Source organism: Trematomus bernacchii, unplaced genomic scaffold (genome assembly GCF_902827165.1).
Source record: "Trematomus bernacchii unplaced genomic scaffold, fTreBer1.1, whole genome shotgun sequence".
Taxonomy (NCBI): Eukaryota; Metazoa; Chordata; class Actinopteri; order Perciformes; family Nototheniidae; genus Trematomus; species Trematomus bernacchii.
Window position 1 is genome coordinate 1,731,970 of NW_022987728.1, and position 72,089 is coordinate 1,804,058.

The following is a 72,089-nucleotide window of genomic DNA, read 5'->3' on the forward strand; positions in this document are numbered from 1 at the left end:
TTGTTCATTAAAAATAAAAATAAAAATATATATGTTTTTTAAAATATATTTTTTATTTTTATTTTTATTTTTATTTTTATTTTTATTTTTTAATATGGGAAGAGGTGGGGCGGCGCCCCTAGCGCCCCTATGGACCGGCCGCCACTGCTCCTCGCTCTGTTGGAGTGTCTTTAAACAAACACTGTCCTGGAGATGATCCTGAATTTGCCTTCGAAACGCTGACAGAAATAATAGTTTTTCCAACATGCAAAAATCACGCAGTCACCCGTCTTGTCACACACACACATACAAAAAGTGTTACAGTATACAAAGACAAGACACCAGTGTTTCTGAGGAGACGCTGAGACAGAAGGACCAGAGACTCAAACACTGATGATGAGGTTAGTGTTCTCTAAAACGATATAATATGTTTAATTAATATCTCATTGTATTTTAAAGTTTCAGTTCTGGTGTTTATCATCTTCAAATATGTTGAGTTTTTCACACAGATTCTCTAAATGGGCTAAAACAGGGATTTTAATACTGCTTTTATTTTTATTTCATAAAATACATCACAAATATAATTTATAAATATAGAAATGATTTATATTTCAATAATGAATTCCATGTGATTTCAATATTTTGTATTTTTTTAAGTTTGTAAGGTCCTAAAAATTAAAGGCATTGGTACAATATTCAGATTGAATTATAACAATAAACACCTCATTATTATTTACTCTTCATTTAATACATATTTTAATATTATTTATATGTATTCAATTTATAAATATTTTATTCAATAATTTGTTTTGTATTCAATTTAATTCATTATTAGTAAATATTTAAAAATGTTAAATATTTTTACTTTTATTTATTCTTGAATTGAGAATCTTTCCCCCGGGACAGAAATGATAAAACCCCCTCTTTTTCCTTCGCCCCCTTCTCTCTTCTTCAGTGCCATGGACGCCAACACCTCTTCCTCCCAGAACTCCTCCCAAACCCCCCCCTCCTGCTTCAGTTCTCCTCCTGGTTCCTCCATCTTCGCCATCTTCACCGTCACCAACCTCCTCCTCCTGCTCCCTCTCTCCACCTTCATCCTGGGCTTCGGGTTTCTGCGCTGGAGGAAGCAACGCCCGGCGGCCATGAATCCTTTGGACGTCTTCACCTTCCACATGGTGGTCATGGAGCTCTTCGGCATGTCCTCCTCCGTCACCTGCTTCACTGGCGCCTACAAAAACCACCAAAACATGGTCAAGGTGGGGTGCAACATGTTCGCCATCACCTCCTGTGTGAAGATGTTCTTCCACGTGCTGACATGTATGGAGCGCTACATGGCCGTGGTTCACCCGCTCACCTACAGAAACCTGAGTAAATCGGGCGGGGTTATGATCAGAAACATCTGCGTGGGGTTTGTTTGGTTCCTTCTCGCCGGGTTGATCGCGTTAAGGCTTCAAATGGGCAATAATTTCAACATGATTCTGTTTTTCTGCAATCTGGTTTTGTCGTTGATCGTCAGCTCTTTCTGAAACATCTCCGTTGTCCGCGTGCTGAATCGTGCAGGGCCAGGGGAAGAAGGTGCGAACGCGGGAAAGACGGATACATTAAAGCAGAAGGCGCTCGTCACAATCACGGCTATAATGGCGGTTCTGTTGGTGGGGTTTAGTGGGAATCTGATTTGTTTGTCTCTGGGGTCGTCTCACGTGTTGAGCAGCTACGACACATGTGTTGTTTTAACATCCGGAGTCTGGTTCTGTCTGCCCAGCAGTTATGTGCTGCCGCTGCTGTTCCTGCACAGAGCGGAAAAACTACCGTGTTTGAAATACAACAAGAATTAATTTGGGATCGGGGATCGGGCTGAAGGAGCATTATAGTTGCTCAGAGGTTAAATTATCTTGTCTTTATTTCTATGTAACCTTAAACACTGTTATGCACTTGAAATGTATGTATAAAGTGATTTAGTTTTATTTTTCCCAATCCTTTATCTCATCACAATTGAGCATATATATTGGAGAAACGTATCTTTACCCACAATCCTCTTTTACATATATCAAATCAAATCAGGTTTTATTTATAAAGCACATTTAAAAGCGATTTTTGGTCGAGCCAAAGTGCTGTACATGTAATAAAAAACACATTACTACAAAACACAATAAACGACAATAAATTACAACAGATATAACTTAAAAAAACAAAAACAAAATAAGAATAAAACACACGGAAAAGTCAGGAGTCATGCTCCGCTCTAATTAGAAAGCCAGAGAGAAGAAGTGTGTTTTTAATGTGGATTTAAAAACCCCTACGGTCTGGGCCGACCTCACATGGAGGGGCAAAGTGTTCCAGAGCCTAGGGCCAGCTGCTGCGAAGGCTCGGTGCCCTCTGGTTTTTAGCCTGGTCTTGGGCACTACCAGCAGCAGCTGGTCAGCAGACCTTAAAGCTCTGGCTGGGGTGTAGCGCTGGAGCAGTTCAGCTATATAGGCCGGAGCCAGCCCATTTAGTGCTTTAAAAACAAATAAAAGGACTTTAAAATCAATTCTGAACCGAACTGGAAGCCAGTGTAATGAGGCCAGAATAGGGGTGATGTGGTCGCGCTTTTTGTGACCAGTCAGCAAACGTGCAGCCGCGTTTTGGACTAGCTGTAAGCGTTTGATTGAGGCCTGGTCCATACCCACATACAGAGTGTTACAATAGTCCAGTCTCGAGGTTACAAAGGCGTTGATAACCCTTTCTAAGTCTTTAAAAGATAAATACGACTTGGTTTTGGCCAATAGTCTTATTTAAAAAAAGCATATATGTATACAATGTTATAATTTAATATATTGTAATGTCTGTAATTCTTATGTTATCCTTGTATGACATGCTTTTTGACCTGTAAGCCATGACTCATAAAGTAAACTATGATAATAAAGGAATAAATATACACATGTGCCTAATGTCTCCTGTGATTGAGGGCTGTTTTTCTAGTCATTCATGTGCATGTTAAACCTCTCTGTGTAACTGTATTTGTAGTGCTTCTACAAAGAAAACGTGGAGCTCTGCTGACGACATCGTTGGAGACCCTAGGTAGAGGACGAAGATGCAGATAGGGAGGAGGACGAGGATTTTGGTGATGTCGGCTGAGGTAAAGATTAAGGAGCCTGGTCTGTTGAAGAAGCAGTTGTCCCAAGGTGGATAAGAATGTGCAGTGAAGTTATTTGAGTCATTTACGGCCATATCTGAAAGAGAAAAAGACAATCAAAGGACAAAACATATAAATGGACTCCCGCGTTGTATTTCCTTCTGCAACATCGATATCCAAAGAGATTTTCATAAGGAAGTTTCACCTGTGCAAGAGTCATAGAAACGCTGCCAGTCCAGTTAAGTCATCCACAAAAATGTGGATTCAACAAGAATTTAATAAAAGTGTAGAGAAGAACAAGACAACCAACCTTTATCAGTTATAGTTTCTGATCTTCTTCTCTCTGTGAATTCCCGTTTCTGAGCACATGCTCCAAATAAACGTCAGTATTATATTAAAACCTGACACATCCTCCTTCCTCTCCCTCTCTCTCTCCAAATGAAATACAAATTCAAATCTGATATTTGAATGAAGTCACAGTGGCACTAATGAATAACCTGTTGAAAAAAACGACAGAAAAGAAAAACCCTGTGTCATTAGTCAAAGTGTGGCTGCATTAAAACTGAACCTCTTCATGCTTTCCTTATCCAAACATTGGACCTGATGAGCCAGAAATGAGATGTTCTGGTTCATCTTGTAAAGATCTTTGACCCATACTCTTTAAAACGTTTTTAACAATTAAAAACGTTCCACTATAACACTGAGGTCCTAGGACATCCTTACCCCTATTTGGAACCAAATAAAATAGATTACTATCAGATTTAATGATTTTAAATGAATCATTTCAACTCATTCTCTACAAAGTATTCGTCCTTGGTTAGAAAGGAATAAAGCTGCGTCGTCAGCATGGAGGAACATATCTGCTATAAATATGTTCCGATCATCTTTTGCACCATAACACTCTGTTTCTAAATACAATATCTTTGTTGTTTCTTCTTAATAGGGTCCAAAATATTGTCTAGTTAAAAAAGAAATAACAAACAAAGAAATTGCAAGTACATTTTATTGTATTGATCCATTAGATGGAGAGCTGACAGCATTCAAATGAAGCGAGGACAGAGCCTGCTGCGTAAACAAATCAGAGTCATTAACTGTTTTGCATATTTCTATATCTTATACAGTCTAATATATGTGTATGTACATCATTTGGAAGCTTCAACTTACTGACAAAGATATAATATGCTATATATACGGTGCATATCCACACAATGTAACTTAAAACACGATCAATGTCCCTTTATTATGGCTTTCTTTTTACTCCTAAAACTATTCAAACCACAGTTCATCTTTTACAGGAAACTCAGTTTCCAGATCCTTGGATTATTTCAGGATGTTTTCACACATTGTTCCCTCGTATACCTAAGTTAAATCAAGCTATATAATAAATGAATAAACAATAATTCTCCCCAGTCGTTGTAACAGAAATACAGACGAGATGTTTGTCTCTGGAACGGTTGAAGACTAAGCCAACATGTTTCCAAATGGTTTGCGTGCAAAGCTGATTGAATCCTCATCCTCATTTGGTGATTTTCTTACAACAGGTTAATGTACCCGCCCTGTGCAGAAACAGCAGAGGTAAAACCAGACTGCCGGGGAGAGAGAGCCAGTTATCAGCCACCGCCATCTCACAAATAGTTTCCCCTGACACAGCAGAAACAAACCACATCAGATTCGCACAACAATTCACCAACATAACGGCAAGTATGGCCATTATGGTGAAGAAAGCCCTGCGCTTTGATTGGTCAACTCTTTTCCTGTCCCCACCCTGCTCCCCTGGCCCTGGACGAATCAGAACGCAGAGAACAGACATGCTGCAGAAGAAGACAATGCCCAAGGAGATAATCGTGAGGCTGAGATCGAAGTAAAACAAAGGTTTCTCTATGTTCAGAGGTGTCACTGCAATGAAAATCAGCCAAACACACCCAATGCAGATATTTCTGATTCTGACCCCTCTCTCTCCTTTCAGATTCAGGTAGGTGACGGGATGCACGACAGCCAGGTAACGCTCCACACAGGTCAGGACGTGAAATGAATTCCTTCCATACCAGGTAAAGCACACAACAAAATAACCAACACGGTATATAATGACATGAACTGTATAGAGACCATACAGGTAGAGCGTGAACCCTGAGTAATCCACCAGCTCAATCAGCACCATGTGGAAAGTGAAGATGTCCGAGTGACTGGTCGTTGATGACGTGGAGCTCCGCTGACGCCATCGCTGGAGACCCAGGTAGAGGACGAAGATGCAGATAGGGAGGATAAGGAGGGTGATGGTGATGTAGAATGAGAGGAAGATTAAGGAGCTTGGTCTGCTGATGAGGCACTCCATTTCCTTTGGGAGGATTTGATGAAGAAGGGAGTCATTGGAAGATGGAGAATCGAGTGCCATGTCTGCAAGAGAAAAAGTCAATCAAGAAAACATGAATGTAATCCTGTGATGCTCTTCCTGCTATACCGATAGCCGGAGCATATTTTAGGAAACTCACTGAGTTTGAAAAAATAAAAAATCATCTGTGCAAGTAATCATCCATAATAATGTTAAATTCGGAGACAGTTTCTTCCCGCGGGCAGTGAGACTGTGAAACAATTGAACTGCTAAAACAATTTCATAACATTCATCAGTATCTAATTACTTAGATTAGATAAAACTATCTAATTATTTATTTATCAATGTATTATTTATTTATATTGTAGTATTTATCTGTGTATTATTTATTTTTTAATACATATTTCCTATCATTATTTTTATAAATCCTCCTCATCTGGACTCCTTTATGATTTTTTTAAATGCATGGGTTTCTTTGTTTATTATTATTATTATTATTATTATTACTACCATTTTATATATTTTTCTTACATTTTATATTATTATTTACATTTTACATGTCACAGTTTATTTCATGTTTGTACTGTATTGCATGTTTTCTTGTCATTAGGTTCCAAATGAGGAGATTATATATTTTATTATTTTTAATATATTATTTTATCCCCGTTTCCTATTTAAACATTGTTTATATTGTTTTATTTATATTTTAGTTATTACTTTCCATTTTTAAATGGATGCTGGAGCCTCCCGCAGGGAAACACCCTGAAATAAACCCTTAATAAAGTATTTTTAAACATCATCCGAGGCGTGTCCCATGTCTCAGCTGCACCACCTCTCTAGACCTCGGCCTGGGTTTTAAACACTTTTAGGGACACTTGGTTGACTTTATTTTAAGATATGTCCCCTCCCTGTGTGCCTACTAACCCGTGTGTATTTTATATTTTATATTTTACATATTTGTTTTATATTATACATATTTTAACATTTTGGGTTGATGTGATTTTTATTACCAGCACTTATTTTTAAAAGCTGCAAGCTGCATATTCACTCTAAAAAATCACGAACTACATCTCTCAGTGAACTCAGACACAGTCCTCATTATGTAGTTTGATTTGTAAGAATGACTGCTATGGAGAAATCCCTTTCAATTACATACCCATACATTATATGTGTTCACTGTCAAATAAGCACCTCTTATGTAAATGTAAAACATGACTATTTAAAGCCAGTGGACGAAAGAACCACACCTTGTTTTTGGCTCAGATCGTTTATTCAGTTTTAGACAATTAAACATCCAGTTAAAACTCCATTAAGGTAAATATGACAAAAATAGTGATACACATATTATAACCATCACCACATTTCAACCAAAACGTAAACAAATTCTGAAAAGCAAAACATTATAGATTTGTCTTTTTATATATATTTTCTCATAAACATAAAAGACAACAATTCAAATGAAGATTACAGGTTTCACACTTTAAGAGGATAAATAAACATGTACTCTATGAATAACTACTACAACAAAAACATATCAAGTCATTCAGATGTTCACAGAGGCAAACACATGTTACATTTAGTGTCGCCCCTTTTTCTCAATTTCTAATCCTCAGTTAGTAATCTGTTAGTAATTTAGTTTCTCCCCTCTTCAGGTTGTGATTTCTATATTTGAACTAGAGCCATTCAATAAACCCAGAGAGCAGACACATATTAGAGAAGAGTGAGCTTGTTGCAGTAAATATACCAATGGGTTTACTTAGCGCAGATGAAATGAAACTTTTCACTGTCAGCCTTTTTGTACCACTTTCCATCTCTCTTCATCGCGACAGCACTGTCACAACGAACAGTCTTTTTTTTGGGGGTCAAGTTGGGATTGCAGACCGAATGATCACTGACCCTGAAAGACAGATCCAGAGTGCAGCTGTAGCGCATTCCCAGCCAGACGAACTCAGTGTCGGCCATCTTGGCTCTCTCTTCGACCCATCTCTGCTGGTGACGGTCAGTGATGGAGACCAGGACACGGTGGTTCGCTCTGCAGTAAGTCAGGGCCTCATCCCAAGTCTTCTTCACTTTGATCAGGATCACTTTGTCTGGCACTGAAATGGATATTTTGTTTGAGTCAAAGTAACCACTTATTGCAAGTTATCATAATAAAAGAACTCTCAACTATATAAACATAGCACCTTTCATTCAATCATAATTTCGATCAGAAATAAATAAAAGTCAAGGATCTGGTACCCGATGTAAAAGCCAGGCGAAAAAGATGTTTGGAGAAAGAAAAGAAAAGACTAAGTGATAATCAAACTTTCAGGTCTGTCCTGGTTTTATAATTGTAATTAAATCATCTTTTATACATAGTAGGAATAAACACATAATCCAAATCTGCAATTCTTTGTATATAATACATATTTTCACCACTGAAGTAAATTCAACATACCTTTATGAATATATAACTAAAAAATAAAAGATAAAATACTTGAAAAACTCACCGTCATAGCAGAAGAAGGGTTTTTCCTCTGTGCAGATGTCGGAGCTCCATTTTCCATTGGACGTAGTCATAGCACAAGTCTTTGAGGCTTCATCTTCAAATGAGTCCGGATCCCAGTGTCTGAAAGAGACGTTCTTCCCATCTGACCAGCTCCAGATCTCTCTGAACAGGCCGATCCACATGATAGAAGACCTATGCTGATCCTTGATGGCTTTGATGTGTGTGATTCCACTGATCAGGTCAGTGTGATGTTCTCTGCAGTAGCTCTGAGCCTGAAGCCAGTTCTTTGGTTCATCAATTACAAAGTATTTCTGTGGCCCTGTTTCTGTGAGAATAAAAGACACATTTTATAAGTTTTGATGAACACTATCTCACTTAATTTTTCAGATTGATGAAAGTGTTTAGTATAATAATTTAGATTGCATAATCAAAAAATAGGCCTATACTTGAATATTAAGATGTATTTTAACAAGTAGAATTGTATCCAATTACCAATAATGTTTTGTTCAAGGAAAAAAGCAAAAACATTTTTCATTTTCATTTAACTCTACAGTATACAACACGTGAGTTATCTGTCAACTATTGTTACACAGTATGATATGATTTATATAGCGTTAATAGTGACATATACTCACCATTGTAGCAGATAAACTTTTTAGGGTTGCGAGAACAATGGTCATCGTACCATTTTTGGGAGGTTTTAATCACCACACAGTTCTCAGGATCGACACCTCCATTGTTCGGCTCATTTGGAAGCCATTCTGGTGCACATTCTGGATCACATTCTGTAGGATAGTACTTCTCCCCCGGCAGAGACCAGTGCCACTCTTTAATATCTCCTTCATTGATGCTCCTCAGTCCAATCCAGGCGTCTGTAGTCTGTGAAGAGTTAGTCAGTCTCTCCACGTCTCTCATGTCAGACACTGTGGCCAGGTCAGTGAAATGCTCTCTGCAATAACTCTGGGCTTCCTCCCAGGTCTTTCCCTCTTGAATGAAGTGGTACTCATAGAGGTCACATGTGAAGAAGGAACACTGACCTAAAAACAGAGACCATTCTGCAGTGATGGAGCTGACAGTATGACAAGCACCTGATCATTAAATCAAAATCATGAGTACTAAAATCACCCCCACCTCTTACATCGTCCCCTTCATCTTAATGGAGCTCTGACGCCACTTATTCCACATTTTATTATTATGAAGAGTGAGCAGTTTCATGACTCCAGATGTGATTTAATTTAAAATCCACTTACCCATCAGAATGAGCACAAACAGACTCCACTGCATCTTTGCTCTGTTAGATGAAACCAACATTGTTAGTGTACAGTGATCATTTACAAATCGTATAAATGATGTCAGTTACATTTAAATTATTTAAAAAACCTAATGGGTCAGTCAAATGACCAGAAACACAGACTGCACCACTCCCTTCAGTGCAGCAGTTTAATGAGGAAGTTCATGTTAAGGAAATGCACATTCTGAGCAGCACCAGCAGTAACAGGCACACACCACCAGGCTGTCAGGAGGCTGAACTCTCTCCCCCCCCCTCCCACCTCTCCCCTCTCTCTCCCTCTCTATCTCACCTCTCCACCCTTGCCCCCACTGGACCTGGACTTTAACACACCCCCCCCCCACACACACAGACACAAAAAATCCAGCACCAGTCACTTTTACGCTGCTATGGAAATATTTTGCACTCTCATTTGCACTATGTACATCATCTTTTTATATATATATATATATATATATATATATATATATATATATATATATCCTGCTTACTTGAAGTAAACGGTTATTTTGTGTTTTTTTGTAATTATTGAGTGTTCTTGTATTTTAATGTGTTATTTTATACCTCGGGACTGTGGGAAACAGTATTTCGATCGTGTGTACAAACCTATTTTGAGATTGACAATAAAGTTGACTTTGACTTTGACTTGACCATAACATTTATTTTTAGCACATGGAAATGTCTCATTTCAATGAAACACCATTTGCAAACTAAACAATAACTTTATAGTGCCACACAACAACACTGACTTTTTATGTTTTTTTTTTTTGTCGATGCTATAAGTATTAAGAAGTTGCTGGTGATATATTTTGTAGATTATTTATTCACATTACAATGTACTCCTACTATCAGAGACATAAACTGAAATTCTAGCTGAATTAAATTGTGTATTGTTGCTTTTATAAGCCCGATTAAAAGATGTGTGTTAATTATTTTATTAGGGGTGAACTTACTCTAATGAAAACTACATTTTGTTTATTTGAACTGAGAGTGAGATTGCTGTGTATACACATCATCTCCAATAAAACATTTAAGATTTACCACCGTTTTTTAAAGCAGGAAAATAGTGGGGTTTCCAGCCCTGAGTAATGTCTACGGGACAGGCTGCATACATCGCCCACAAAGCTCTAAAAACCTAACATGAACCTGAAAGGTAAAACTCAGGGCATCAAATATCCACTCGACTCAGACTGTTTTGTTTTCATTATAAATGTCCAGCGTTCTTGGTAAAGTCCCGATCTTTTGTAAAAAATTAAATGTTTCAAAGTGAACATTAGATAAAGTTTATTATTCAAAATAAACACTGAGTTTTTTAATCAAAAAATAAACATTCCAAGTGATTTCAAGAGAAACAAATGATTTAAGGGAATAAATGAACATAATAGGGTTTCAGATTTCATTACTTCTGATTGAGATGTGATTCATTAAATGTTCCTCCCCTTTGGAAAATATTCTGAAGGAGAATATCTTTCTCAAACATAAACAAAATATGAAAATGACTGAACAGAATCACACTTACTTCTCCTGAGTCGTCCTGTCAGCTGCTTCTCTCTCCGTCTCTCTCGATGTGCTGGTGAAGACTCAGATATCCACGTGGTCACTGCTCTCTTTGAGCCACCTTTGGGCAAACATTTGAATATTAAAATTCAGATGTCAAAGATGTCTATCTTGGTGGATATATGATCCATTGATGGGAAGAATATAATTTACATGTAACAGGGAAAAAAGTTGAACACACTTCCTTGTCTGACACACGGAAAGAAAGGTACCATTCCAAAATATGCACTAATGATAACTATTGCATGTTTATATTTTTATATTTTTGTTCGGATATTGCTTGTTACCATATGTCGAAAAACTTTAAGAGAACATTCTGGCTGTATTTGAGCGCCTCATATTACAAGTGTGTCAAAATTATTTGAATTTCAGTCACATAGTTGATTTATTCTGAAACACAAGTCAAAAACATTATCTCTTTGTTGTCTCTATTCTTATGAGTCTGTCCATCCAGCTATTTCATTCATGTGAATGCTATATCTCAGGAGAACGTGAGGAATTCATTCAAGTCTTGCACAATCTTCCACTTGGACTCAAGGATGAATCCATTTCTGTCACATGTTTGACCTTTGATTGTGGTCAAAAGGCCAAAAGTCTCTGTGACCTCACAAAACACGATTTTGTGGCAGTAACAAGAATTATTATGTTAGCTATGACAATGTCACTCAACTTTCCGATAGGATAAAATTATGAATCGATGACATTTTGTACAGACATGGATGTAAACTGCTACATGACTGGTTGGCAGAAGCACACAAGTTCCAGACGGTAACTCCAGTTTCCGTTTCAATGGGAGAACTTTTTAGTGCTCTTAATAGCATACATTTTATTGAACTAGGATATTCAAATAAATGTGCAGGCATTTTATACACCAATAACTATTCAATAGTATTATCCTAAAGTATATCAAGATCAGTAAATAGCAATAATCGTGCATAAACAAGATTCTTTTGAGAAACAATTTTTCAAAACAAATAGGACCAAGTGTAAGTCAGTGTGGGATACCTTAAAAAAACCTTAAGACTTGATATGGAACGATTGGAAACTATTGTCTGAATTCTACAAGAAAGATAGTGATAACAACCACTTATTAAACTGGTAATTGTCTAGCTTCACAGATCATGTTTAAAGTAAAATATTAAATATAAATATACATAATACAGTAGGGATTGCGGACTGATCCAGCCAGGCCATGTACAGAGCACTGGGGCAGTCGCTGTGTGGCACAGGAAGGCTCCCGGAATATTAACATCACATTTACATGAACATATCAAAACAGCACAACAAGAACAAAGACTGCTCTTACTTGACTCAGGAGGAAACATATCACAAGTCAAATGAGTGCACGCTATGGTTTGCAGCACAGCTAAACAGACCTATCCCATATTTCTCTCCTATTTGAATAACTCTGCCATGGCAACAATCACAGTGGCCTCCTTTTTAATACAATTTGGCATCGATGTTTTCATGTCCTTATTCTGATAAAGAGGCCTGAATACATGTTTCACCTGCTGTATATTTCATGTATAATACAAAGCCTTTGACTTTACTTAAAGAGAACAAGATCAAAATAACTCACAACTTCCTTCCTGTGTTCTCCTGAAACTTAAAAGCAGCCCAACTGTTAAATTAATATTCACACCAACGTAGTGGTCTGAAATCTCCCAAAAAGTACAAGTATGAGCAAATGCTAATGCAAGGTTTGGTCTATTAGTTCAAAGGAAGAGAAATCCTACCGCATACGATAACACTTGAATTAGAATTACTGCACACACAGGTACACAAACTCACACCAGGAGTAAACAGTGCTTTGTTTATGGATATCTTGCTTGTTTTTCTTATTCCACTAATATGTACTGTACCTTTGAGTTTCAGAATACTCGTTGATCACTGAGACAACAAACCAAGAACTGGATGGGACACACACACACACACACACACACACACACACACACACACACACACACACACACACACACACACACACACACACACACACACACACACACACACACACACACACACACCATGTTTACATCACTTCAGAGGCCTGTACTACGAAGCCGGTTCAACCTAACCTGGATATGTTTGAGTTAGCCGGTTGGCTCAATCCAAAACATACGCGCTCTCGCTAAGCTGTACTACGACGCTGGTTATCAAGTGGATCGCTCAAGCCAGCCGTGTCCTATCTAGTTAGGTGCGCGTTTACATGAAAGGGGTGGTATTTGGAGCATTCGACCAATCTCAAACATGGACAAGCGTACTGACAGCGCAGCGTCATACTTCCTGAATGAAAAGTGAACTTTAATATTAGTCAAATATGAAGAAGTTAAACTTTAAACATCCATGACTTAAACACTTTATCCAGGATAAAAGCCACATAGCTGCACCTGCAAGGTGAATACAGCTGGTAACAGAAAAAGTGTTTGAATGCGTACATTAACAGGTTTATGAAATCACTGCCCCGTCCAAGACACGAGTGGATCTGACTTTAATTAGGAGAATTTGACTCGAGTGTTTCATCAACTTAATGTGTTGCTTAAAATAATACTTCTGCATACAGTATGTGACACTGTGAGTGTTGCACGGCCAGATACGGCTCAAGAAGCTGACTCAGATAAGGAAATATATGATACATTATGATGTGATATGATATGAATGATAATGGGACACATCGAGTGCCGCGGACTGTACTTAATGTTACTCTGATCCGGTTACTTATGTCGTGGCAGATATTTAAGTAAGCTTTCTTAACGCTAATATTATAATAGTTTGATTGCTCTGAAGATGGGAGGGGATATTCTATTAATGTTCACGTTCACACAGTCAGTTGATTTTTGCCGACCGTCTTCCCTGCAACGGCAGTTTTTCTGTATTTCCTCTATCCTGTAATATGACTTGATAGCTTTAAACTCCGCACACGGAGCTCTGATTGGTCAGCAGGCGGTGCTTTCACTGAGTTGATCTCTTAGCCTGCCACCTAACCTGCTCCGGAGCAGGTTTGCCGCTCAGCATAAGTTACCATGGAAATCTAGCCCGCTAAAAAGAGAACCAGCGTCGTAGGACCGGAAAGCCCGAGATTTCCCTGAAGTTAGCCGGCTAAGAGAAAATCCAGCTTCGTAGTACAGGCCTCTGGGGACATTACATTGACTTACGTGCATTTCCAGGAAACTTATCCTAACCTTAACCATAACCAACACATGCCTAACCCTAACCCTAACCCTTACCCTTAACCTTACCCTAACCCTAACCCTAACTTCAGTCAGTGACTGCGGGTCTGAAACCTACAACATTACAGAATATATAGATCATTCATAAATCCCGTCTCCAAACTCCACCCTAGCTACATCCAGGACACATATCACTTTGTTAATAAAATAAAAAACCTCCCCATTCCCAGTCACACCCTTCTTTTTTCTTTAGATATAGACTCCTTATACACCAATATTGAAACTCCACTTGGCCTCTCTGCACTTCAACACACCTTTAATAAATACCCAAACCCAGCCAGACCCGACAGTCACATCCTCCAGTTACTCCACCTCACCCTCACCCGCAATGATTTTGTTTTTAATAGTAACCAGTACCTCCAGCTGTGCGGTTGTGCTATGGGCCACAAGTATGCTCCCGCGTATGCGGACATATACCTGGCCCATTGGGAGGAAACGGCCTTCATCAAGCTCACCCTCAAACCCCTCCTTTATCACCGGTACCTGGACGACATCTTCGGCCTATGGCACCACTCCACCGATGACTTCACGACTTTCATGGACACACTCAACTCTCATCACCCTAAAATAACACTCAAACATACCCTTCAACCCCTCACAGTAGAGTTCCTGGACACCTGCGTCTTCATCCAGCGACCTGACCAAAACACTGTCCACCAAAGTGATTTTTAAAGACACGGACCGACATGCACTCCTCCATAGGACCAGCTACCACCCGAAGCATACGTACAGAGGCTTAATCAAATCCCAGCTGATCCGCTTCCACAGGATCTGTACCTTTGCGGAGGATGTGGAGGAGGCTACCCAGCTAGAAATTCTTTGTTCTAAAGATATTCTGAGAATGTTACATTCATTGTTCTAGGAATGTTTTCAGCGGGAAGTTTTCTTTTGGTTCCCAGAACGTTCTTCTGAAAGGTAGGATAACGTTCTCTAAAAACATTCTTAAAATGTTTGGTGATAACCTTCCTAAAATGTTTTTGATAACATTGTTAGAACATTATGCCCTACTATTCTTAAAAACGTTTTCAGCAGAAGCTTTTATTTTGGTTCCCAGAATGTTCTTCTGAAAGGTAGGATAACGTTCTCTAAAAACATTCTTAAAATGTTTTTGATAACATTGTTAGAACATTATGCCCTACTGTTCTTAAAACGTTTTCAGCTGCAAGTTAGATTTTTTATGTTGCCAGAATGTTATTATTTTAGAGAACGATAACATGCTTTATGTTTAAAACATTATGCAATTGTTCTGTGGTAACAATTTACTACAATATTTTTACATTATTAGAACATAAAGACATAATATTCCTGTGATTGTTCAACTCAAAATTCCTGGGTAACTGGACTGACCACTGTGGTCATTAGGATGATTTTGATAGTTTACTTAGCTATTGGAATTTGACTATTAACACATGTAAAAGGATGACTCGGAATCAGCTGGTGAAAGTAACATTTGTTTATTAGAAAAGGGGAGCTGTGAGTGGAGGTTGGTTATGGCAGCAGTGGGAAACAGTTGTTCCAGGGTGGGTAGAGAGGCCTGGCTGGCCTTGGGAGTGGGGAAGGCCTTGGATTCCTCCTGGGAGAGACATAAAAATGAGTGTGAGGCAAAAGCAGGCAAAGTTGTCAAAGAATATGCTGGCAAAAAGCTAGAGCGGCACGCAACAAACCGTTCACGGCAACAATCCGGCAGGGAATGAGTGCAGGCTGCAGGCTTTCATAGTGTGGCTGATGAGCAGGTTGCAGGTGTGGTTGATTGGAGATTGCTCCCAGCCGTGTCGAGCAGACCAGCAGGCAGGTGGGGGGAGAGAGACACACACAGTAGAAATAAACACATACAAACACAAACAGGGGTTTAAGGGACGGGCAGTGATAGTCGGTCCGTTCTTCTATATGTCTGTCTTTGGATTTCTAAGTGTTATTCGATCCATATGACAATAGAGATATGTGCATAAACAACAAAACACTTATAATGTATAATGTGTAATGTTCGAACAATGTTATCACCAAACATTTTAAGAATGTTTTTAGAGAACGTTATCCTACCTTTCAGAAGTACATTCTAGGAACCAAAATAAAACTTCTCGATTAAACCATTCCTAGAACAATGAATGGTAACATTCTCAGAATGTTTTTAGAACCAACAATGTCTAGCTGGGAACTCAGACATGCCTACGCAAACATACAATATCATGAATTACATGCTTGTTTGTTTTTTAAAAAGGAAAATATGGTGACATCAGATTTTTTTTTAAACATCCTTTTCAAACAAATGCAACACGTTTGTATTTTAAAGCGCACTACAAATAAATCTGACGTTGACCATGACCGTGTTAATATTTCGCATCACAGGAACGTTTTATAAAAAAAGAATAACATCCTGAAAACATTATCCAAATGTTGCTTTCAAAATGTTCTTCATTTGTTATCATGTAACATTGAGGGAATGTTTTATAAAGAACATCTTTAATGTGTTACCCCAACAACGTCCAAAACACATCCTTAGAATGTTGCAGGCAAAACGTTCCACCTTTGTTAACATATCACATTAAAGGAACGTTTTATAAAACACTTTCTGTCATCTCAGGCCTCAATAACATCCTCAAAACATCCTCTGAATGTTGCAGTTAAAACGCTATGTCTTAGTTAACCTTAAACCTTATAGGAACATTATTTGAAAAAATAAACATCCTAAAAAGGTTCTTTGAACATCAGATGAAAACGTTTCTTTAAAACCTTATTAGAACCAATAGGTAACGTTAGCCAAAGTTGTGAGAACGTTCCCCGCTAGCTGGGTACCCGGACCCTCTTCAGTGCGGACTGCGACGCGCTGAGGAGGTGTCGGCTGATCTCCGCCTACCGCAGGAATAAGAACCTTAAAGACCTTATTGTTTTATGTTTCATGTGGAACCTATTTGCTGCAGGTCTCCCTTGAAAAGAGATCTATGATCTCAATGGGACCAATCTGGTTAAATAAAGGTTTGAAATGAAATGAACATCCAAGAATGCGGTTTATGCCGTCAGGTGCAGGGCCTGCCACAAGCTCTATGTGGGGGAGACGCGGCATGAGATCAGCCTCAGGATAAAACAACACTTATGTAGAATAAATAGCGGTTACGGTACGAGCGTTCTCTACCTTCATTTTAAACTCCACGGCCCAGAGAACCTCCAGTCTTTGGGCTTGGAGAGCAGCGGGAGCTGGACCACGGCACAGAGACGGGCAGCGGAGAGGAGGTGGATTCATCGCCTCAAAACGATAGACCCTACAGGCCTCAGTTAAAAATATCAGTGATGGGTCTGCCTCCTTTTTATCAGATGGTTTTTAAATCTCTTTTACACATTTAAAAAAAAAAGATACTTACCTTTTTTAAGACTTGCAACTTAACAGGTCCCTCTTGTCCTCCCGACGTGTGCTTCTCCCCTCCGGATGCTTTTAGACCCCCTCTCTGCGGTGATGGCAAACCAGAAGTTCCACCCTATTTTATATTTTATATACATTACCTAAGGGTATTGCGTTTGAAATTAACTATCTAATTATTTATTTATCAATGTATTATTTATTTATATTGTAGTATTTATCTGTGTATTATTTATTTTTTAATACATATTTCCTATCATTATTTTTATAAATCCTCCTCATCTGGACTCCTTTATGATTTTTGAAATGCATGGGTTTCTTTGTTTATTATTATTATTATTATTATTATTATTATTATTATTATTATTATTATTATTATTATTATTATTACTATTACTACCATTTTATATATTTTTCTTACATTTTATATTATTATTTACATTTGACATGTCACAGTTTATTTCATGGTTGTACTGTATTGCATGTTTTCTTATGACATTAGGTTCCAAATGAGGAGATTATATATTTTATTATTTTTTATATATTATTAATCCCCGTTTCCTGTTTAAACATTGTTTATATTGTATAGTTATTACTTTCCATTTTTAAATGGATGTTGGAGCCCCCCGCAGGGAAACACCCTGAAATAAACCCTTAATAAAGTATTTTTAAACATCATCCGAGGCGTGTCCCATGTCTCAGCTGCACCACCTCTCTAGACCTCGGCCTGGGTTATAAACACTTTTAGGGACACTTGGTTGACTTTATTTTAAGATATTTCCCCTCCCTGTGTGCCTACTAACCCGTGTGTATTTTATATTTTATATTTTACATATTTGTTTTATATTATACATATTTTAACATTTTGGGTTGATGTGATTTTTATTACCAGCACTTATTTTTAAAAGCACTTTTATGTATTTATTTTATCATTTTTTAACACTAATTTTACCTGCATGCCGATTTTAAACAAAGGTCCTTTTAGCCAGATGTTTTTTAACCCACTTACCAGGTCTTTTACCAGATGCTGTGGGACGCAGCCTCGGACACTCCACCGGGGGAGACTCCCTCCGGGGGGGCAGGAGTACAGGTTTTAACCCCGCCGCATACGCTCTGTGCTGCAGCCACTGCTCTCTTTTATCCCTTTTATTCCATTTTTTAAAACATTTTTAACCCAGACCAAACAGGGCTTTTATAAACTTTTATTGATTTTACTACAGGAGTTTTTAAATAGGTTTTTAAACACAAAATATTTACCCGAGAGCCCGTGCACCACGCTGCGCTATGGAGCGCCGCACATTCCCCAAAACCCTAACCCTTACCCTAAACCTAACCGAGTCTTCACCCTAAAATGAATGATTCCCCTCATGGGGACCTCCATTATGTCCCCATGAGTCCCAGTCCCCACACGTGATTGTGTAAACAACTTTAGGTCCCCACAAGGATAGTAATACAAAGTCACACACACACACACACACACACACACACACACACACACACATTATATGATGGATACCTGAACAAATGTAAAATGTCATAACATAGTTGGTTATTAACATATTGTTATCGTCCAATGAATAATTTATTTCTAGCAGTTGTTCTTGAATCACTGTTCTTATAGTGGGCCAATCCCAACGACAGCAGGCACCAACAGAAGAGCTGGTTCAACTGCGTCCTCTAGTGTTGAAAGATAACCACAACAACAAAAACATCTTCCACTTCTATGACTCATTCCTGTTTACTTTGGGTGCATTTTGGCAAGCTGCATATTCACTCTAAAAAATCACGAACTACATCTCTCAGTGAACTCAAACACAGTCCTTATTATGTAGTTTGATTTGTAAGAATGACATCTATGGAGAAATCCCTTTCAATTACATACCCATACATTATATATGTGTTTACTGTCAAATAATCACCTCTTAGGTAAATGTAAAACATGACTATTTAAAGCCAGTGGACGAAAGAACCACACCTTGTTTTTGGCTCAGATCGTTTATTCAGTTTTAGACAATTAAACATCCAGTTAAAACTCCATTAAGGTAAACATGACAAAAATAGTGATACACATATTATAACCATCACCACATTTCAACCAAAACTTAAACAAATTCTGAAAAGCAAAACATTATAGATTTGTCTTTTTATATATATTTTCTCATAAACATAAAAGACAACAATTAAAATGAAGATTACAGGTTTCACACTTTAAGAGGATAAATAAACATGTACTCTATGAATAACTACTACAACAAAAACATATCAAGTCATTCAGATGTTCACAGAGGCAAACACATGTTAAATTTAGTGTCGCCCATTTTTCTCAAGTTCTAATCCTCAGTTAGTAATCTGTTAGTAATTTAGTTTCTCCCCTCTTCAGGCTGTGATTTCTATATTTGAACTAGAGCCATTCAATAAACCCAGAGAGCAGACACATATTAGAGAAGAGTGAGCTTGTTGCAGTAAATATACCAATGGGTTTACTTAGCGCAGATGAAATGAAACTTTTCACTGTCAGCCTTTTTGTACCACTTTCCATCTCTCTTCATCGCGACAGCACTGTCACAACGAACAGTCTTTTTTTTGGGGGTCAAGTTGGGATTGCAGACCGAACGATCACTGACCCTGAAAGACAGATCCAGAGTGCAGGTGTAGCGCATTCCCAGCCAGACGAACTCAGTGTCGGCCATCTTGGCTCTCTTTTGGACCCATCTCTGCTGGTGACGGTCAGTGATGGAGACCAGGACACGGTGGTTCTTTCTGCAGTAAGTCAGGGCCTCATCCCAAGTCTTCTTCACTTTGATCAGGATCACTTTGTCTGTAATTGAAATGGATAATAGTTTTGAGTCAAAGTAACCACTTATTGCAAGTTATCATAATAAAAGAACTCTCAACTATATAAACATAGCACCTTTCATTCAATCATAATTTCGATCAGAAATAAATAAAAGTAAAGGATGTGGTACCTGATGTAAAAGCCAGGCGAAAAAGATGTTAGGAGAAAGAAAAAAAAAGACTGTGATATTCAAACTTTCAGGTCTGTCCTGGTTTTATAATTGTAATTAAATCATCTTTTATACATAGTAGGAATAAACACATAATCCAATTATTTGTATATAATACATATCTTCACCACTGAAGTAAATTCAACATACCTTTATGAATATATAACTAAAAAATAAAAAATAAAATACTTGAAAAACTCACCGTCATAGCAGTAGAAGGGTTTTTCATATGTGCAATTGTCGGAGCTCCATTTTCCATTTGGCGTAGTCATAGCACAAGTCTTTGAGGCTTCATCTTTAAATGAGTCCGGATCCCAGTGTCTGAAAGAGACGTTCTTCCCATCTGACCAGCTCCAGATCTCTCTGAACAGGCCGATCCACAAGTAAGAAGAGCTATACTGTTCGTTGAATTCATTGATCTGTGTGATTCCACTGATCAGGTCAGTGTGATGTTCTCTGCAGTAGCTCTGAGCCTGAAGCCAGTTCTTTGGTTCATCAATTACAAAGTATTTCTGTGGCCCTGTTTCTGTGAGAATAAAAGACACATTTTATAAGTTTTGATGAACACTATCTCACTTAATTTTTCAGATTGATGAAAGTGTTTAGTATAATAATTTAGATTGCATAATCAAAAAATAGGCCTATACTTGAATATTAAGATGTATTTTAACAAGTAGAATTGTATCCAATTACCAATAATGTTTTGTTCAAGGAAAAAAGCAAAAACATTTTTCATTTTCATTTAACTCTACAGTGTACAACACGTGAGTTATCTGTCAACTATTGTTACACAGTATGATATGATTGATATAGCGTTAATAGTGACATATACTCACCATTGTAGCAGATAAACTTTTTAGGGATGCGAGAACAATGGTCATCGTACCATTTTTGGGAGGGTTTAATCACCACACAGTTCTCAGGATCGTCACCTAGATTGTTCGGCTCATTTGTATGCCATTCAGGTCCACATCCTGGATCACATTCTGTAGGATTGTACTTCTCCCCCGGCAGAGACCAGTGCCACTCTTTAATATCTCTTTCATTGATGCTCCTCAGTCCAATCCAGGCGTCTGTAGTCTGTGAAGAGTTAGTCAGTCTCTCCACGTCTCTCATGTCAGACACTGTGGCCAGGTCAGTGAAATGCTCTCTGCAATAACTCTGGGCTTCCTCCCAGGTCTTTCCCTCTTGAATGAAGTGGTACTCATAGAGGTCACATGTGAAGAAGGAACACTGACTTAAAAACAGAGACCATTCTGCAGTGATGGAGCTGACAGTATGACAAGCAGCTGATCATTAAATCAAACTCATGAGTACTAAAATCACCCCCACCACTTACACCATCCCCTTCATCTTAATGGAGCTCTGAGTTCACTTATTTCACTTTTTATTATTATGAAGAGTGAGCAGTTTCATGACTCCAGATGTGATTTAATTTAAAATCCACTTACCCATCAGAATGAGCACAAACAGACTCCACTGCATCTTTGCTCTGTTAGATGAAACCAACATTGTTAGTGTACAGTGATCATTTACAAATCGTATAAATTATGTCAGTTACATTTAAATTATTTAAAAAACCTAATGGGTCAGTCAAATGACCAGAAACACAGACTGCACCACTCCCTTCAGTGCAGCAGTTTAATGAGGAAGTTCATGTTAAGGAAATGCAAATTCTGAGCAGCACCAGCAGTAACAGGCACACACCACCAGGCTGTCAGGAGGCTGAACTCTCTCTCCCCCCCCCCCCTCCCATCTCTCCCCTCTCTCTGTCCCTCTCTATCTCACCTCTCCACCCTGCCCCCACTGGACCTGGACTTTAACACACCCCCACACACCCAGACACAAAAAATCCAGCACCAGTCACTTTTACGCTGCTATGGAAATATTTTGCACTCTCATTTGCACTATGTACATCATCTTTGTTAATATATATATATATCCTGCTTACTTGAAGTAAACGGTTATTTTGTGTTTTTTTGTAATTATTGAGTGTTCTTGTATTTGAATGTGTTATTTTATACCTCGGGACTGTGGGAAACAGTATTTCGATCTTTCTGTGTGTGCAAACATATTTTGAGATTGACAATAAAGTTGACTTTGACTTGACTTGACCATAACATTTATTTTTAGCACATGGAAATGTCTCATTTCAATGAAACACCATTTGCAAACTAAACAATAACTTTATAGTGCCACACAACAGGTCGAGGCTATGAGTACTGATATGTTGCTGGTGATATATTTTGTAGATTATTTATTCACATTACAATGTACTCCTACTATCAGTGACAGAAACTGAAATTCTAGCTTCATTAAATTGTGTATTGTTGTTTTTATAAGCTCGATTAAAAGATGTGTGCTCATTATTTTATTAGGGGTGAACTTACTCTAACGAAAATTAAGTTGTGTTTATTTGAACTGAGAGTGAGATTGCTGTGTATACACATCGTCTCCAATAAAACATTTAAGATTTACCACCGTTTTTTAAAGCAGGAAAATAGTGGGGTTTTCAGCCCTGAGTAATGTCTACAGGACAGGCTGCATACATCGCCCACAAAGCTCTAAAAACCTAACATGAACCTGAAAGGTAAAACTCAGGGCAAAACATATCTACTAGACTCAGACTGTTTTGTTTTCATTATAAATGTCCAGCGTTCTTGGTAAAGTCCCCACCCTTTGTAAAAAAAAAAAGTTTCAAAGTGAACATTAGATAAAGTTTATTATTCAAAATAAACACTGAGTTTTTTAATCAAAAAATAAACATTTCAAGTGATTTCAAGAGAAACAAATGATTTAAGGGAATAAATGAACATAATAGGGTTTCAGATTTCATTACTTCTGATTGAGATGTGATTCATTAAATGTTCCTCCCCTTTGGAAAATATTCTGAAGGAGAATATCTTTCTCAAAAATAAACAAAATATGAAAATGACTGAACAGAATCACACTTACTTCTCCTGAGTCGTCCTGTCAGCTGCTTCTCTCTCCGTCTCTCTCGATGTGCTGGTGAAGACTCAGATATCCACGTGGTCGCTGCTCTCTTTGAGCCACCTTTGGGCAAACATTTGAATATTAAAATTCAGATGACAAAGAGGTCTGTCATGGTTGATATAGGATTCATTGAAGGAAAGAATATTAATTAAATGCAACAGGGAAAAAAGTTGAACACACTTCCTTGTTGACTGTCTGACACACGGAAAGAAAGGTACCATTCCAAAATATGCACTAATGAGAACTATTGCATGTTTATATTTTTATATTTTTGTTAGGATATTGCTTGTTACCATATGTCAAACAGCTTTAAGAGAACATTCCGGCTGTATTTGAGCCCCTCATATTACAAGTGTGTCAAAATTATTTGAATTTCAGTCACATAGTTGATTTATTCTGAAACACAAGTCAAAAACATTATCTCTTTGTTGTCTCTATTCTTATGAGTCTGTCCATCCAGCTATTTCATTCATGTGAATGCTATATCTCAGGAGAACGTGAGGAATTCATTCAAGTCTTGCACAATCTTCCACTTGGACTCAAGGATGAATCCATTTCTGTCACATGTTTGACCTTTGATTGTGGTCAAAAGGCCAAAAGTCTCTGTGACCTCACAAAACACGATTTTGTGGCCGTAGCAAGAATTATTATGTTAGCTATGACAATGTCACTCAACTTTCCGATAGGATAAAATTATGAATCGATGACATTTTGTACAGACATGGATGTAAACTGCTACATGACTGGTTGGCAGAAGCACACAAGTTCCAGACGGTAACTCCAGTTTCCGTTTCAATGGGAGAACTTTTTAGTGCTCTTAATAGCATACATTTTATTGAACTAGGATATTCAAATAAATGTGCAGGCATTTTATACACCAATAACTATTCAATAGTATTATCCTAAAGTATATCAAGATCAGTAAATAGCAATAATCGTGCATAAACAAGATTCTTTTGAGAAACAATTTCTCAAAACAAATAGGACCAAGTGTAAGTCAGTGTGGGATACCTTAAAAAAAACCTTAAGACTTGATATGGAACGATTGGAAACTATTGTCTGAATTCTACAAGAAAGATAGTGATAACAACCACTTATTAAACTGGTAATTGTCTAGCTTCACAGATCATGTTTAAAGTAAAATATTAAATATAAATATACATAATACAGTAGGGATTGCGGACTGATCCAGCCAGGCCATGTACAGAGCACTGGGGCAGTCGCTGTGTGGCACAGGAAGGCTCCCGGAATATTAACATCACATTTACATGAACATATCAAAACAGCACAACAAGAACAAAGACTGCTCTTACTTGACTTAGGAGGAAACATATCACAAGTCAAATGAGTGCACGCTATGGTTTGCAGCACAGCTAAACAGACCTATCCCATATTTCTCTCCTATTTGAATAACTCTGCCATGGCAACAATCACAGTGGCCTCCTTTTTAATACAATTTGGCATCGATGTTTTCATGTCCTTATTCTGATAAAGAGGCCTGAATACATGTTTCACCTGCTCTATATTTCATGTTTAATACAAAGCCTTTGACTTAACTTAAAGAGAACAAGATCAAAATAACTCACAACTTCCTTCCTGTGTTCTCTTGGCACTTAAAAGCAGCCCAACTGTTAAATTAATATTCACACCAACGTAGTGGTCTGAAATCTCCCAAAAAGTACAAGTATGAGCAAATGCTAATGCAAGGTTTGGTCCATTAGTTCAAAGGAAGAGAAATCTTAACGCATACGATAACACTTGAATTAGAATTACTGCACACACAGGTACACAAACTCACACCAGGAGTAAACAGTGCTTTGTTTATGGATATCTTGCTTGTTTTTCTTATTCCACTAATATGTACTGTACCTTTGAGTTTCAGAATACTCGTTGATCACTGAGACAACAAACCAAGAACTGGATGGGACACACACACACACACACACACACACACACACACACACACACACACACACACACACACACACACACACACACACACACACACACACACACACACACACACACACACACACACACACACACCATGTTTACATCACTTCAGAGGCCTGTACTACGAAGCCGGTTCAACCTAACCTGGATATGTTTGAGTTAGCCGGTTGGCTCAATCCAAAACATACGCGCTCTCGCTAAGCTGTACTACGACGCTGGTTATCAAGTGGATCGCTCAAGCCAGCCGTGTCCTATCTAGTTAGGTGCGCGTTTACATGAAAGGGGTGGTATTTGGAGCATTCGACCAATCTCAAACATGGACAAGCGTACTGACAGCGCAGCGTCATACTTCCTGAATGAAAAGTGAACTTTAATATAAGTCAAATATGAAGAAGTTAAACTTTAAACATCCATGACTTAAACACTTTATCCAGCATAAAAGCCACATAGCTGCACCTGCAAGGTGAATACAGCTGGTAAAATAAAAAGTGTTTGAATGCGTACATTAACAGGTTTATGAAATCACTGCCCCGTCCAAGACACGAGTGGATCTGACTTTAATTAGGAGAATTTGACTCGAGTGTTTCATCAACTTAATGTGTTGCTTAAAATAATACTTCTGCATACAGTATGTGACACTGTGAGTGTTGCACGGCCAGATACGGCTCAAGAAGCTGACTCAGATAAGGAAATATATGATACATTATGATGTGATATGATATGAATGATAATGGGACACATCGAGTGCCGCGGACTGTACTTAATGTTACTCTGATCCGGTTACTTATGTCGTGGCAGATATTTAAGTAAGCTTTCTTAACGCTAATATTATAATAGTTTGATTGCTCTGAAGATGGGAGGGGATATTCTATTAATGTTCACGTTCACACAGTCAGTTGATTTTTGCCGACCGTCTTCCCTGCAACGGCAGTTTTTCTGTATTTCCTCTATCCTGTAATATGACTTGATAGCTTTAAACTCCGCACACGGAGCTCTGATTGGTCAGCAGGCGGTGCTTTCACTGAGTTGATCTCTTAGCCTGCCACCTAACCTGCTCCGGAGCAGGTTTGCCGCTCAGCATAAGTTACCATGGAAATCTAGCCCGCTAAAAAGAGAACCAGCGTCGTAGGACCGGAAAGCCCGAGATTTCCCTGAAGTTAGCCGGCTAAGAGAAAATCCAGCTTCGTAGTACAGGCCTCTGGGGACATTACATTGACTTACGTGCATTTCCAGGAAACTTATCCTAACCTTAACCATAACCAACACATGCCTAACCCTAACCCTAACCCTTACCCTTAACCTTACCCTAACCCTAACCCTAACTTCAGTCAGTGACTGCGGGTCTGAAACCTACAACATTACAGAATATATAGATCATTCATAAATCCCGTCTCCAAACTCCACCCTAGCTACATCCAGGACACATATCACTTTGTTAATAAAATAAAAAACCTCCCCATTCCCAGTCACACCCTTCTTTTTTCTTTAGATATAGACTCCTTATACACCAATATTGAAACTCCACTTGGCCTCTCTGCACTTCAACACACCTTTAATAAATACCCAAACCCAGCCAGACCCGACAGTCACATCCTCCAGTTACTCCACCTCACCCTCACCCGCAATGATTTTGTTTTTAATAGTAACCAGTACCTCCAGCTGTGCGGTTGTGCTATGGGCCACAAGTATGCTCCCGCGTATGCGGACATATACCTGGCCCATTGGGAGGAAACGGCCTTCATCAAGCTCACCCTCAAACCCCTCCTTTATCACCGGTACCTGGACGACATCTTCGGCCTATGGCACCACTCCACCGATGACTTCACGACTTTCATGGACACACTCAACTCTCATCACCCTAAAATAACACTCAAACATACCCTTCAACCCCTCACAGTAGAGTTCCTGGACACCTGCGTCTTCATCCAGCGACCTGACCAAAACACTGTCCACCAAAGTGATTTTTAAAGACACGGACCGACATGCACTCCTCCATAGGACCAGCTACCACCCGAAGCATACGTACAGAGGCTTAATCAAATCCCAGCTGATCCGCTTCCACAGGATCTGTACCTTTGCGGAGGATGTGGAGGAGGCTACCCAGCTAGAAATTCTTTGTTCTAAAGATATTCTGAGAATGTTACATTCATTGTTCTAGGAATGTTTTCAGCGGGAAGTTTTCTTTTGGTTCCCAGAACGTTCTTCTGAAAGGTAGGATAACGTTCTCTAAAAACATTCTTAAAATGTTTGGTGATAACCTTCCTAAAATGTTTTTGATAACATTGTTAGAACATTATGCCCTACTATTCTTAAAACGTTTTCAGCAGAAGCTTTTATTTTGGTTCCCAGAATGTTCTTCTGAAAGGTAGGATAACGTTCTCTAAAAACATTCTTAAAATGTTTTTGATAACATTGTTAGAACATTATGCCCTACTGTTCTTAAAACGTTTTCAGCTGCAAGTTAGATTTTTTATGTTGCCAGAATGTTATTATTTTAGAGAACGATAACATGCTTTATGTTTAAAACATTATGCAATTGTTCTGTGGTAACAATTTACTACAATATTTTTACATTATTAGAACATAAAGACATAATATTCCTGTGATTGTTCAACTCAAAATTCCTGGGTAACTGGACTGACCACTGTGGTCATTAGGATGATTTTGATAGTTTACTTAGCTATTGGAATTTGACTATTAACACATGTAAAAGGATGACTCGGAATCAGCTGGTGAAAGTAACATTTGTTTATTAGAAAAGGGGAGCTGTGAGTGGAGGTTGGTTATGGCAGCAGTGGGAAACAGTTGTTCCAGGGTGGGTAGAGAGGCCTGGCTGGCCTTGGGAGTGGGGAAGGCCTTGGATTCCTCCTGGGAGAGACATAAAAATGAGTGTGAGGCAAAAGCAGGCAAAGTTGTCAAAGAATATGCTGGCAAAAAGCTAGAGCGGCACGCAACAAACCGTTCACGGCAACAATCCGGCAGGGAATGAGTGCAGGCTGCAGGCTTTCATAGTGTGGCTGATGAGCAGGTTGCAGGTGTGGTTGATTGGAGATTGCTCCCAGCCGTGTCGAGCAGACCAGCAGGCAGGTGGGGGGAGAGAGACACACACAGTAGAAATAAACACATACAAACACAAACAGGGGTTTAAGGGACGGGCAGTGATAGTCGGTCCGTTCTTCTATATGTCTGTCTTTGGATTTCTAAGTGTTATTCGATCCATATGACAATAGAGATATGTGCATAAACAACAAAACACTTATAATGTATAATGTGTAATGTTCGAACAATGTTATCACCAAACATTTTAAGAATGTTTTTAGAGAACGTTATCCTACCTTTCAGAAGTACATTCTAGGAACCAAAATAAAACTTCTCGATTAAACCATTCCTAGAACAATGAATGGTAACATTCTCAGAATGTTTTTAGAACCAACAATGTCTAGCTGGGAACTCAGACATGCCTACGCAAACATACAATATCATGAATTACATGCTTGTTTGTTTTTTAAAAAGGAAAATATGGTGACATCAGATTTTTTTTAAACATCCTTTTCAAACAAATGCAACACGTTTGTATTTTAAAGCGCACTACAAATAAATCTGACGTTGACCATGACCGTGTTAATATTTCGCATCACAGGAACGTTTTATAAAAAAAGAATAACATCCTGAAAACATTATCCAAATGTTGCTTTCAAAATGTTCTTCATTTGTTATCATGTAACATTGAGGGAATGTTTTATAAAGAACATCTTTAATGTGTTACCCCAACAACGTCCAAAACACATCCTTAGAATGTTGCAGGCAAAACGTTCCACCTTTGTTAACATATCACATTAAAGGAACGTTTTATAAAACACTTTCTGTCATCTCAGGCCTCAATAACATCCTCAAAACATCCTCTGAATGTTGCAGTTAAAACGCTATGTCTTAGTTAACCTTAAACCTTATAGGAACATTATTTGAAAAAATAAACATCCTAAAAAGGTTCTTTGAACATCAGATGAAAACGTTTCTTTAAAACCTTATTAGAACCAATAGGTAACGTTAGCCAAAGTTGTGAGAACGTTCCCCGCTAGCTGGGTACCCGGACCCTCTTCAGTGCGGACTGCGACGCGCTGAGGAGGTGTCGGCTGATCTCCGCCTACCGCAGGAATAAGAACCTTAAAGACCTTATTGTTTTATGTTTCATGTGGAACCTATTTGCTGCAGGTCTCCCTTGAAAAAGAGATCTATGATCTCAATGGGACCAATCTGGTTAAATAAAGGTTTGAAATGAAATGAACATCCAAGAATGCGGTTTATGCCGTCAGGTGCAGGGCCTGCCACAAGCTCTATGTGGGGGAGACGCGGCATGAGATCAGCCTCAGGATAAAACAACACTTATGTAGAATAAATAGCGGTTACGGTACGAGCGTTCTCTACCTTCATTTTAAACTCCACGGCCCAGAGAACCTCCAGTCTTTGGGCTTGGAGAGCAGCGGGAGCTGGACCACGGCACAGAGACGGGCAGCGGAGAGGAGGTGGATTCATCGCCTCAAAACGATAGACCCTACAGGCCTCAGTTAAAAATATCAGTGATGGGTCTGCCTCCTTTTTATCAGATGGTTTTTAAATCTCTTTTACACATTTAAAAAAAAAAGATACTTACCTTTTTTAAGACTTGCAACTTAACAGGTCCCTCCTGTCCTCCCGACGTGTGCTTCTCCCCTCCGGATGCTTTTAGACCCCCTCTCTGCGGTGATGGCAAACCAGAAGTTCCACCCTATTTTATATTTTATATACATTACCTAAGGGTATTGCGTTTGAAATTAACTATCTAATTATTTATTTATCAATGTATTATTTATTTATATTGTAGTATTTATCTGTGTATTATTTATTTTTTAATACATATTTCCTATCATTATTTTTATAAATCCTCCTCATCTGGACTCCTTTATGATTTTTGAAATGCATGGGTTTCTTTGTTTATTATTATTATTATTATTATTATTATTATTATTATTATTATTATTATTATTATTATTATTATTATTATTATTATTATTATTATTATTATTATTATTACTATTACTACCATTTTATATATTTTTCTTACATTTTATATTATTATTTACATTTGACATGTCACAGTTTATTTCATGGTTGTACTGTATTGCATGTTTTCTTATGTCATTAGGTTCCAAATGAGGAGATTATATATTTTATTATTTTTTATATATTATTAATCCCCGTTTCCTGTTTAAACATTGTTTATATTGTATAGTTATTACTTTCCATTTTTAAATGGATGTTGGAGCCCCCCGCAGGGAAACACCCTGAAATAAACCCTTAATAAAGTATTTTTAAACATCATCCGAGGCGTGTCCCATGTCTCAGCTGCACCACCTCTCTAGACCTCGGCCTGGGTTATAAACACTTTTAGGGACACTTGGTTGACTTTATTTTAAGATATTTCCCCTCCCTGTGTGCCTACTAACCCGTGTGTATTTTATATTTTATATTTTACATATTTGTTTTATATTATACATATTTTAACATTTTGGGTTGATGTGATTTTTATTACCAGCACTTATTTTTAAAAGCACTTTTATGTATTTATTTTATCATTTTTTAACACTAATTTTACCTGCATGCCGATTTTAAACAAAGGTCCTTTTAGCCAGATGTTTTTTAACCCACTTACCAGGTCTTTTACCAGATGCTGTGGGACGCAGCCTCGGACACTCCACCGGGGGAGACTCCCTCCGGGGGGGCAGGAGTACAGGTTTTAACCCCGCCGCATACGCTCTGTGCTGCAGCCACTGCTCTCTTTTATCCCTTTTATTCCATTTTTTAAAACATTTTTAACCCAGACCAAACAGGGCTTTTATAAACTTTTATTGATTTTACTACAGGAGTTTTTAAATAGGTTTTTAAACACAAAATATTTACCCGAGAGCCCGTGCACCACGCTGCGCTATGGAGCGCCGCACATTCCCCAAAACCCTAACCCTTACCCTAAACCTAACCGAGTCTTCACCCTAAAATGAATGATTCCCCTCATGGGGACCTCCATTATGTCCCCATGAGTCCCAGTCCCCACACGTGATTGTGTAAACAACTTTAGGTCCCCACAAGGATAGTAATACAAAGTCACACACACACACACACACACACACACACACACACACACACACACACATTATATGATGGATACCTGAACAAATGTAAAATGTCATAACATAGTTGGTTATTAACATATTGTTATCGTCCAATGAATAATTTATTTCTAGCAGTTGTTCTTGAATCACTGTTCTTATAGTGGGCCAATCCCAACGACAGCAGGCACCAACAGAAGAGCTGGTTCAACTGCGTCCTCTAGTGTTGAAAGATAACCACAACAACAAAAACATCTTCCACTTCTATGACTCATTCCTGTTTTACTTACGGTGCATTTTGACAAGCTGCATATTCACTCTAAAAAATCATGAACTACATCTCTCAGTGAACTCAGACACAGTCCTCATTATGTAGTTTGATTTGTAAGAATGACTGCTATGGAGAAATCCCTTTCAATTACATACCCATACATTATATATGTGTTTACTGTCAAATAATCACCTCTTAGGTAAATGTAAAACATGACTATTTAAAGCCAGTGGACGAAAGAACCACACCTTGTTTTTGGGTCAGATCGTTTATTCAGTTTTAGACAATTAAACATCCAGTTAAAACTCCATTAAGGTAAATATGACAAAAATAGTGATACACATTATATAACCATCACCACATTTCAACCAAAACTTAAACAAATTCTGAAAAGCAAAACATTATAGATTTGTCTTTTTATATATATTTTCTCATAAACATAGAAGACAACAATTAAAATGAAGATTACAGGTTTCACACTTTAAGAGGATAAATAAACATGTACTCTATGAATAACTACTACAACAAAAACATATCAAGTAATTCAGATGTTCACAGAGGCAAACACATGTTAAATTTAGTGTCGCCCCTTTTTCTCAATTTCTAATCCTCAGTTAGTAATCTGTTAGTAATTTAGTTTCTCCCCTCTTCAGGCTGTGATTTCTATATTTGAACTAGAGCCATTCAATAAACCCAGAGAGCAGACACATATTAGAGAAGAGTGAGCTTGTTGCAGTAAATATACCAATGGGTTTACTTAGCGCAGATGAAATGAAACTTTTCACTGTCAGCCTTTTTGTACCACTTTCCATCTCTCTTCATCGCGACAGCACTGTCACAACGAACAGTCTTTTTTTTGGGGGTCAAGTTGGGATTGCAGACCGAACGATCACTGACCCTGAAAGAGAGATCCAGAGTGCAGGTGTAGCGCATTCCCAGCCAGACGAACTCAGTGTCGGCCATCTTGGCTCTCTTTTCGACCCATCTCTGCTGGTGACGGTCAGTGATGGAGACCAGGACACGGTGGTTCTTTCTGCAGTAAGTCAGGGCCTCATCCCAAGTCTTCTTCACTTTGATCAGGATCACTTTGTCTGTAATTGAAATGGATAATTGTTTTGAGTCAAAGTAACCACTTATTGCAAGTTATCATAATAAAAGAACTCTCAACTATATAAACATAGCACCTTTCATTCAATCATAATTTCGATCAGAAATAAATAAAAGTAAAGGATGTGGTACCTGATGTAAAAGCCAGGCGAAAAAGATGTTAGGAGAAAGAAAAAAAAAGACTGTGATAATCAAACTTTCAGGTCTGTCCTGGTTTTATAATTGTAATTAAATCATCTTTTATACATAGTAGGAATAAACACATAATCCAATTATTTGTATATAATACATATCTTCACCACTGAAGTAAATTCAACATACCTTTATGAATATATAACTAAAAAATAAAAAATAAAATACTTGAAAAACTCACCGTCATAGCAGTAGAAGGGTTTTTCATATGTGCAATTGTCGGAGCTCCATTTTCCATTTGGCGTAGTCATAGCACAAGTCTTTGAGGCTTCATCTTTAAATGAGTCCGGATCCCAGTGTCTGAAAGAGACGTTCTTCCCATCTGACCAGCTCCAGATCTCTCGGAACAGGCCGATCCACAAGTAAGAAGAGCTATACTGTTCGTTGAATTCATTGATCTGTGTGATTCCACTGATCAGGTCAGTGTGATGTTCTCTGCAGTAGCTCTGAGCCTGAAGCCAGTTCTTTGGTTCATCAATTACAAAGTATTTCTGTGGCCCTGTTTCTGTGGGAATAAAAGACACATTTTATAAGTTTTGATGAACACTATCTCACTTAATTTTTCAGATTGATGAAAGTGTTTAGTATAATAATTTAGATTGCATAATCAAAAAATAGGCCTATACTTGAATATTAAGATGTATTTTAACAAGTAGAATTGTATCCAATTACCAATAATGTTTTGTTCAAGGAAAAAAGCAAAAACATTTTTCATTTTCATTTAACTCTACAGTATACAACACGTGAGTTATCTGTCAACTATTGTTACACAGTATGATATGATTGATATAGCGTTAATAGTGACATATACTCACCATTGTAGCAGATAAACTTTTTAGGGATGCGAGAACAATGGTCATCGTACCATTTTTGGGAGGGTTTAATCACCACACAGTTCTCAGGATCGTCACCTAGATTGTTCGGCTCATCTTTCTCCCATTCTGGCGCACATTCTGTAGGATTGTACTTCTCCCCCGGCAGAGACCAGTGCCACACTTTGATATCTCTTTCATTGATGCTCCTCAGTCCAATCCAGGTGCCTGTAGTCTGTGGAGGGTTAGTCAGTCTCTCCACGTCTCTCATGTCAGACACTGTGGCCAGGTCAGTGAAATGCTCTCTGCAATAACTCTGGGTCTTTCTCTCAGGAATGAAGTGGTACTCATAGAGGTCACATGTGAAGAAGGAACACTGACTTAAAAACAGAGACCATTCTGCAGTGATGGAGCTGACAGTATGACAAGCAGCTGATCATTAAATCAAACTCATGAGTACTAAAATCACCCCCACCACTTACACCATCCCCTTCATCTTAATGGAGCTCTGAGTTCACTTATTCCACTTTTTAATATTATGAAGAGTGAGCAGTTTCATGACTCCAGATGTGATTTAATTTAAAATCCACTTACCCATCAGAATGAGCACAAACAGACTCCACTGCATCTTTGCTCTGTTAGATGAAACCAACATTGTTAGTGTACAGTGATCATTTACAAATCTTATAAATTATGTCAGTTACATTTAAATTATTTAAAAAACCTAATGGGTCAGTCAAATGACCAGAAACACAGACTGCACCACTCCCTTCAGTGCAGCAGTTTAATGAGGAAGTTCATGTTAAGGAAATGCAAATTCTGAGCAGCACCAGCAGTAACAGGCACACACCACCAGGCTGTCAGGAGGCTGAACTCTCTCCCCCCCCCTCCCACCTCTCCCCTCTCTCTGTCCCTCTCTATCTCACCTCTCCACCCTGCCCCCACTGGACCTGGACTTTAACACACCCCCACACACCCAGACACAAAAAATCCAGCACCAGTCACTTTTACGCTGCTATGGAAATATTTTGCACTCTCATTTGCACTATGTACATCATCTTTGTTAATATATATATATATATATATCCTGCTTACTTGAAGTAAACGGTTATTTTGTGTTTTTTTGTAATTATTGAGTGTTCTTGTATTTGAATGTGTTATTTTATACCTCGGGACTGTGGGAAACAGTATTTCGATCTTTCTGTGTGTGCAAACATATTTTGAGATTGACAATAAAGTTGACTTTGACTTGACTTGACCATAACATTTATTTTTAGCACATGGAAATGTCTCATTTCAATGAAACACCATTTGCAAACTAAACAATAACTTTATAGTGCCACACAACAGGTCGAGGCTATGAGTACTGATATGTTGCTGGTGATATATTTTGTAGATTATTTATTCACATTACAATGTACTCCTACTATCAGTGACAGAAACTGAAATTCTAGCTTCATTAAATTGTGTATTGTTGTTTTTATAAGCCCGATTAAAAGATGTGTGCTCATTATTTTATTAGGGGTGAACTTACTCTAATGAAAATTAAGTTGTGTTTATTTGAAATGAGAGTGAGATTGCTGTGTATACACATCGTCTCCAATAAAACATTTAAGATTTACCACCGTTTTTTAAAGCAGGAAAATAGTGGGGTTTTCAGCCCTGAGTAATGTCTACGGGACAGGCTGCATACATCGCCCACAAAGCTCTAAAAACCTAACATGAACCTGAAAGGTAAAACTCAGGGCAAAACATATCCAAGACTCAGACTGTTTTGTTTTCATTATAAATGTCCAGCGTTCTTGGTAAAGTCCCCACCCTTTGTAAAAAAAAAAAGTTTCAAAGTGAACATTAGATAAAGTTTATTATTCAAAATAAACACTGAGTTTTTTAATCAAAAAATAAACATTTCAAGTGATTTCAAGAGAAACAAATGATTTAAGGGAATAAATGAACATAATAGGGTTTTAGATTTCATTACTTCTGATTGAGATGTGATTCATTAAATGTTCCTTCCCTTTGGAAAATATTCTGAAGGAGAATATCTTTCTCAAAAATAAACAAAATATGAAAATGACTGAACAGAATCACACTTACTTCTCCTGAGTCGTCCTGTCAGCTGCTTCTCTCTCTGTCTCTCTCGATGTGCTTGTGAAGACTTAGATATCCACGAGGTCGCTGCTCTCTTTGAGCCACCTTTGGGCAAACATTTGAATATTAAAATTCAGATGTCAAAGAGGTCTGTCATGGTTGATATAGGATTCATTGAAGGAAAGAATATTAATTAAATGCAACAGGGAAAAAAGTTGAACACACTTCCTTGTTGACTGTCTGACACACGGAAAGAAAGGTACCATTCCAAAATATGCACTAATGAGAACTATTGCATGTTTATATTTTTATATTTTTGTTAGGATATTGCTTGTTACCATATGTCAAACAGCTTTAAGAGAACATTCCGGCTGTATTTGAGCCCCTCATATTACAAGTGTGTCAAAATTATTTTAATTTCAGTCACATAGTTGATTTACAGATGGGGCATCTTATTTCGGACGCCAGCATACAGCTTCCTGCCTACTACCAGCCAGTTACCTGCCTAAGACCTGCCAAAGACCAGTATGTGGGAATGTTAAGCCCTCCCACTATTTTCCAATTTCAGGGTTTAACCCTGAATATATTAAATAACTATGGCCAAACTAAGACTTAGTTTTTCACAAGAGAAAATGCAGATATTATATAAAAAACTAAAGTTAAAATCTTGTTTTTAATGCCCCAAGAGCAATAAATCACCGACCCCCCTCTGAATGAATACCTGTTAACTTAACATCTTGTCACAAGCTTTTTGGAAGCATGTTCAAAGTATCAATAATGTGTAACATTCCCCAGATATTTTAGACACTCTTCCTTACATTTTTAACAAAACAATAACATAAATTGCAAAATAATTACTTTTTTTCACTCCTTTCACTTTTTGATTCTCTTCCAATCTGAGAAAGTCCTTTCATAACGGAGACCTCTATCATCAAGTACTATATATAAATTATATATTACACATTGTCACAAGCTTTTTGGAAGAAAAGACTGACCCAAGAGACCTGTAGTTGACTAATTACAGGCCTCAATAAAGTTTATACATTGATTTAGTTGACAGTCCAGTTTAGCTTTCCTGTGGCATTATGTATTTGTGATTCACTGAATATTTTGTACAACCCAACAGGAAAAGCTAAACAAACATTATAAGGAAAACAATTTGTCTCCCTCTGTTTGCATCTCTGTCTGTCTTAGTCTACTGTATATGTCAGTCTTTCTGTCTCTTTCTCCTTCTCTCTCTCTCTCACCATCTAATAACTCTAAAATCAAATTGCATTACTCTCCACTTTACTGGTCATTTGGTACCTTCAGGACTGCCTCTTCCGCTGGCCAAAGGAGAACATGACTAATGACCCACGATGAATTAATTGAATCATTCCTCTCTGGCCAAATCATTCTGACAATGTGACCACTAAATTCCATAATTGCTCAGAATGGCACCCCTAATTATGTTTGAGTGTTACTGGTGCTTCTAGGTGGACTGGGTGATGGCAGTGGGTGCATTTCTGAACTCTTATTTAAACATCACCAGAGATATTGTTTGATGGAATCTTCCTTTATTTTATGTATCACCATATATGTGTATGTATGCCTAATTAATTTCTGGGACATGGATAACTAATGCCACACGAACAACACAATATATTTGGCTGTCCTTCATAGATTAAAACCAATTACATGATGAAGGGTTGGACATCTAATCCTGTTGGATATGTTCTATCCAGATATATACCCCAAAACAGCATTCATTTATCAAAACATACATTGTTTCCTTGGTATGTTGAAGGTAAGTGCACGCTGACATGCATGAGACAGTAATGTGATACATTTGGTGTCCCTTTGTCCAAGAAAAGCAACAAAGCAACCAACTAACATCAGAGCAGAGATAAAATAGAGCCTGAAAACACCCAGGTAATCATCAAGGAACCTATTTAAAAAAAAAAAAAAATCTTAGAATAATGCTGACTGTTTTGAATGGCAAATGTTGTCAGCCATCATGACTGCATCTCCTCTGAGAGATAGACATTGGGTCGCAGGAACAGCACCTAAGGCTATGATTATGACACATTTTAAATAAATAATGAAGCAGGAGGCAAGATTGACTGCTGTTATACTGACAACCTTAATCCCAACTGAACAGTATTTAACATCAGTTAAGTTTTCAGCTTATGGTTGTTACCCAGTAGTGGCTGGTGGCGAGTTATACTGTATGCATAATGAACACAAAGTGAATCTCTTGAGTTGTTGTTGTTGTTGCTATATTCATGCAATCCATGCTTCAGAGTTATCGGCCAGATCAAAAAAGTGCTTTATGAATGGCCACATGGTGTTGCTATACATACATACATGTCTTTAAATATGCATGTCAGATCATCACCCTTAGCTATTTCAATTACCTCTCAAACACGTTGACCGGCGAAAAACTCTGCCCGGTTCACCGACCCCCCTCTGAGTGAATACCTGTTAACTTCACAACTTGTCACAAGCTTTTTGGAAGAAAAGACTGACCCAAGATATCTTGGTTTGATTTGGAGAAGGCTTTTAAAGCCTATTGTATACTAACTCTTCCCGTCAAGAATATGAATAGAACTTAGATAGATCACTTTACATTTCTGCGAATGAATAGCTTAGCTACTTGGCACTAAGAGTACAGATATGTCTACCCTTTCTTTTCAGAGTGTAATATCTGCATTTTCTCTTTTGGTTTGAATAGGAGAAGGGCAATGGTTATCGATGGTGCTTTTAAAGCCTATTGTATACGAACTGTGTGATTTATATTGCTTTTCAAATGCATATAAGCCCCCCATTTACACTGCACTTCCCGTCAAGAATATGAATAGCACTTAGTTAGATCACTTTACAGATCAGGTTGGACCAGCCCTGTCGCTACTCTCTGCAGGTCTGCTCCATTTCCTACTGCAGATCAAAAAAAGCTAAAAATATGTATTTCTTAATAAACTAAATAGGCCACCATTGGTAGCAGTTCTCATTATATACTTCTCAGTAACTGCTCCCCTTAAATTAAATGTATTCTGTAGATAAATGTAAACGTTCACCATCCCCCACCCGCCTACTGTATGTTGCTTTTTGACATGTAAATGGGTAACTACCCCCCTCTGAGTGAATACCTGTTGTACCTGTCTGGGGCTAAGCCCATAGGACGATGCTCTGATGTCATCACCCTCGCACATTTGTCATATTTTTACAAAAAACGATGTTAACACTTTCTCGTTCTTAATATATGCTATATTTAGGGTCGATATGTGTTGAATTTACTTTAAAATAGCAGATCACTGTGATTCGGCTTAGTGAACGTGTGTCTCTTCTCCGCGGCTCCTCCGTGCAGAGAGGCCCCCCCCCCGTTTAAAGGGAACAATAGCTGTAAATCGATGCACATTTTAAATGCTCTTAGCTGAAGCTGTTAACAACAATCAGTGACAGTCTAGCTTTATTAAAATATACTGTAGGCATGTTTGTTTGCGTGCCATCTGTGCAGCAAAGGCAACAAGTGGTAAATACAGCATGTCTCATTTTGAGCAAACATCACATCAGGTAATATTTAATCCTGAATGTGTTATCACGATCTCTTGTAGGAGCGCGTTGCGACTCTGAGCGATAGGGAAACCCATCATCTTGATAAAACATGAACTTTTCTTGTTATCATTTTTATTGTGTTAACAATTAAGTTAACAGGTATTCACTCAGAGGGGGGTCGGTGAACCGGGCAGAGTTTTTCGCCGGTCAACGTGTGTGAAAGTTAAAATCTTCCTTATTGAGCTTTAAAACAAATGAATAACGACTATATATTATAATAAAATAAACACCGGATGTTGTTATGCCTGCTGTAACGTTAACTTACTCCATTCTCCGCTTAAGTAATTATGCCGTTACAAGCTTCATAGTTGTATTTATCATCTAAATTTGCCGAAACAAGTTTAATATTCTGAAAGCCAAGACTTTGTTTATTTGAAATCAGATGAAAACAAACTGTAACATGGTGATGTTTTGTAAATGTATGATCCTATCTGAAAAAATATTAATACTCCTAAAATAAATGGTAGACATATCAAATTGTTTCCTCTTTGTATTTGTTTTATTATTTTCTCATCTGTGATGGATAAAGAAAGTAATCCAAAAGTAATCTAAAAGTAATCTGATTACGTTACTTTTTTAAAACACGTAACTGTAACTGTATTCGGATGCTTTCAGAGCCATGTATTCAGTAATCAGTAACTGATTACATTTACAGCTGTCACTACCCGATCCGTTCGCCTGCCCGATCGGTACTGCGCATGTGCGAGATGGTCCGCCATATTGCACAACTCCGTACGGCAACCCAGAGATGGAGTACTCGAGTCCTGGACTCGGACTCGAGTCGGACTCGAGTGCCGATTTTCGGGACTCGTGACTCGACTCGGACTCCCGCACTGATTGACGCGACTCGGACTTGGACTCGTGAATTCTCGCGCACGATGACTTGGACTCGGACTCGGACTCGTGAATTATCGCGTACGCTGACTTGGACTCGGACTCGGACTCGTGAATTTTTCCCCCCATGATGACTCGGACTCGACTTGTACATTGACGCTCCGACTTGGACTCGGACTCGGACTCGAGCAAGTTTTCTATGGAGTCTGATGTCCTCTATCCTGGCGTGTGCACCGGCTGCGAGGCGAGTTCATGTACTGGGCCCCGCTATTCCAGTCTAAAGATGTCTAGAGACACACCCCGCATCGTGCTGTATGCTTTCACACATTCTGCTTCCACATTGGAAAAGAGCAGCGCAAAATGCTCTATGTGGAAACAATATTGAAGAGAAGGCTCCGTAACACATTACTCTAAACATCGAGTTCAGACATATAGGCTGTCTTGAACACTATCATCAGAGTAACGTCATCTAATCAATACATAAAGATTCAGCCGATAACACGAAAGCATATGGCTACTTAACATGCAGAATGACGTCATTTTGCATGCTAAGTAGCCATGTGCTTTCTGGGGCTAAATCTTTATCAGTAAACCGATTTAACCGGTAAAAGTTCCTTCAAAATAAGAGTCCCGATCTTATTACTATCAAAATAAAAGTGCAAAACGAAAACTTTACCATAGGAAAATATTGGCATACAAATATAATCACTTCTCTAAAAGGTAACTCATTTTAAACATAGTTTATATATAATAATAATAATAATATTAGTAATAAGCTTTATATTTGTATAGCACCTATTACAAGAATTGTAGCCAAACTGGCTTCACAGCAGTTCAATAGACAGATTAGTATAACATGACAGGATAAAAGCAATGTAGAGGAGCAGCTACATTTCAACACATATATCCACGAAGATTAATACATGAAGACTTGTGACTCGGACTTGACTTGGACTCTTCTTAGGTGACTCGGACTTGGACTCGGACTCGAACACAGGTAATGATGACTCGGACTCGGACTCGACTCGGACACTCCTTGGGTGACTCGGACTTGGACTCGGACTCGAACACAGGTAATGATGACTCGGACTCGGACTCGACTCGGACACTCCTTGGGTGACTCGGACTTGGACTCGGACTCGAACACAGGTAATGATGACTCGGACTCGGACTCGACTCGGACATTCCTTGGGTGACTCGGACTTGGACTCGGACTCGACTACGACTCTCCCTTGGTGACTCGGACTTGGACTCGGACTCGAAGAGTGGTGACTCGAGAGTGACTTGGACTCGTGAATTGGTGACTTGACTACAACACTGCGGCAACCCAACTAGGACATTTGAGACAGTGGCTTTTGGCAAAGCACACAAAGAAAACTAAAAAAACCGAGAGAGATGAGTTATTACATTATTGTTATTACAACGTGACTTCACCCATTATTTAACAACTATTTTAATTGGGTTCTTTTATTTGGGGTTAAGTACATTGTCAGAATAAGTGAGAAATGGATTTAACTTCTGTTAGACAGCTAACATACTGAATACATATGTATGCAAAAATGTATGGCATTAATATCCTAATAAGACTCACCTAATTAACTAACAACTACAGTGGCGAGCCGTGAGCTTTATACCTAGGTCCTCTGACCCCCACCCCTTCCTTCGAAAAAAATACGTTATTACGTCACAGCGTATACTTCAGCGGAATATCAAAACAACGGCCCAGGGTGCAAAACGCATCAATGACAGCGACACTCTACCACCCAAAACAACACCTGTGAACCCAATATGTGTTCTTTGACATTGAAAATGATATTGCATTGTGTTTGTTACTTTCATTGCAGTTGTATGTCTTAAGTGTAATTTGGCATGCTTTTATTTTGAAGGCGAGTTCACGCTGTTGACAGGAAGTTGTTGTTGTTATGGAAACAAGAAAAGTTTCACAGCGGGCGGAACTCGTCATAAAGTCCGCGATAATAAAACCCACCCATTTAGAGGGAAGATATGATTGGTCAATTGTACTGTCATTTGACATTACTCTCTCGTTCAGTTACTATAGCGGGCCCTCTGTGAATCGCAGAGAGGCCCGCTATAGTAACTGACATTCAAACAGAGACTGAACAGGCAGATTCGAAGGATTTATTTCTTTGGAAATGTTATTTTATTAAATCAAGTTTTTTTTCGGTAAAACTAATGAAAAATATAACAAAAATAATATTAAAAAAAATATATATTTTAAAAAAATATATTTTTTTTTAATGTTTTTAAATATTATTTTTTGGAATATCTTAGGCCCTCACAGAGGGCCCTGACGGCTCGCCACTGAACAACTAATAATTAACTCACCTAACTCACCTAATAAGATCATAAGACTCGCGCATGCGCAATGCATATTCGCATATTGGCCAGCCGTCTAGACGGTCTAGACGTCAAGTGTCCTAGTTGGGTTGCCGTACGGAGTTGTGCAATATGGCGGACCATCTCGCACATGCGCATAACATGCGCACATGCATAATATCTCGCACATGCGCATAACAACATGGTGATGTTTTGTAAATGATTACATGTCTTATTTAGCACAGACTATGATCCTATCCGTGACATATGGATCTTAACAAAGATCCGTTATACATTAGTACCAGACATACTGTACATTGTGATGATTGACATTATTCACCCGCGGATCTATGGGTTGGGGTATTGTTCCGCACGGACATTTTAGTGAACCAGACCAGCTGTTTCCGCCGTGTGTTCAGATGCTAAATAAAAGTTTAGCTTGTACTTTTGATACCCCGCCTCCGACTCCCGTCTCTCGGCACCACAACATCCAGTTTACTGTATTTCACATGAGCGATGTCGAACATTGAAAAGTCCTTATAAAATCTCTGTTATTAGATCAGTACTTTTCTTATATGACTATTATTGACTTGAACACTGAGAATGTATTTATTAACTTCAGACATTTGAAATATTTGAAATCAGATGAAAACAAACTGTAACGGGCCCTGCCGTGTTATCTATGATTAATATGCCTTACTGTACATTCATAATTTCAAAACATTCAAAAGCATTAAATAAAAAGTCATGAAAGAGATAAGGAGGAGAAAAGGTTTAAGGAAGTAAGCAAGGAATACAGAATGTTTCGTTATAATTTGCAGCGACTTGGTCATTGTGGGTCAATCGTGCATAAACAAGATTCTTTTGAGAAACAATTTTTCAAAACAAATAGGACCAAGTGTAAGTCAGTGTGGGATACCTTAAAAAAAACCTTAAGACTTGATATGGAATGATTGGAAACTATTGTCTGAATTCTACAAGAAAGATAGTGATAACAACCACTTATTAAACTGGTAATTGTCTAGCTTCACAGATCATGTTTAAAGTAAAATATTAAATATAAATATACATAATACAGTAGGGATTGCGGACTGATCCAGCCAGGCCATGTACAGAGCACTGGGGCAGTCGCTGTGTAGCACAGGAAGGCTCCCGGAATATTAACATCACATTTACATGAACATATCAAAACAGCACAACAAGAACAAAGACTGCTCTTACTTGACTTAGGAGGAAACATATCACAAGTCAAATGAGTGCACGCTATGGTTTGCAGCACAGCTAAACAGACCTATCCCATATTTCTCTCCTATTTCAATAACTCTGCCATGGCAACAATCACAGTGGCCTCCTTTTTAATACAATTTGGCATTGATGTTTTCATGTCCTTATTCTGATAAAGAGGCCTGAATACATGTTTCACCTGCTCTATATTTCATGTATAATACAAAGCCTTAGACTTTACTTAAAGAGAGCAAGATCAAATGGGTGGTCGAGGATCTCATGATTTGACCTTAAGGGCTACAGTATACTATATATGAGGCCCAAAAGCAACTGCTCCATTATCTGTATCTAATGCACACATTGATGCCACCAAATGAAACAATAAAAAAAGAAAGTACTACAAATAAACTGGAATTAATTTCACATCTTAAATTATTATTATATACACAATATATCACCAAATTCTGTGTTATTATGACCGATCATAACTCAGCTTTATGCACACACATATGTTGCATGGTTTAAGAAAGACGGGTCGGGAGGGGGTTCTGCGACACCGCTGCAGACTCTGCACACACACACACACACACACACACACACACACACACACACACACACACACACACACACACACACACACACACACACACACACACACACACACACACACACACACACCACACACACACACACACACACACACACACACACACACACACACACACACACACACACACACACACACACACACACACACATACACACACACACATACACACACACACACACACCAAGGCCGTATTCATGGAGTCAACATTGGGGGGGACCAAAAATTAAATCAAAATTTGAATACTAATTTCCTGCCATTCTAAAGGAAAATATATAAAATTTCACTAACACATGGGATACTTTAAAACCTGTCAAACCCCATGCCCCTGCCCGTGGGGGCAAAAAACAACAAAATTCACGAAACTGTGTCTCAGGCATGGGCGTAGGAAGCATCCTCAATGTGGGTGGGACAATTTGACGGGGGGTGTGGGCAGGTGGTGGACCTAACCTCCTCTAGGGGGTCAGGGGGCATGCTCCCCCGGGAAGATTTTTTTTTAAATGTTGAAGTTAAATGCATCAATCTGGTGCACTTTGAGAGCAACATTAGGGACTAAATCTATGGATACATCTCTCAACACCATATGAAACAGAACTGAACAGATTTACTTTTTCTTTATGCATATTTTACAAATCATTCCACTTTTAAACTGTAGTATGAGTTGGAATTATTTCATATTACTTCCTTTACTCGCTACTTTACTCGTTACTTTACTCAAGGTTGGACTACTGCAACGCTCTGTACGTGGGTATGGACCAGGCGTCAATTAAACGCCTGCAGCTAGTCCAGAACGCAGCTGCACGTCTTCTCACTGGCCACAAAAAGAGTGACCACATCACCCCAATTCTGGCCTCACTGCACTGGCTTCCAATTCGGTTCAGAATTGATTTTAAACTCCTTTTATTTGTTTTTAAAGCACTAAATGGGCTGGCTCCGGCCTATATAGCCGAACTCCTCCAGCGCTACACCCCAGCCAGAGCTTTAAGGTTTGCTGACCAGCTGTTGCTGATAGTGCCCAAGACCAGGCTCAAAACCAGAGGGCACCTAGCCTTCGCAGCAGCTGGCCCTAGGCTCTGGAACACTCTGCCCCTCCATGTGAGGTGGGCCCAGACCCTAGGGGTTTTTAAATCTACTCTTAAGACACACTTCTTCTCCCTGGCCTTTTAGTCAGAGCGGAGCACGACTCCTGACTTTTCCCTGTGTTTTCTTTTTAAATATCTGTTGTAATTTATTGTCTTTTATTGTGATTATAGAAATGTGTTTTTATGTGATTGTAGTTATTACATGTACAGCACTTTGGCCCGACCAAAAATCGCTTTTAAATGTGCTCTATAAATAAACCTTGATTTGATTTGATTTGATTTACACTACCCATAATCCTCAGCTATCGTTTGGGACTACAACATCCGCTTTGCTTGACAAACCCCGTGATTAGTCCTCAAGCTCTGTGATTGGATGTTGGAGTGGCAGTGCGCCAAGGTTACTTCTCGCGTCAAACAGCTCTTTGAAATGGAATGAAACCACGGCAGAATATCCAAACCTGGACTCGAACAGGTCCAGCCCCACCCCTCACTCCCCAGAACTACACATGCTGGCTAATTGTGTTTCGCAACATGTTCTATGGCACGTCTCTACTGGGAATTGTAGTTTTAAAAGACGTTTTCGTATTTCCCATAATTAAATCATTTGACAGTGAGGGGAATACGGTTTTATTATGAAAACTTCGAGACTGGAAATACTGTTTTCACCCCGTGAGGGTTGACGCTAACAATGCCATGGTAGGCATGGATGCTGCCAACTATAATAGCTTTTAGTTTAATACCAAATCATTGATATCTAATCAGATGCAGTCTTTAATCTGCTTTATTTGCATGATAGTCCAACAACACCACAGAATAATGTTTTACCTGCAGGCTCGTATCTTCTTTTTTAATTTGAATACAAAAGTCATTGCTGGGATTTAAATTCTGTCAAATGTTTATTTTAAATGACGCATACAATCAGAGTCAGATTTGCATTCATGTATTACGACACTGGACACAGGTGTTGAATGTAAACTCAGACAATAAATAGATAGATTTTCAAAATGTTAGATTTTTAAATAGACTGATTTATTATTGGCTAATCTATCAGTAAAGTTGATGCAGTACTTGTCGAAATGAATGAATGAATGAATGATGTTGTTATTGTTTCAGTCATTATAGGTTAGTGTCACTGCAACAGGTGTATGAGACGAGAACAATTTACCTAGAGAAATGAACCGTATGAAAAGGCATTCAAGTCAGGAAAGGTTTGTCAATATGCAAACACACACACTTACAGAAACACACACACTTACAGAAACACACACACTTACAGAAACACACACACACAGACTTTTCTGATCAGACATCAGTTTTGAGGCGTCTCAGTAGCACGAAGGTCAGAAACACTAACAAGGTGGGTGTCTTTTAAGAATATAATTACATGTTTAAGTTGTTAATGTTATAATACGATCACTTTTGTTATGACTTCATCTGGCAATTACTTCTTAACTAATTGATCTGTGTTTAATTTAGTTAAAGAAGTGCCTAATCTTCCCAGAGTCCAGGATGACGTCTTTAGATGTTTAGCTCTCCTCAATTTCTCTCGACTTTCTAATCATCCATACTTTGTTTTAGCGGAGACATCTACACCGAGAGACCCTGCAGTTATTACAAATGTGATGAGAATATGAGATGTTGGGCCGTTTGCATTTGTCATCATGCCAGCTACTAACAGAGGATAGATGTGGCTGTAAAACAATCTTATAGGCTCAGTTTAGCTTTGAAGGATCCCAAATAAAATGTTTTTTTACTAGCAATTAATGCTAGCAATTCACCAGAAGGACGTAAGAGAGAAAAGGAGCGAGGCTTAGAGTGAATAGCAGAGGTGGGAAGTAGTGGAGCACAAAAACTTCGTTACTGTACTTAAGTACATTTTTCTGGTATCAGTACTTTACTCCACTACGACTTTTTACTTTTACTTCTTACATTTTGAACACAAATACCTGAACTTTCTACTTCTTACATTTTGAACACAAATACCTGTACTTTCTACTTCTTACATTTTCCAAACAGGCTGGTTACTTTACATATACATAAACAAAGTGAGTGTATTTTCTTAAATTATATTATATATATCAAATTAAATCAAAGTATATTTATATAGCCCAATATCACACAACCAGTTGCCTCAGTGGGATTTACAGAATATTAAACATAGATGTCAAATATAGTTAAAATACTACAGCTTGATTTTTTTTACATTTCTTTTTTAAATAGAGATGAGATGTTTTATTAATATTTTTGTTAGATGCTAACCCCTAACCCCAACACTTTTTAGATCATTTCATCGTGGGTAATTCTTTTGTGTTTTTGAAATATTTATCTATATACCATATACTCCCATCAACAGCTTGTCATTATGAGTTAGCTACGTTAGCATTCAACTCAAAACTCCATAAATCAGCAGGAATTATTTGTCATAATTTCACTATTTTAACTTGTTTTTCATCTCCCCCTCTATCCCTGCTCCTTGCCCAATATGTCCGTCAATTCTTCCAACTCCTCCCTTCCTCCTCCCCTCTCTCCCCCTGCATATTGTCATTATGAGTTAGCTACGTTAGCATGCATCCAAAACCCCATAAAGCTGCAGGAATTCTTCCTAATTCTTCCTATTTTCACTATTTTAACTTGTTTTTAATTTCTCCCCCTTTTCCCCCAGAGGGTATGTCCGTCAACTCTTTCAACTCCTCTCTTCCTCCTCCCCTCTCTCCCCCTCCAGCTTGTCATTATGAGTTAGCTCGGTTAGTATTAATTACATTTAAAGAAATGTAGATTAATGTGCACTGTCCCTGTTAAATAAATGAATAAATAAATCTCAGTGAATGGAAGTGAGAAATATAACCAAAAAAAGGTTTTAATATATAATATTTAAACATTTATGTGATTTAGTGAAAGAGTTGTTTGGATGTTTTTCCTTCTTTCCTTATCATTGGAAATTAGTTTTTTGTATGCAAATAACGACTATAGATGAAAACAACAACAACAAGTCCTTATCTTCTCTATTTCGCCCTAATACATTTATCATTAAATCGATAAAGAATCAAATCTAAAAGGGAATTGGTATCGATAAAATCGTATCACTACTCGTGTATTAACCACACTCTAATTTTGGCCTAATTTCGTGCAGGATCCATGTTAGAAATAATACATAATAATAGAATTGCATGCTTTTCAGGGGGTTTATTTGCACGAGGTAAAGCAAGGTTTCCTGCACACAGGTGGACAGATGTTTGATTTGAATAAACAACGCTTTAAAGTCACAGCTCATTTGCATCATGTCAAACAACGAGGTCATTAAGTGCATTTCTGCTAACTAATGGATATAATAAAGAAATATTAGGTTGCTGCAGTGATTTATGCTTGCAGTGAATTGTTTCTGAAGCTTTTTAAGACCTTTCATTTATCTAGAAATGTACTAAATTAAATAAGAAGAATAAATACAAACACACACACACACCAGTATAAGCAAAATAAGGAACACACACTATATTCACATATACACAAATATACATATACACAAAGCTGCGAAATTCTTTTTAATCTTTTCACATTTTAAATTTAAACTTGTTTTTCATCTCCCCCTCTATTGCTCCTTGCCCTCAGTTATGTCTGTCAAATCTTCCAATTCCTCCCTTCCTCCTGCCCTCTCGCTTGTCATTATACATTAGCTATGTTAGCATGCATGTCAGAACCCCTTAAATCTGCAAGAATTCTTTGTCATATTTTCACTATTTTAACTTGTTTTTCATCCCCCTTTTCCCCCACAGTTATGACCGTCAACTCTTCCAACGCCTCCCTTCCTCCTCCCCTCTCTCCTCCCTTCAGCTTCTATGGCACCATGCTACTATGCAACAATTCCCAAAGAGGCGTCATTAGCCTCACCGCCTACTTCCTCTCCCTCACCCTTCTCCTCCTCCCTCTTTGCATCCGAGTCGTGTATCTCGGTGTGCAGAAATGGCGCCAGCAACCCAACGCCATAATCTGCCACTCTGACGCCTTCACGTACAACATGGTCGCCACCGAGCTGATGAATATTCTTGGTTCTTGCCTCAGCTGCTGTGCCGCCTACACAGGTTTTAACATAATGATGATTCTGGGGATGTCCCTTTTCTTCCTCAACTTCTCCGCTCAGCAGTATTTCCACTTGCTCACCTGTGTGGAGCGTTACCTGGCCGTCGTGCATCCAATCATCTTCGTGAAGCTGAGAGGAAACAGACCAGTTCGGATCAGAAACGTCACCATTGTGTGCCTTTGGCTGCTTTGTTTTGTCAGCATGGCTGTCCTCAGCTTGCCAGAGGTCCACATTAACGTCGTATCTTATTTGTGGACGTCCCTCTTTTTGTTTGTGATTCTTTTCTGCAGCCTTTCTGTCGTCTGGGTTCTGATTCGCCCAAAGCCGGGGGTTGGGAAGCGGGTTGATCGAACTAAAGTGAGGGCGCTTTACTCCATGATGGTCATACTGGGAGTGCTGGTTTTCAGATTCGGAAGCACCACCATCGGCTCGGCTCTGTATCACTCTGAGAATACTGTTTTGGATGAAAAGTGTTTGGCCTGGTTCTGTATGACCTGGATGGGTTTGCCCAGCAGTTTGGTTTTACCGCTGCTCTACCTGCACAGGGCGGGAAAACTAACGTGCTGCAGGAAAACTGATTCAGGATCAGATCAGAGCAGAGGTTAGACGCTCAGTGACAAACAAGGGTGTTGTTTTGGTCTTAAAGCCACCAATATAGTCTACTTGCCAGACTCCTGTTGTTTACCCGGAAATATTGAGTACCCCAACGTTTTATGATAGAAATGTATAATTGGGTCCCCAGTACATAGAAACTGCCGAATGCTAACCTGCATATGTTGGGCAATTTGCACAATTAGCTTAAGTTGGAGTGGTTTTGAGGCTTTTTGACGATGCCGAGTCCATTTTCGACATTAACAATGGCAGTATTACCAGAAAGCAGCCATATTTGTATTCTCTGTTGTCTGATTTTGACTACCATGAGTAGTGTTGCAACCATTGGATATAGAGAGCACAACACGAAAATGATTACCTCTACTGTGGACAATTTTTTTTTCTGGTAAATTAGTAATCTGTCCAATCAAAATGATTGAGTCCCCTAAATCTTCAAAATGGACCCAAAATTCATCAAAATCAGCCCACCCGAAGTACAGATATTGGCATTTTCTGCTTAAAACTGCATTTTTTTATCCTTAAATTTTCAGAAATGGACTCAGCATCCTCAATTACCCCCAACACCACTCCAATAGTGTCCAAATCAGCCAAGCCATTTTTTTACCTATTGTCTGCTTATCATGGTTATTATTGCTATTTAACTTGTGCTAATTTTGCACATTTCCCAACATATGCAAGTTAGCATCCGGCAGTTTCTATGTGCCCGTACTATACATTTATAATATTAAACTATGGGGTCCTCAACATTTCCGGGTTCGCAACCGGACTCTATGAGCTGGCAATTAGAGAATTACTGAAAAGGCAAAAAAAGGTCAAAATTAGCAAAACTGTCTCGAATAAAGTTTGGTTTTATAGGCTGTTAGGGTTTTAAGGTAAAAGAGCAAAGCACTATAAATAGCAATAACAAATAAGAAAGGCTCGGTTAAACAGAGGTGTATAACATTGCATTAGTTAGATAACATAAAATGGCCTAAATGTGTGATTTAGATAAAATATTTTGGGGAAATATACCGTTTTTTCCCAGTTTATTATTGAGATGTTTTCATAATAAACGCATAATGGGTTTTGTTATATCTCTGTGCTGGATTATATATTTGTTTAATATGTTTTTTTTAACCATTACTAGCAACCAGAAAGTGCAACATGCTGATTCTTTCCTACACCACTCTATTCATCAGAAGTTAGCATAAGATATGTTGTTTTTATTTATTTAAATCAACTATCATACAGCCGTTCTGTATCTCATGAAATGTCAATATGAGGCTCATGATTCAGGAAAAATGATTTTATGAATTGTAAATATGTTGTATCTGTTTCTGCTTTAAAGGATGTTGTAAAGTATAATCACTATAGCTCAAACAACATGTCTAACTGATCTCTATACGATCACTGTTTTTATTTCTGGCTCTTCTTCATGTGTCTGCGTTTAAACTGGATGTTATATTTCTGGATGGCAGCTGGAGATTTGCCCGACTCAATCTGCAGTGAAATGCATCGTAGTTGATTTTGCAAAAAGCCCTCCTCTGTCTCCTCCATACACATGTATTTATTTGGAGTTGATTTTATGGATCAGTGGTTTTGTAAAGAAGAGGAAGGAAGACCAGACAACCCTCCTGGATAAAGTGAGTTTCATTCATCCATCTGAACATGTTGGGTACCTGATTTCTTACTTTTTCTGAGACATTCGATCATATTACTGGGGTTTTATCTTGGTGACAGTGTCTGCTGGACTTATTTTAATACTTCTTTTGCAAATGCATGGTGCCATATCACATTTAAGACAAAAGGAAGGAGCATTTTGATGTAAAATATCTTCTTTAAACTTAAGAATATGCATTTATACCATAAATTAAATAAGTCAAACTTCTAATTTGTTAGATTTATTACGGGGTGTGCAGGTGTTGCTGTTGTATTTTTATTTTATCTGCTTGTGAAACACTTTTGTCGTGTTTCTTTTGATAAATTATGATTTGATTATGTTGAAAATGTGGTCTTTCAGCATGAATCATATCCAGCTATCCTGGAGGAGGGGCTTCATGTAGACATTGTGTTTAAATTGTTTTAATATCAGTAAAAGTTGGATTGGAAAAGTTTAAAATTGTGAATAAAAAACCTACAAAATTAAGCAAAAACATCATATTTTATTTCATATTTTCATGCCAATATCATAATTTGGAAAGTACGAAGCTGTTAAATAAAAGTAGTGAAGTAAAAATATGATGAAACCTTTACAAAGTTTCCATTTTCAACTCACAGCCGGACAGGTGTTGTTCCACATCTCACCTGAGAGGAGCGCTACCTGGCTGTCATTGGTCCAGTCAGGTACCTGAGAAAAGTGGGACGAGTCTCAGCACTTGGCACTAATGTGCACTGTCCCTGTTAAATAAATGAATGAATACATAATTGTGAATGGAAGTGAGAAATATAACCAAAAAAACGTTTTAATATATAATATTTAAACATTTATGTGATTTAGTTAAAGAGTTGTTTGGATGTTTTTCCTACTTTCCTTATCATTGGAAATTTGTGTTTTGTATGCAAATAACGACTATAGATGAAAACAACAACAACAAGTCCTTATCTGTCTTAGGTGCCTTACAAATAATGGACGTCCACTCTCGGGAGCGTCGGAGTGGTGCGGTCACCCTAAGTGACAGACCTAAAGTATCCGGGATTCAGGCACCTTCCCTGGCTTGTACATTTTTGGTGATGCGCCCTGGAGGTATCAGACTATTTTAAACAACTTTTCCCCGCCTATCAAACACTTATTCCGGGGTTTTAGTCAGTCATTTTGCACGATATCATTTAACATTGAGGCTCTCCTGAAAATATGTGCATTTTCAGGAGAGCCTCAATGTTAAATGATATCGTGCAAAATGACTGGCTAAAACTCTCTTCCATACATTTAAAAATACTTTCCCCGACCATTTAAAACATTATTTCTGGCTTGTAAAGTGCAGTTATGCGCCCTGGAGGTATTACACTTTCTCCTGGGTCAATGTGTCCTCTTTCACCCCCCCTGGGTGTGTGTGAGACAAGTGAAGTGAGTCAGCCTGCCAACAAGCAGCACTCTGCTGTCATTTGAACCATGTTCCCCCACTGTTCAACACACCTTTACCCACGTTTTGAGCACTATTTCCTGGGTCAATGTGTCCTCTTTCACCCCCCCTGGGTGTGGGTGAGACAAGTGAAGTGAGTCAGCCTGCCAACAAGCAGCACTCTGCTGTCATTTGAAACATGTTCCCCCACTTTTCAACACACTTTTTACCCATGTTATGCGCCCTGGAGGTATCAGACTATTTTAAACAACTTTTCCCCGCCTTTCAAACACTTATTCCGGGGTTTTAGTCAGTCATTTTGCACGATATCATTTAACATTGAGGCTCTCCTGAAAATGCACATATTCTGTGCATTTTCAGGAGAGCCTCAATGTTAAATGATATCGTGCAAAATGACTGGCTAAAACTCTCTTCCAGACATTTAAAAATACATTCCCCGACCATTTAAAAATTATTTCTGGCTTGTAAAGTTCAGTTATGCGCCCTGGAGGTATTATACTATTTCAAACAACTTTTCCCCGCCTTTCAAACACTTATTCCTGGGTACAAGTGTTATCTTTCCCCCCCTGGGTGTGTGTGAGACAAGTGAACTGAGTCAGCCTGCCAACAAGCAGCACTCTGCTGTCATTTGAAACATGTTGCCCCACTGTTCAGCACACCTTTACCCACGTTTTGAGCACTCTTTCCTGGGTTGAAAATACATGTGCTGTAGCCTGGTTCTCTCCCAGTACTGGGTACTAGTTAATGCCACTATCACCACCACATTTAAACCAGATGAACTGGTAGTTATCCGGCGTGCTGCAGAGTCATTTTCAGGCTCCTCTCCACAATTGTCCCCCTAAAGTGATTTTAAATCATTATTTTTGCATTTAAATGCATTTATTCTATCATTTATATGGTTCCCCAACACAATGCACATAGTCTGGAGCTCACTGGGGCCCTGCATATAATTTAATCAGGCGTTTTAACACTTTTTCCCATGAAAATGATTTTTAATCACTATCATGGGGCTATGAAAATCAAATTCCGGGTAATGCAGAGCACAATTGCACCTTTTACTATTTAAATGTATTTGTATTATATATTTTTGGGCTAGAAAGGTGACCTCTCTGGGTGATTTAGTCAGTTTATGGAGCTTAGCCCACAAATCCTGGATGATCCAGGCCAAATTTGGGTGCTCATAGGCGGCCTGCCAGGCGCCCCCACCCGTGGAAAGCAAAAAGGAGTGAACAAAACGGTTAATTATATCTTAAAATAATCAAAAATTAAGTTTTGAAAAATTGTCAAAAAAATGACAGAGTGCCAACGGGAGAAGGGGCCAACTGTTTGGCGCTTCGAGCCGTTTTTTCCCCTTCTCCGATGGTTGGTGCAACGGAGAAGGGGAAAAAGGTCCCTGGGCTTCATTTCCCCTACCCTGTGAAAAGGATTCATCCATACTTTTCAGACTACCGTCTGCACAAAATCGGAAACCCAGTTTTTGGGTGCACTCAGAAAAAAAATGGCTGTTGCAAATCATGGAAGAATGTATCCGCTCAACAAACACTCTGAGTGGGCCTTATTTTGTGCCTCAAGACCCCCCAGACAGGGGACTCCTGCTGGCTCATGAGGCACTATTTTGGGACACAATTTTTTCATTTTGACCCCTTTTGCCTGGTTCTCACAAAAGTTGAGTTTGATTATTGTGACCCTGGAGGAATGCAAGGGCAGTCGACAGGGGACTCTACCCGCATTTGAGGCACTATTTTGGGATACATTTTCTCAATTTAAACACGGACTGGTGATGGCTTGGACCCTTCTAGTGACCCTGGAGGATATGACCGAGAGATGACAGACTCTCTTGCGGGGTCATGAGGCACTATTTTGGGGTACAATTTTTACATTTTCACCCTATTCCCTGGTTCTCCAAATACTTTAAGTTTGACATTTTGAGCCATGGAGGAATGCAAAGGCACTTTGCAGGTGACTCTACCCGATTTTGAAGCACTATTTTGGGGCATAATTTTTACATTTTGACCCCTTTGCCTGGTTCTCACAAAAGTTGAGTTTGATCATTTTGCCCATGGAGGAAAGCCATGGGAGTCGACAGGGGACTCCTGCGGGGTCATGAGGCACTATTTTGGGGTACAATTTTCCCATTTTGACCCCTTTTCCTGGTTCTCACAAAAGTTGAGTTTGATCATTTCGCCCATGGAGGAAAGCCAGGGGAGTCGACAGGCGACTCCTGCGGGGTCATGAGGCACTATTTCCGGGTACTTTTTTTCATTTTCACCCAAATTTCCCTGGATGAAATATATATATATATTTTTTTGTTTTTAGCCCAGTTTTGGCCACAGCGTTGCCTGGAGGATAGGACCGAGATATGACAGACTCTCTGGCCGCCTCACAAGTCACTATTGTCGGACACTTTCTTTGCTTTACCCCAGTTCTATCACTCTTTCCTCCTTTGACCATACAACCCGTTTCCTGCTGGGGTGGTGCCTGGTTCCGGGGTACCCCAAACCCTCTCATGGTCGGGGCACCATGTATTGATGCATCGGACCCAATGTTGCCATCACCAGGGGCAGATAAAGTGCCTCTTTCCATCAGCACCGGGGAGGCACTCTCCTTGGTGCTGAACCCTGTAAGGAGCGCTCAAGTGTTGGCGGAGGAGGTGTAAGCCAGAGGAGGGTGAAAAAAAGTTAAAGTGTTTGAACCTCCAGCCCAGAAGGGGGGTGGTGGTGCCAATAAGAAGGCCGAATTTGGATGCTGATGGGCGGACATAAAAGCACCACAAAATCCACCCCCTTTAGGGTCACCAGGGGCACGAGAATATCCTCCACAGAAGGGGGGGTGGTGCCGTGAAGAAGGACGAATATGGATGCTGATGGGCGGACATAGAAGCACCATAAAAACCACCCCCCTTGTAGGGTCACCAGGGGCACGAGGTTCTGGTGGGTGTGAATACCTGTGTCCGTGGGCGGAGTGCTTAACTGCGGGGGCCCGGGGACTCACGGTGTGCAAGGTTATGGAGGTGCCACTGTTATGGGGACATGCTGGAGGTCTCTAGTCCGTCCTTCGGGGCTCTGTGAGCGGGCAAAGAAAGCGGGCAAAGAGAGGTGATTTTCCCGGTCTCCGCCCTGGAGGTGTGAAATAAACAGAGTCCCACTGTTAGGGACTGGTGCTGGAGGTCTTTAGTCCGTCCTTTGGGGCTCTGTGAGCGGGCAAAGAGAGGTGATTTTCTCGGTCTCCGCCCTGGAGGTGTGAAATAAACAGAGTCCCACTGTTAGGGACTGGTGCTGGAGGTCTCTAGTCCGTCCTTCGGGGCTCTGTGAGCGGGCAAAGAGAGGTGATTTTCCACTCGTCTCTCCTGGAGGTGTGAAATAAACAGAGTCCCACTGTTAGGGACTGCTGCTGGAGGTCTCTAGTCCGTCCTTCGGGGCTCTGTGAGCGGGCAAAGAGAGGTGATTTTCCCGGACTCTCTCCTGGAGGTGTGAAATAAACAGAGTCCCACTGTTAGGGACTGGTGCTGGAGGTCTCCTGCATTTAAACAGATTCACCAGTTTATAACATTACTTTAGCCCTGATCAGAGCCCTGTTTTATGGGTAAGACAGTGAGGTGCTGTACCCTGGGTCGCTGGCTCTCTGAGACCCTGCTAAAAGCAGTGACTCTGCTGCCTGCATTTAAACAGATTCACCAGTTTATAACATTACTTTAGCCCTGATCAGAGCCCTGTTTTATGGGTAAGACAGTGAGGTGCTGTACCCTGGGTCTCTGGCTCTCTGAGACCCTGCTAAAAGCAGTGACTCTGCTGCCTGCATTTAAACAGATTCACCAGTTTATAACATTACTTTAGCCCTGATCAGAGCCCTGTTTTATGGGTAAGACAGTGAGGTGCTGTACCCTTAAGGGCGGATGGTAGACCACCACAAAATCCACCCCCTTGTTAGTATTACCAGGGGCACGAGGTTCTTGAGGGTGTGAATATCTGGGTTTAGTCCGTGGGGGAGTGCTTAACTGCGGGGGCCCGGGGACTCACGGTGTGCGAGATTATGGAGGTGCCACTGTTAGGGGGACATGCTGGTGGTCATTAGTCCGTCCTTCGGGGCTCTGTGAGCGGGCAAAGAGAGGTGATTTTCCCGGTCTCCGCCCTGGAGGTGTGAAATAAACAGAGTCCCACTGTTAGGGACTGGTGCTGGAGGTCTCTAGTCCGTCCTTCGGGGCTCTGTGAGCGGGCAAATAGAGGTGATTTTCCCGGTCTCCGCCCTGGAGGTGTGAAATAAACAGAGTCCCACTGTTAGGGACTGGTGGTGGAGGTCTCTAGTCCGTCCTTCGGGGCTCTGTGAGCGGGCAGAGAGAGGTGATTTCCCCTTGTCTCTCCTGGAGGTGTGAAATAAACAGAGTCCCACTGTTAGGGATTGGTGCTGGAGGTCTCTAGTCCGTCCTTTGGGGCTCTGTGAGCAGGCAAAGAGAGGTGATTTTCCCGTCTCCGCCCTGGAGGTGTGAAATAAACAGTGTGCTACATTTTGTAAATAGCAGAATACCTCCATGGCGCATAACTGCACTTTACAAGCCAGGGAAGGTGCCTCAATCCTGGGTATACATTTTGTAAATAGTGCAATACCTCCAGGGCGCATAACTGCACTTTACAAGCCAGGGAAGGTGCCTGAATCCTGGGGTAAACATTGTTTAATTGTTTAAGTGTTTTTAAATGTATGGAACAATGTTTTGTCTCTCTCAAAACTCTCCCGCCATTGGCCGGATACATGGGGACGATTTTATATTCACTATGGCCGTTAATATTCCAGTGAGACGAAGTACGTCCGGTGACGGGAGTGATCCCATGTTAATTTTGTCCAAAAACCAGAGCATTCCCTCATCTTCTCTATTTCGCCCTATTACATTTATCATTAAATCGATAAAGAATCAGATCTAAAAGGGAATTGGTATTGATAAAATCATATCACTACTCGTGTATTAACGACACTCTAATTTTGGCCTAATTTCGTGCAGGATCCATGTTAGAAATAATACATAATAATAGAATTGCATGCTTTTCAGGGGGTTTATTTGCACGAGGTAAAGCAAGGTTTCCTGCACACAGGTGGACAGGTGTTTGATTTGAATAAACACCGCTTTAAAGTCATAGCTCATTTGAATCATGTCAAACAACGAGGTCATTAAGTGCATTTCTGATAACTAATGGATATAATAAAGAAATATTAGGTTGCTGCAGTGATTTATGCTTGTAGTGAATTGTTTCTGAAGCTTTTTAAGACCTTTCAATTATCTAGAAATGTACTAAATTAAATAAGAAGAATAAATAATAATTTTGAAATGATTTATTATAACACCATCATGTTAATATGTGCACTATTTAATCAAAATCCAGTAAAACAAATATATCTTTGTCTTTAAATGATGGAATAAATGTACTCTACAATTACTTTTAAATGTGTTTGTGTTCAGTGTGTTTAAGTATACACACAGACTATCGATCAAATCCTGTCAGTGTGTCTGCAGCTGTGGAAAGAGACAGAAGATGCAAAGTGATTGCTTACTGGTTTGATAACATGCATGTGTCAAACAACGAGGTCATTAAGTGCATTTCTGATAACTAATGGATATAATAAAGAAATATTAGGTTGCTGCAATGATTTATGCTTGTAGTGAATTGTTTCTGAAGCTTTTTAAGACCTTTCATTTATCTAGAAATGTACTAAATTAAAGGGGACCTATCATGCAAAATGCACTTTTGTACGTCTTTTATACATGAATATGTGTCCCCGGTGTTCCAGGGAACTCACCAAGTGTCAGAAAACACAACCCTCTCTCTTTTCCTCCATACCCAAATCTCTAAAAAAGGGGCTGCAACGGATCTGATAAAAACTGATCCAGATTTGAACACTGTCCTGACGTCAGGACGGTGGCGCTACGGCTATTGGGCCAACTCCACCAATCAGGGGAATGTGGGGTTGGGCCACGGCCGGCCATTGCCGCTCGAAAGCGCTGGAGACGCTGTAGTACATATGCCAGGCCTGTAAGTGGCGCTGTAGTCCGCCACAAAAGCAGCGAAGAAGACTTCCCGCGCATGGTTACCATGGTTACCCTTCTGTTTATTCTCCGCTGTGGCTTTTTTTCTCCCTCCCCGAGGAAAGCGTTTGCTCCCGCTGCAATGCAATCCCTCCCCGTCGAGGCAAGCACTGTAATTCTCTCCGGTTAGTCCACCAGCAGATGACAAACACACACCTCTCCGCCTCTTCCAAGGAACGAGGGGACCGTGCGGCAGAGTTTCAGTTTCAGTTTCTTTCGCCGGTCAAGATGTCCGTTAAAGTTTAAATCTTCCCGACCAAATTAGAAAAGTGCCGGTCAAAGGTCTTCTTTGTTATTTATTGAGCTTTAAAACAAATGAATAACGACTCTATAGGCCTATAATAATATAATAAAACACGGAGGACGGAGATCTATTTTTCTCCCCCTCTTCTGACTTGATCAGAGCACGGCTCCCCTCTCCTGCAGGGGGGCGTGGTCAGCTGCAGCTCACAGAATCAGTCCCCTGCAAAAACAGGGCTGGAGAACAGCAAATAGAGCGAAATGAGGCATGGCTAAAATGCATGATCTGTTTGGTATTTTGAAAACAGAAACGTATAAATATACCTTATATAGGTATGGCCCTACAATATATCATTTAAATATAGCATGATAGGTCCACTTTAAATAAGAAGAATAAATAATAATTTTGAAATGATTTATTATAACACCATCATGTTAATATGTGCACTATTTAATACAAATCCAGTAAAACAAATATATGTTTGTCTTCAAATGATGGAATAAATGTACTCTACCATTACTTTTAAATGTGTTTGTGTGCAGTCTGTTTAAGTCAGGGGTGTCAAACTCAAATACAAAGTGGGCCAAAATAAAAAATCGGTACTAGTCGAGGGCCGGACTGGTTCAATGTTTATTGCAGAACGTATTGAAATGAACATATTGCATATATTAAACCTGGAACTAACAAAGCTTAAATGATTGCCAATAAAAACAACATTAAACATTAAATAATCAGTTGCATTCATTTCTTATGGCTCTATCTGCAGCTTTTCCGGAGTCATTTCTTATGATTACATTTCTCCACAGGCCAACAACAGCTTCAAAAAAACTATTTCCCTCAAAGAAAAAACCAAACATGTCCTGTTGTCGTGAGAGAAAAAGTGCAGAAGGAAACATCCATGTAAACTCAGTGTGCTGCTCTGTGATGCTAGTTCAAGCCAGATACTTGGCATCTCATCTCGGGTGCAAGTTCATCAATGTTTGGGGTCAGGCTCTGAGCTGAGGAAACCCTCAGGATGGAGTGAAGGTGTGCGTGCAAGATACCGGCGGGCCAGATCTAATAGTAATTAGAAATGATCCTGTGGGCCGAAATTAAATCCACCAAGGGCCTGATTTGGCCCCCGGGCCTTGAGTTTGACACATGTGGTTTAAGTATACATACGTACACAGACTATCGATCAAATACTGTCAGTGTGTCTGCAGCTGTGGAAAGAGACAGATGATGCAAAGTGATTGCTTACTGGTTTGATAACATGCAAAACACACACACACACACACACACACACACACACACACACACACACACACACACACACACACACACACACACACACACACACACACACACACACACACACAAACACACACCAGTATAAGCAGTACAAGGAACACACACTATATTCACTACAGGACGACACACAGCGGGCGGAGGATCAAGGAAACAAAGTGAGTGTATTTTCTTAAATTATATTATATATATCAAATTAAATCAAAGTATATTTATATAGCCCAATATCACACAAACAGTTGCCTCAGTGGGATTTACAGAATATTAAACATAGATGTAAAATACAGTTAAAATACTACAGCTTGATTTTTTTTACATTTCTTTTTTAAATAGAGATGAGATGTTTTATTAATATTTTTATTAGATGCTAACCCCTAACCCCAACACTTTTTAGATCATTTCTTCGTGGGTAATTATTTTGTGTTTTTGAAATATTTATCTATATACCATATACTCCCATCAACAGCTTGTCATTATGAGTTAGCTACGTTAGCATTCAACTCAAAACTCCATAAATCAGCAGGAATTATTTGTCATATTTTCACTATTTTAACTTGTTTTTCATCTCCCCCTCTATCCCTGCTCCTTGCCCAATTTGTCCGTCAACTCTTCCAACTCCTCCCTTCCTCCTCCCCTCTCTCCCCCCTACATATTGTCATTATGAGTTAGCTACGTTAGCATGCATCCAAAACCCCATAAAGCTGCAGGAATTCGTCCTAATTCTTCCTATTTTAACTTGTTTTTAATTTCTCCCCCTTTTCCCCCAGAGGTTATGTCCGTCAACTCTTCCAACGCCTCCCTTCCTCCTCCCCTCTCTCCTCCCTTCAGCTTCTATGGCACCATGCTACTATGCAACAATTCCCAAAGAGGCGTCATTAGCCTCACCGCCTACTTCCTCTCCCTCACCCTCCTCCTCCTCCCTCTTTGCATCCGAGTCGTGTATCTCGGTGTGCAGAAATGGCGCCAGCAACCCAACGCCATAATCTGCCACTCTGACGCCTTCACGTACAACATGGTCGCCACCGAGCTGATGAATATTCTTGGTTCTTGCCTCAGCTGCTGTGCCGCCTACACAGGTTTTAACATAATGATGAAGTTGGGGATGTGCCTTTTCCTCCTCAACTTCTTCGCTCAGCAGTATTTCCACGTGCTCACCTGTGTGGAGCGTTACCTGGCCGTCGTGCATCCAATCATCTTCCTGAAGCTGAGAGGAAACAGAGCAGTTCGGATCAGAAACGTCACCATTGTGTGCGTTTGGCTGCTTTGTTTTGGCTTCATGGCTGTCCTCAACTTGCCACAGGTCCAAATTACTGCCGTATCTTATTTGTGGACGTCCCTCTTTTTGTTTGTAATTCTTTTCTGCAGCCTTTCTGTCGTCTGGGTTCTGATTCGCCCAAAGCCGGGGGTTGGGAAGCGGGTTGATCGAACTAAAGTGAGGGCGCTTTACTCCATGATGGTCATACTGGGAGTGCTGGTTTTCAGATTCGGAAGCACCACCATCGGCTGGGTTCTGTATAACTCTGAGAATCTGGTGGTGGATGAAAAGTGTTTGGCCTGGTTCTGTATGACCTGGATGGGTTTGCCCGGCAGTTTGGTTTTACCGCTGCTCTACCTGCACAGGGCGGGAAAACTAAAGTGCTGCAGGAAAACTGATTCAGGATCAGATCAGAGCAGAGGTTAGACGCTCAGTGACATCCAAGGGTGTTGTTTTGGTCTTAAAGCCACCAATATAGTCTTGTTGCCAGACTCCTGTTGTTAACCCGGAAATATTGAGTACCCCAACGTTTTATGATAGAAATGTATAATTGGGTCCCCAGTACATAGAAACTGCCGAATGCTAACCTGCATATGTTGGGCAATTTGCACAATTAGCATAAGTTGGAGTGGTTTTGAGGCTTTTTGACGATGCCGAGTCCATTTTCGACATTAACAATGACAGTATTACCAGAAAGCAGCCATATTTGTATTCTCTGTTGTCTGATTTTGACTACCATGAGTAGTGTTGCAACCATTGGATATAGAGTGCACAAAACGAAAATTATTACCTCTACTGTGGACAATTTTTTTTTCTAGTAAATTAGCAATCTATCCAATCAAAATGATTGAGTCCCCTAAATCTTCAAAATGGACCCAAAATTCATCAAAATCAGCCCACCCGAAGTACAGATATTGGCATTTTCTGCTTAAAACTGCATTTTTTTATCCTTAAATTGTCAGAAATGGACTCAGCATCCTCAATTACCCCCAACACCACTCCAATAGTGTCCAAATCAGCCAAGCCATTTTTTTACCTATTGTCTGCTTATCATGGTTATTATTGCTAATTAACTTGTGCTAATTTTGCACATTTCCCAACATATGCAAGTTAGCATCCGGCAGTTTCTATGTGCCCGTACTATACATTTATAATATTAAACTATGGGGTCCTCAACATTTCCGGGTTCGCAACAGGACCCAACTGGCAATTAGAGAATTACTGAAAAGGCAAAAAAAGGTCAAGATTAGCAAAACTGTCTCGAATAAAGTTTGGTTTTATAGGCTGTTAGGGTTTTAAGGTAAAAGAGCAAAGCACTATAAATAGCAATAACAAATAAGAAAGGCTCGGTTAAACAGAGGTGTATAACATTGCATTAGTTAGATAACATAAAATGGCCTAAGTGTGTGATTTAGATAAAATATTTCGGGGAAATATACCGTTTTTTCCCAGTTTATCATTGAGATGTTTTCATAATAAACGCATAATGGGTTTTGTTATATCTCTGTGCTAGATTATATATTTGTTTAATATGTTTTTTTAACCATTACTAGCAACCAGAAAGTGCAACATGCTGATTATTTCCACCACTCGATTCATCAGAAGTTAGCATAAGATATGTTGTTTTTATTTATTTAAATCAACTATCATACAGCCGTTCTGTATCTCATGAAATGTCAATATGAGGCTCATGATTCAGGAAAATGATTTTATGAATTGTAAATATGTTGTATCTGTTTCTGCTTTAAAGGATGTTGTAAAGTATAATCACTATAGCTCAAACAACTTGTCTAACTGATCTCTATACGATCACTGTTTTTATTTCTGGCTCTTCTTCATGTGTCTGCGTTTAAACTGGATGTTATATTTCTGGATGGCAGCTGGAGATTTGCCCGACTCAATCTGCAGTGAAATGCATCGTAGTTGATTTTGCAAAAAGCCCTCCTCTGTCTCCTCCATACACATGTATTTATTTGGAGTTGATTTTTGGATAAGTGGTTTTGTAAAGAAGAGGAAGGAAGACCAGACAACCCTCCTGGATAAAGTGAGTTTCATTCATCCATCTGACCATGTTGGGTACCTGATTTCTTACTTTTTCGGAGACATTCGATCATATTACTGGGGTTTTATCTTGGTGACAGTGTCTGCTGGACTTATTTTAATACTTCTTTTGCAAATGCATGGTGCCACATCACATTTAAGACAAAAGGAAGGAGCATTTTGATGTAAAATATCTTCTTTAAACTTAAAAATATGCATTTATACCATAAATTAAATACGTCAAACTTTTCATTTGTTAGATTTATTACGGGGTGTGCAGGTGTTGCTGTTGTATTTTCTTCTATTTGCTTGTGAAACACTTTTGTAGTGTTTCTTTTGATAAAATATGATTTGATTATGTTGGAAATGTGGTCTTAGAGCATGAATCATATCCAGCTGTGCTACCAGGAGGAGGGGATGCATGTAGACATTGTGTTTAAATGGTTGTTAATATCAGTTAAAGTTCTGCATTAGAAATGTTAAAAATTGTGAATAAAAAATCTACAAAATTAAGCAAAAACATCATATTTTATTTCATGTTTTCATGCCAAAATCATAATTTGGAAAGTACGAAGCTGTTAAATAAAAGTAGTGAAGTAAAAATATGATGAAACCTTTACAAAGTTTACATTTTCAACTCACAGCCGGACAGGTGTTGTTCCACATCTCACCTGAGAGGAGCGCTACCTGGCTGTCATTGGTCCAGTCAGGTACCTGAGAAAAGTGGGACGAGTCTCAGCACTTGGCACTAATGTGCACTGTCCCTGTTAAATAAATGAATGAATACATCTCAGTGAATGGAAGTGAGAAATATAACCAAAAAAAAGTTTTAATATATAATATTTAAACATTTATGTGATTTAGTGAAAGAGTTGTTTGGTTGTTTTTCCTACTTTCCTTATCATTGGAAATTTGTGTTTTGTATGCAAATAACGACTATAGATGAAAACAATAAGTCCTTATCTTCTCTATTTCGCCGTAATACATTTATCATTAAATCGATAAAGAATCAGACCTAAAAGGGAATTGGTATTGATAAAATCGTATCGCTACTCGTATATTAACCACACTCTAATTTTGGCCTAATTTCGTGCAGGATCCATGTTAGAAATAATACATAATAATAGAATTGCATGCTTTTCAGGGGGTTTATTTGCACTAGGTAAAGCAAGGTTTCCTGCACACAGGTGGACAGGTGTTTGATTTGAATAAACACCGCTTTAAAGTCACAGCTCATTTGAATCATGTCAAACAACGAGGTCATTAAGTGCATTTCTGATAACTAATGGATATAATAAAAAAATATTAGGTTGCTGCAGTGATTTATGCTTGTAGTGAATTGTTTCTGAAGCTTTTTAAGACCCTTTCATTTATCTAGAAATGTACTAAATTAAAGGGGACCTATCATGCAAAATGCACTTGTGTACGTCTTTTCTACATGAATATGTGTCCCCGGTGTTCCAGGGAACTCACCAAGTGTCAGAAAACACAACCCTCTCTATTTTCCTCCATACCCAAATCTCTAAAAAAGGGGCTGCAACGGATCTGATAAAAACTGATCCAGATTTGAACACTGTCCTGACGTCAGGACGGTGGCGCTACGGCTATTGGGCCAACTCTCCACCTATCAGGGGAATGTGGGGTTGGGCCACGGCCGGCCATTGCCGCTCGAAAGCGCTGGAGACGCTGTAGTACATATGCCAGGCCTGTAAGTGGCGCTGTAGTCCGCCACAAAAGCAGCGAAGAAGACTTCCCGCGCATGGTTACCATGGTTACCCTTCTGTTTATTCTCCGCTGTGGATTTTTTTCTCCCTCCCCGAGGCAAGCGTTTGCTCCCGCTGCAATGCAATCCCTCCCCGTCTAGGCAAGCACTGTAATTCTCTCCGGTTAGTCCACCAGCAGATGACAAACACCCACCGCTCCGCCTCTTCCAAGGAACGAGGGGACCGTGCGGCAGAGTTTCAGTTTCAGTTTCTTTCGCCGGTCAAGATGTCCGTTAAAGTTTAAATCTTCCGGACAAAATTAGAAAAGTGCCGGTCAAAGGTCTTCTTTGTTATTTATTGAGCTTTAAAACAAATGAATAACGACTCTATAGGCCTATAATAATATAATAAAACACGGAGGACGGAGATCTATTTTTCTCCCCCTCTTCTGACTTGATCAGAGCACGGCTCCTCTCTCCTGCAGGGGGGCGTGGTCAGCTGCAGCTCACAGAATCAGTCCCCTGCAAAAACAGGGCTGGAGAACAGCAAATAGAGCGAAATGAGGCATGGCTAAAATGCATGATCTGTTTGGTATTTTGAAAACAGAAACGTGTAAATATACCTTATATAGGTATGGCCCTACAATATATCATTTAAATATAGCATGATAGGTCCACTTTAAATAAGAAGAATAAATAATAATTTTGAAATGATTTATTATAACACCATCATGTTAATATGTGCACTATTTAATACAAATCCAGTAAAACAAATATATGTTTGTCTTCAAATGATGGAATAAATGTACTCTACCATTACTTTTAAATGTGTTTGTGTGCAGTCTGTTTAAGTCAGGGGTGTCAAACTCAAATACAAAGTGGGCCAAAATAAAAAATCGGTACTAGTCGAGGGCCGGACTGGTTCAATGTTTATTGCAGAACGTATTGAAATGAACATATTGCATATATTAAACCTGGAACTAACAAAGCTTAAATGATTGCCTATAAAAACAACATGAAACATTAAATAATCAGTTGCATTCATTTTTTATGGCTCTATCTGCAGCTTTTCCGGAGTCATTTCTTATGATTACATTTTCCACAGGCCAACAACAGCTTAAAAAAAACAATTTCCCTCAAAGAAAAAACCAAACATGTCCTGTTGTCGTGAGAGAAAAAGTGCAGAAGGAAACATCCATGTAAACTCAGTGTGCTGCTCTGTGATGCTAGTTCAAACCAGATACTTGGCATCTCATCTTGGGTGCAAGTTCATCAATGTTTGGGGTCAGGCTCTGAGCTGAGGAGACCCTCAGGATGGAGTGAAGGTGTGCGTGCAATATACCGGCGGGCCAGATCTAATAGTAATTAGAAATTATCCTGTGGGCCGAAATTAAATCCACCAAGGGCCTGATTTGGCCCCCAGGCCTTGAGTTTGACACATGTGGTTTAAGTATAAACACAGACTATCGATCAAATACTGTCAGTGTGTCTGCAGCTGTGGAAAGAGACAGATGATGCAAAGTGATTGCTTACTGGTTTGATAACATGCAAAACACACACACACACACACACACACACACACACACACACACACACACACACACACACACACACACACACACACCACACACACACACACACACATATACACACACACACACACACACACACACACACACACATACACACACACATACACACACATACACACACATACACACACAAACACACACCAGTATAAGCAGTACAAGGAACACACACTATATTCACTACAGGACGACACACAGCGGGCGGAGGATCAAGGAAACAAAGTGAGTGTATTTTCTTAAATTATATTATATATCAAATTAAATCAAAGTATATTTATATAGCCCAATATCACACAACCGCCTCAGTGGGATTTACAGAATATTAAACATAGATGTCAAATATAGTTAAAATACTACAGCTTGATTTTTCTTACATTTCTTTTTTAAATAGAGATGAGATGTTTTATTAATATTTTTGTTAGATGCTAACCCCTAACCCCAACACTTTTTAGATCATTTCTTCGAGGGTAATTCTTTTGTGTTTTTGAAATATTTATCTATATACCATATACTCCCATCAACAGCTTGTCATTATGAGTTAGCTACGTTAGCATTCAACTCAAAACTCCATAAATCAGCAGGAATTATTTGTCATATTTTCACTATTTTAACTTGTTTTTCATCTCCCCCTCTATCCCTGCTCCTTGCCCAATATGTCCGTCAACTCTTCCAACTCCTCCCTTCCTCCTCCCCTCTCTCCCCCCTACATATTGTCATTATGAGTTAGCTACGTTAGCATGCATCCAAAACCCCATAAAGCTGCAGGAATTCGTCCTAATTCTTCCTATTTTCACTATTTTAACTTGTTTTTAATTTCTCCCCCTTTTCCCCCACAGTTATGACCGTCAACTCTTCCAACGCCTCCCTTCCTCCTCCCTTCAGCTTCTATGGCACCATGCTACTATGCAACAATTCCCAAAGAGGCGTCATTAGCCTCACCGCCTACTTCCTCTCCCTCACCCTCCTCCTCCTCCCTCTTTGCATCCGAGTCGTGTATCTCGGTGTGCAGAAATGGCGCCAGCAACCCAACGCCATAATCTGCCACTCTGACGCCTTCACGTACAACATGGTCGCCACAGAGCTGATGAATATTCTTGGTTCTTGCCTCAGCTGCTGTGCCGCCTACACAGGTTTTAACATAATGATGAAGCTGGGGATGTGCCTTTTCCTCCTCAACTTCTCCGCTCAGCAGTATTTCCACGTGCTCACCTGTGTGGAGCGTTACCTGGCCGTCGTGCATCCAATCATCTTCCTGAAGCTGAGAGGAAACAGACCAGTTCGGATCAGAAACGTCACCATTGTGTGCGTTTGGCTGCTTTGTTTTGGCTTCATGGCTGTCCTCAGCTTGCCACAGGTCCAAATTACTGCCGTATCTTATTTGTGGACGTCCCTCTTTTTGTTTGTGATTCTTTTCTGCAGCCTTTCTGTCGTCTGGGTTCTGATTCGCCCAAAGCCGGGGGTTGGGAAGTGGGTTGATCGAACTAAAGTGAGGGCGCTTTACTCCATGATGGTCATACTGGGAGTGCTGGTTTTCAGATTCGGAAGCACCACCATCGGCTCGGCTCTGTATCACTCTGAGAATCTGGTTTTGGATGAAAAGTGTTTGGCCTGGTTCTGTATGACCTGGATGGGTTTGCCCGGCAGTTTGGTTTTACCGCTGCTCTATCTGCACAAGGCGGGAAAACTAACGTGCTGCAGGAAAACTGATTCAGGATCAGATCAGAGCAGAGGTTAGACGCTCAGTGACATCCAAGGGTGTTGTTTTCGTCTTAAAGCCACCAATATAGTCTGTTGCCAGACTCCTGTTGTTAACCCGGAAATATTGAGTACCCCAACGTTTTATGATAGAAATGTATAATTGGGTCCCCAGTACATAGAAACTGCCGAATGCTAACCTGCATATGTTGGGCAATTTGCACAATTAGCTTAAGTTGGAGTGGTTTTGAGGCTTTTTGACGATGCCGAGTCCATTTCCGACATTAACAATGGCAGTATTACCAGAAAGCAGCCATATTTGTATTCTCTGTTGTCTGATTTTGACTACCATGAGTAGTGTTGCAACCATTGGATATAGAGAGCACAAAACGAAAATGATTACCTTTACTGTGGACAATCTTTTTTTCTAGTAAATTAGCAATCTGTCTAATCAAAATGATTGAGTCCCCTAAATCTTCAAAATGGACCCAAAATTCATCAAAATCAGCCCACCCGAAGTACAGATATTGGCATTTTCTGCTTAACACTAATTTTTTTTATCCTTAAATTGTCAGAAATGGACTCAGCATCCTCAATTACCCCCAACACCACTCCAATAGTGTCCAAATCAGCCAAGCCATTTTTTTACCTATTGTCTGCTTATCATGGTTATTATTGCTAATCAACTTGTGCTAATTGTGCACATTTCCCAACATATGCAAGTTAGCATCCGGCAGTTTCTATGTGCCCGTACTATACATTTATAATATTAAACTATGGGGTCCTCAACATTTCCGGGTTCGCAACAGGACTCTATGAGATGGCAATTAGAGAATTACTGAAAAGGCAAAAAAAGGTCAAGATTAGCAAAACTGTCTCGAATAATGTTTGGTTTTATAAGCTGTTAGGGTTTTAAAGTAAAAGAGCAAAGCACTAAAAATAGCAATAACAAATAAGAAAGGCTCGGTTAAACAGAGGTGTATAACATTGCATTAGTTCAATAACATAAAATGGCCTAAATGTGTGATTTAGATCAAATATTTGGCGAAATATACCGTTTTTTTCCAGTTTATCATTGAGATGTTTTCATAATAAACGCATAATGGGTTTTATTATATCTCTGTGCTACTATATATGTGTTTAATATGTTGTTTTTTACCATTCCTAGCAACCAGAAAGTGCAACATGCTGATTATTTCCACCACTCTATTCATCAGAAGTTAGCATAAGATATGTTGTTTTTATTTATTTAAATCAACTATCACACAGCCGTTCTGTATCTTATGAAATGTCAATATGAGGCTCATGATTCAGGAAAAATGATTTTATGAATTGTAAATATGTTGTATCTGTTTCTGCTTCAAAGGATGTTGTAAAGTATAATCTCTATAGCTCAAACAACTTGTCTAACTGATCTCTATACGATCACTGTTTTTATTTCTGGCTCTTCTTCATGTGTCTGCGTTTAAACTGGATGTTATATTTCTGGATGGCAGCTGGAGATTTGCCCGACTCAATCTGCAGTGAAATGCATCGTAGTTGATTTTGCAAAAAGCCCTCCTCTGTCTCCTCCATACACATGTATTTATTTGGAGTTGATTTTTGGATCAGTGGTTTTGCAAAGAAGAGGAAGGAAGACCAGACAACCCTCCTGGATAAAGTGAGTTTCATTCATCCGAACATGTTGGGTACCTGATTTCTTACTTTTTCGGAGACATTCGATCATATTACTGGGTCTTTATCTTGGTGACAGTGTCTGCTGGACTTATTTTAATACTTATTTTGCAAATGCATGGTGCCACATCACATTTAAGACAAAAGGAAGGAGCATTGTGATGTAAAATATCTTCTTTAAACTTAAGAATATGCATTCATACCATAAATTAAATACGTCAAACTTTTAATTTGTTAGATTTATTACGGGGTGTGCAGGTGTTGCTGTTGTATTTTTTTGTGTCTGCTTGTGAAACACTTTTGTAGTGTTTCTTTTGATAAAATATGATTTGATTATGTTGAAAATGTGGTCTTAGAGCATGAATCATATCCAGCTATCCTGTGCTACCAGGAGGAGGGGCTTCATGTAGACATTGTGTTTAATTTGTTTTAATATTAGTAAAAGTTGGATTGGAAAAGCTTAAAATTGTGAATAAAAAACCTACAAAATTAAGCAAAAACATCATATTTTATTTCATGCCAAAATCATAATTTGGAAAGTACTACGCTGTTAAATAAAAGTAGTGAAGTAAAAATATGATGAAACCTTTACAAAGTTTACATTTTCAACTCACAGCCGGACAGGTGTTGTTCCACATACCTGAGAGGAGCGCTACCTGGCTGTCATTGGTCCAGTCAGGTATCTGAGAAAAGTGGGCGGAGCCTCAGCACTTGGTGTGTTTGGTTTATCTCCCTTATTTTCCCACAATGCAATTTTCCACCCTTTTATACATCTATGTGGCCGTTTCTCAATGTCGAGTATACCAGAGCCACTATTTCAAGTATACTACGTCATCGAGTGGCGCCGAATGCTGGGCATTTAACATGCATTTAAACAGTCCTTCGGCGCCACTCGATGACGTAGTATACTTGAAAGGCCTGTCACTTCTTTCTAGTTCTTTACACTCTGAGGGGACAGAGACAGGGTGGACCAATCAAAGAGGAGGGCTTTCCAGTTTCAACTGGCTGTAATAACTGGAACTCTGAAATAAATGTATAGATGATCAGAATTATACAGATTATGGGATGTTATTGCACACACTACTTTGTTTACTGGAGTTAAAGTTAACTCCTCAAAGTAACCAACACTAATGTAGTGCCTGAACAAATCCAAAAAGTCGTGTTTTCTTACTGCATGTAAACAAAAGTTAATAAATAGTTGAACAC

At 39.2% G+C, this 72,089-nt stretch overlaps 2 protein-coding genes across 3 annotated transcripts; both read right to left on the reverse strand.

The window, feature by feature from the left end:
- Positions 1-6,652: 6,652 nt before the first annotated feature.
- Positions 6,653-10,792, reverse strand: LOC117494631 (C-type mannose receptor 2-like). 2 transcript variants are annotated; one of them, XM_034145564.1, is made up of 5 exons: positions 10,719-10,792; positions 9,162-9,202; positions 8,547-8,948; positions 7,913-8,236; positions 6,653-7,513 (listed from the first exon to the last, which is right to left on the reverse strand). In XM_034145564.1, the coding sequence occupies exons 2-5, from the start codon at positions 9,193-9,195 to the stop codon at positions 7,176-7,178; spliced, it is 1,098 nt and encodes a 365-aa protein (XP_034001455.1). In that variant the 5' UTR covers positions 9,196-9,202; positions 10,719-10,792; the 3' UTR covers positions 6,653-7,175. The 2 variants fall into 2 exon arrangements, with proteins under 2 accessions (XP_034001455.1, XP_034001454.1); XM_034145563.1 differs by having other exon boundaries at positions 6,653-7,519.
- Positions 10,793-19,332: 8,540 nt separating this feature from the next.
- LOC117494632 (macrophage mannose receptor 1-like) lies at positions 19,333-35,959 on the reverse strand. Its single transcript, XM_034145565.1, has 5 exons — positions 35,913-35,959; positions 34,410-34,450; positions 21,180-21,581; positions 20,546-20,869; positions 19,333-20,156 (listed from the first exon to the last, which is right to left on the reverse strand). Exons 2-5 carry the CDS (start codon positions 34,441-34,443, stop codon positions 19,819-19,821), a joined length of 1,098 nt encoding a protein of 365 aa, XP_034001456.1. The 5' UTR covers positions 34,444-34,450; positions 35,913-35,959; the 3' UTR covers positions 19,333-19,818.
- Between the last annotated feature and the right edge of the window lie 36,130 nt (positions 35,960-72,089).

Bases quoted from the DNA above. Each gene is read 5' to 3' on its own strand.
- LOC117494631 (XM_034145563.1), bottom strand. From the start codon at position 9,195: ATGCAGTGGAGTCTGTTTGTGCTCATTCTGATGG. The intron at 8,949-9,161 runs GTAAGTGGATTT...CTCTGTTTTTAG, and splicing joins GTTTGTGCTCATTCTGATGG to GTCAGTGTTCCTTCTTCACA. The intron at 8,237-8,546 runs GTGAGTATATGT...TTATTCTCACAG, and splicing joins AAAGTTTATCTGCTACAATG to AAACAGGGCCACAGAAATAC.
- LOC117494632 (XM_034145565.1), bottom strand. From the start codon at position 34,443: ATGCAGTGGAGTCTGTTTGTGCTCATTCTGATGG. The intron at 20,870-21,179 runs GTGAGTATATGT...TTATTCTCACAG, and splicing joins AAAGTTTATCTGCTACAATG to AAACAGGGCCACAGAAATAC. The intron at 20,157-20,545 runs GTGAGTTTTTCA...TTTCAATTACAG, and splicing joins ACCCTTCTACTGCTATGACG to ACAAAGTGATCCTGATCAAA.